This window comes from Primulina eburnea, chromosome 17, assembly GCF_022965805.1.
Source record: "Primulina eburnea isolate SZY01 chromosome 17, ASM2296580v1, whole genome shotgun sequence".
Classification (NCBI taxonomy): domain Eukaryota; kingdom Viridiplantae; phylum Streptophyta; class Magnoliopsida; order Lamiales; family Gesneriaceae; genus Primulina; species Primulina eburnea.
Window position 1 is genome coordinate 3776198 of NC_133117.1, and position 59618 is coordinate 3835815.

The window sequence follows — 59618 nt, forward strand, 5'->3', positions numbered from 1 at the left end:
ATTTCAAATTAATTTAAGATATGGACAAAGTAAGCCTTGAGGTGAGATATGTTACATTTTCTAGAAAAATTACAGCAAATAGTAATGAGATTATTCGAAGAAAAATATATTCGATATTTGCACGTGTATAGCACGAGAATAAGTATCAAAATTGTTTAAGATGAGGGAGGATAGAAAACTCTTGAAGGTGAGACATAGATTTTCTAGAAAAATGACACATAAAATTTCAAATTATTTTAAGATCGGAGTAAGTAAGCCTTGAGGTGAGATATGTTACTTTTTTTTAGAAAAATTACAAATTAGATTTAAAATAGTAATGACATAAATCAAATAAAAAAACGTTCAATACTGGCACGTGTACAGCATGAGGATGAGTATCAAAATTGTTTAAGAAGAGGGAAGGTAGAAAACTCTTGAAGGTGAGACATAGTTATTTTAGAAAAATTAAACATAAAATTTCGAATTAATTTAAGATATGTAGAAAGTAAGTCTTGGGGGTGAGATATGTTACTTTTTTTCTAAAAAAAATTACAAATTCGATTTCAAATAGTAATGACATTAATCAAAGAAAAATACGTTCAATAATTGCACGTGTATAGCACGAGGATGAGTATCAAAATTGTTTTAATCCAGGGAGGGTAGAAAACTCTTGAAGGTGAGACATAGTTTTTTTTATAAAAATTACACATAAAATTTCAAATTAATTTAATATCTGGAGAAAGTAAGCCTTGGGGTGAGATATGTAACTTTTTCAAGAAAAATTACAAATTAGATTTCAAATAGTAATGAGATTAATCAAAGAAAAAATACTTTCAATACTTGAACGTGTATAGCACGAGAATGAGTATCAAAATTGTTTAAGTTGAGGGAGGGTAGAAAACTCTTGAAGGTGAGACATAGTTTTTTTAGAAAAATTACACATAAAATTTCAAATTAATTTAAGATACGGAGAAAGTAAGCCTTGGGGTGAGATATGTTACTTTTTCTAGAAAAATTACAAATTTGATTTCAAATAGTAATGAGATTAATCAAAGAAAAATACGTTCAATACTTGCACGTGTCTAGCACGATGATGAGTATCAAAATTGTTTTGGTTGAGGGAGAGTAGAAAACTCTTGAAGGTGAGACTTAGTTTTTTAGAAAAATTACACATAAAATTTCAAATTAATTTAAGATCTGGAGAAAGTAAGCCTTGGGGTGAGATATGTTAATTTTTTTTAAAAAAATTACAAATTAGATTTCAAATAGTAATGACATTAATCAAACAAAAATACGTTCAATAATTGCACGTGTATAGCACGAGGATGAGTATCAAAATTGTTTTAGTTGAGGGAGGGTAGAAAACTCTTGACGGTGAGACATAGTTTTTTTAGAAAAATTACACATAAAATTTCAAATTAATTTAAGATATGCAGAAACTAAGCCTTGGGGTGAGATATGTTACTTTTTCCAGGAAAATTACAAATTTGATTTCAAATAGTAATGATATTAATCAAAGAAAAATATGTTCAATACTTGCACGTGTATAGCACGATGACGAGTATCAAAATTGTTTTAGTTGAGGGAGGGTAGAAAACTTTTGAAGGTGAGACATAGTTTTTTTAGAAAAATTGCACATAAAATTTGAAATTAATTTAAGATCTGGAGAAAGTAAGCATTGGGTGAGATATGTTACTTTTTTAAAAAAAAATTACAAATTAGATTTCAAATAGTAATGACATTAATCAAAGAAAAATACGTTCAATAATTGCACGTGTATAGCACGAGGATGAGTATCAAAATTGTTTAGTTGAGGGAGGGTAGAAAACTCTTGAAGGTGAGATATAGTTTTTTTAGAAAAATTACACATAAAATTTCAAATTAATTTAAGATCTGGACAATGTTTGCCTTGGGCTGAGATAGGTTATTTTTTCTAAGAAAATTACAAATTAGATTTTAAATAGTAATGAGATTAATCAAAGAAAAAATACGTTCAATACTTACACGTGTAAAGCACGAGAATGAGTATCAAAATTGTTTAAGTTGAGGGAGGGTAGAAAACTCTTGAAAGTGAGACATAGTTTTTATAGAAAAATTACACTTAAAATTTCAAATTAATTTAAGATATGAATAAAGTAAGCCTTGGGGTGAGATATGTTACTTTTTCTAGAAAAATTACAAATTTGATTTCAAATAGTAATGAGATTAATCAAAGAAAAATACGTTCAATACTTGCACGTGTATAGCACGATGATGAGTATAAAAATTGTTTTAGTTGAGGTAGGGTAGAAAACTCTTGAAGGTGAGACATAGTTTTTTTTAGAAAAATTACACATAAAATTTCAAATTAATTCAAAATCTGGAGATAAGCCTTGGGGTGAGATATGTTACTTTTTTTAAAAAAAATTACAAATTAGATTTAAAATAGTAATGACATTAATCAAAGAAAAATACGTTCAATAATTGCACGTGTATAGCAAGAGGATGAGTATCAAATTTGTTTTAGTTGAGAGAGGGTAGAAAACTCTTAAATGTGAGACATATTTTTTAGAAAAATTACACATAAAATTTCAAATTAATTTAAGATATGGAGAAAGTAAGCCTTGGGGTGAGATATGTTACTTTTTCTAGAAAAATTACAAATTTGATTTCAAATAGTAATGAGATTAATCAAAGAAAAATACGTTCAATACTTGCACGTGTATAGCACGATGATGAGTATCAAAATTGTTTTGGTTGAGGGAGGGTAGAAAACTCTTGAAGGTGAGACATAGTTTTTTAGAAAAATTACACTTAAAATTTCAAATTAATTTAAGATCTGGAGAAAGTAAGCTTTGGGGTGAGATATGTTACTTTTTTAAAAAAAATTACAAATTAGATTTGAAATAGTAATGACATTAATCAAAGAAAAATACGTTCAATAATTGCACGTGTATAGCACGAGGATGATTATCAAAATTGTTTTAGTTGAGGGAGGGTAGAAAACTCTTGAAGGTGAGACATAGTTTTTTTAGAAAAATTACACATAAAATTTTAAATTAATTTAAGATCTGGAGAAAGTTTGCCTTGGGCTGAGATAGGTTTTTTTTTCTAGAAAAATTACAAATTAGATTTCAAATAGTAATGATTTTAATAAAAGAAAAAATACGTTCAATACTTGCACGTGTATAGCACGAGAATGAGTATCAAAATTGTTTAAGTTGAGGGAGGGTAGAAAACTCTTGAAGGTGAGACATAGTTTTATAGAAAAATTACACATAAAATTTCAAATTAATTTAAGATATGGAGAAAGTAAGCCTTGGGGGTGAGATATGTTACTTTTTCTTGGAAAATTTTAAATTTGATTTCAAATAGTAATGAGATTAATCAAAGAAAAATACGTTCAATACTTGCACGTGTATAGCACGATGATGAGTATCAAAATTGTTTTAGTTGAGGGAGGGTAGAAAACTCTTGAAGGTGAGACATAGTTTTTTAGAAAAATTACACATAAAATTTCAAATTAATTTAAGAGCTGGAGAAAATAAGCCTTGGGGTGAGATATGTTACTTTTTTAAAAAAATTACAAATTAGATTTCAAATAGTAATGACATTAATCAAAGAAAAATACGTTCAATAATTGCACGTGTATAGCACGAGGATGATTATCAAAATTGTTTTTGTTGAGGGAGGGTAGAAAACTCTTGAAGGTGAGACATAGTTTTTTTAGAAAAATTACACATAAAATTTCAAATTAATTTAAGATCTGGAGAATGTTTGCCTTGGGCTGAGATAGGTTATTTTTTCTAGAAAAATTACAAACTAGATTTTAAATAGTAATGAGATTAATCAAAGAAAAAATACGTTCAATACTTACACGTGTATAGCACGAGAATGAGTATCAAAATTGTTTAAGTTGAGGGAGGGTATAAAACTCTTGAAGGTGAGACATAGTTTTTATAGAAAAATTACACATAAAATTTCAAATTAATTTAAGATATGGATAAAGTAAGCCTTGGGGTGAGATATGTTACTTTTTCTAGAAAAATTACAAATTTGATTTCAAATAGTAATGAGAATAATCAAAGAAAAATACGTTCAATACTTGCACGTGTATAGCACGATGATGAGTATCAAAATTGTTTTAGTTGAGGGATGGTAGAAAACTCTTGAAGGTGAGACATAGTTTTTTTAGAAAAATTACACATAAAATTTCAAATTAATTTAAAATCTGGAGAAAGTAAGCCTTGGGGTGAGATATGTTACTTTTTTAAAAATAAAATTACAAATTAGATTTCAAATAGTAATGACATTAATCAAAGAAAAATATGTTCAATAATTGCACGTGTATAGCATGAGGATGAGTATCAAAATTGTTTTAGTTGAGGGAGGGTAGAAAACTCTTGAAGGTGAGACATAGTTTTTTAGATAAATTACACATAAAATTTCAAATTAATTTAAGATATGGAGAAAGTAAGCCTTGGGGTGAGATATGTTACTTTTTCTAGAAAAATTACAAATTTGATTTCAAATAGTAATGAGATTAATCAAAGAAAAATACGTTCAATACTTGCACGTGTATAGCACGATGATGAGTATCATAATTGTTTTAGTTGAGGGAGGGTAGAAAACTCTTGAAGGTGAGACATAGTTTTTTTTAGAAAAATTACACATAAAATTTCAAATTAATTTAAAATCTGGAGAAAGTAAGCCTTGGGGTGAGATATGTTACTTCTTTTAAAAAAAAATTACATATTAGATTTCAAATAGTAATGACATTAATCAAAGAAAAATACGTTCAATAATTGCACGTGTATAGCACGAGGATGAGTATTAAAATTGTTTTAGTTGAGGGAGGGTAGAAAACTCTTGAAGGTGAGACATAGTTTTTTTAGAAAAATTACACATAAAATTTCAAATTAATTTAAGATCAGGAGAAAGTAAGCCTTGGGCTGAGATAGGTTACTTTTTCTAGAAAAATTACAAATCAGATTTCAATTAGTAATGAGATTAATCGAAGAAAAAATACGTTCAATACTTGCACGTGTATAGCACGAGAATGAGTATCAAAATTGTTTAAGTTGAGGGAGGGTAGAAAACTTTTGAAGGTGAGACATAGTTTTTTTAGAAAAATTACACATAAAATTTCAAATTAATTTAAGACACGGAGTAAGTAAGTCTAGAGGTGAGATATGTTACTTTTTTAGATAAATTACAAATAAGATTTCAAATAAGATTTATGCTGATGAAAAAGTTTAGGGATACATATTAATATCTTTTTAGATTTTTATAAATAAAATGAATCTTTCACTGATATTTTGTGATTTAATAAAAAAAGTTTTTTAAAATTTTTTATTATCAATTTTTTGAGACCTAAACAATATTAACATCATAAAATCCCAAATTGAAGTTATACAAGAAACATTGACATGCATAAATGATTAGAAGTTAGTACTTTCACGATTATTGCACGACGATGAAAAGCTTATATATTAACGAAAATTTAGTCTTAAATAAGCATGATGCAGAGGTAAATCCAAGCAAACCATTATCAACTATTAGACAAGAGGAAAATTAAATGTCGTAATACTCTATCATGTAGAAAATGAAGGAATGCAAAGGTTATTGATTTCCCATTCGGCGTAGTTTCCTATTTTTATGCATTGGATAACTCCATGAATTAAGAAATGTAGGCACCCATGGTCATTAATGTTATTAACTAATATAATATTCACAAATATTTCAAAGTTTCTCAGAATGACATTTATAAAAAATGGAAAAAACCTAATACCTTGTTTATTTTTTGTAACATAGATTTTTTAATTAAGAACACTTGATTCGACGACAAATTAAACGTGGACACAAAAACTTTACAACATGTAAAGTATCATCAAACTTATATTGAGTTCTTTTTCGTACCTGAAAATCATCGTACCGGATGGTAGTGGCGTGCGCATAGAATAAACAAATCTCAATCAAGATATGATCTGGGAAAAATTTATCCAAATGAGTGACACAATAAGAATTAAAATGATGATAAATTGAAAGACCACGATATACATCTTTATATATAAAATCAATATTTGTACCTGAAAAATCACAAGTTCTGATACTGGTGCAGAAGAAATAAATCTCAATCAAGATATGAACAAGAAAAGAATAATCAAAATGACGAGTACGGGAAGAATGAAAATTATGATAATTAATAGAAAGAAAAAGTTTCTTATAGTTTTTAGGTTTAACCTGAGATCGGCGAACAAGCCGCCGTCAAAAATAATGTAGAATGAATTTTAGAAAAAAACAAATGAGGAATGAGAAAAGTACAATATATATAATAGATTGGTTAGGGTTTGATTTGGCTAGCAATTCACTAATAAAATCGTTATGTCATAGTAAATAAACTTTTAACTTAACACGACTTTTATTTAAAAAAATTTGAAAACATGCAAATCCTATACTTTTGAATGAAATTTTATTTAACGACTAGCTTGTAATTCTCGGGATTTAAGTCAATAGGCTGATATTGAGTATGTTATAAGATTTTATCTTAGTTTCAAGTTTTGAGATAGTAATTATGATAATTTTAAAAAAAGAGAATAAAATTAGTATCAATACGCATGGATTTAGTACCAACTTGATTCAACTTACTACAGTGTATTTTAAAGTCATTCTAAGAATGGATTATTTAGTCAAGAATCATGCAATGGTAGATTGTCGAGGTAAAAATGTCAAACTCCGAACCAAGATGAAATCATATACAATGGTAAGGTCAAGGAACAAAAGTCTCTCCTTTGTGCTTCCCAGACCTGGAAAGCCATGAAGTTTGGTGAAGAAGTCTATAGATCAATGATGAGTAAAGTAAAGAATGAATTGAGCTCATTCTAGAAGATATTCCAGTGGTACGAGAATTTCCTGAAGCAATACCTAGAATGATCTCGGACCTCGAAGTAGAATTCGAAATTTACTTGATACATGGTGCTGCAAATATCTAAAATTCAACCAACCGAATGGCTTCGACTGAACTTAAAAGAAGATAAAAACAAAAAAACAAAAAACAAAAACAACTCCAAGATCTTTTAGACGAGAAGCAAATCAGATCAAGTGCCTCTCCTTGGAGAGCTCCAGTCTTATTTGTAAAAAAAAAATGCAAGTATAAGATTGTGTATCAACTACAAGAACTTAATAAGATCACAATCATGAACAAATATCGTCTTCCAATTATAGAGGACATTTTCGATCAACTTAAAGGAGTTATGGTCTTTTACAAGCTTGATCTAAGGTCAAACTATCATCAATTAAAGACCAAGGCAAATGATAATCTTAAAACAGCTTTCGGGAAAAGATATGGATAATAGGATTCACGGTAATATCATTTCGCCTTACCAAAGCTCCAACGACATTCGTGGATTTCGTGAATAGAGTGTTCAAGACATTCCTCTACAATTTTGTGGTGGTATACATAAATGACATTCTTGCATACTCAACAAGTAAGGAAGATCACAAGGAACATCTTCAACTCACTCTACAAATGCTCGGAGAAATTATACACCAAATTCAAGAAATGTGAATTCTGGCTAAATAGCTTCACTTTCTTAGGTCACATAATCTCTAAAATGTTTGTATCAGTGGACCCCATAAATTATAGACGATCATGGACTAACCTCAACCTAAAAATGTAACAGATGTTCGATGCTTTATGGGATTGGCTGGCTATTATAGAAAATTGTTGAAGGATTTCTTTAATATTGATTCCTCTCACCAATCTCACAAAAAAAAAAAAAAAATCAACTTCAACATGGAATGATGGGTGTGAGAAAAAGTTCAAGATCCTAGAAAAACAAACTTGCTTCTACCATAGAGTCAGTATTCCCTAAAGAAGACGGGAATTTCACAATTTATAGTTATTTTTCAAATGGAGGTTTGGGATGTGTGCTCACACAAGATAGGCAACTAAATGCTTACGCATCAAGGCGATTAAAATCATATGATCAAAATTACCCAACAAATGACCTTGAATTAGCAACTATTGTATTTGCGCTAAACATCTGGATACACTACCTATGCGGTGCCAAATGCGATATATTCACCAATCAACAAAGCCTCAAATACATTTTCACACAAAGAGAATTGAACATGAACTAGAGATGGTAGATCGAAATCTTGAACTATTACGACCTAACATTAAACTATCATTCAGGTAAGGCAAACAAAATAGCTTCCATTAAAGCCAAAAAGACATGGGGAAGTAATCCTAGCCTCACTGTTACAGCAACCGTGCTTGCAAGAATCGGCTACACTATAACAAGACCAAAATCTTCAGCGACAATAATTAAGAGTTTCAAACTAATGAAAAGAGAGTTTTGTTGATGAAAGAACAATTGTGTGTACTAGACACCGATAGCATTCGATAATAGGTAACTTCTGAGGCACACAAGTAAAAAATTTCAGTCACCCATGTAGTACCAATATGTGCCAAGCAATTTTTTGTATAGCAGCAAGTTCATCTTTAAGACTTTACTTTGTCCAAATTTTCACTTGAATTTTGGGTCAAGGATAGCCTTGAATTGAACCATCAAAGTCTAGCTATTTCAGACTTAAAATCATGTAGCACTCGGCCTTGTTCCGGCCATGCACCATTCGTGTGGGGCAGATTGCTAGAGCCTTTTCTCTACCCCCAATTCCAACCTTACAGCAATGTGCACAAGTGAATATAATGCCCAAACACCAGCTCGAGTTATTGTTCAAGTCATGTCCAAGTCCTGTCCAGGTTCGGCCAAGCATTCGTCCAATCTTCGATTAAGTTCAAAACTGCACCTTTGAATTACTGTAAGTGAGCTTATGTACTGTTTTAAAGACTTATATATGTTTTAAATTTCTATCGATTATTGTATGTTTTAATTCATATGAATTGCTATAAGATTTGTTATGCATATTTTGCTAAGTTTTGTTCCAATTCGTTCCATGTGCTTCATTCTAATTCGATTCATTAGTTTCGTTCCAATGGGATAAGTCTGTTTGTTATTATTGGAATGATGATGCATTGGAAATCCTGTGAAGGAAAATACCTCATGGAAAGCATGTTTATGAGAGAAGGCCCCAGAGGGAGCTCAGATGCTGGAAAAGACCCTAAAAAGAGCTCATTTACAGGAAAAGATCACCCTAGAAGGCCCAGGATAAACCATGGTCATTACAGTAAGATATGTGTGTTCAGTTTATGATTCTAATTTAATAAGACTTTGTCCCATTAAGGTTCTATTCAGATATGATTTGATCATCCAGTTCAATAAAAGTTCTGAACTTTGTCTGCTCTGTTTCAACTTATGTTATGTAAATTGATCACTTTACGAATATGTATAACTTGTTATTCTTTTATTCGGTCGGCCACCACTTACTGAGTGCTTCCCAAAACTTTCATCCCTTTACTCCCTCTCTAGATAAGAACGAAGAATGGGTGGAGGATGAAGAACGGAATCAGTTCTGAGGATGGTAAAGAAATCCAAAGATACAAAGACCAAGTCTCTTGCTTCGAGATTCAATAACTGTATGTAATCGCATCCGCATTTTTGTACTCTTTTATTATAAGAATCGTTTCCACATTAATGGATTTTGTAAAGATAATGTTCTATTATGAAATAGACTAGTTTTGATTATTTGATTCGAGGCTTATTGTATTCAATGTAAATTGTTAAACAATGTCAGATTTTTTGTTTCGGTCTCGGAGCGTGACATATTCAACTTGTAATGCAGATTTGGTTAATTATAATATAATTTTATATCAAAAAAATTCATCCATATTTTTCACTTTTATTTTCTTAACTTTATTCACTTGAACCACCTTTCGAATTAGAATTATTACTAGATCGTGTTGTAATAATTTTTGGTGCTTTAGTGAAAAAATAAAACAAATAGTTTTTCATATAAAAAATACAAAAATTATTATGTATCATACAGCAGGCTATCCAGCGCCCCCATGTTTTCTCACTTAGCCCCAGTTCGAATATTTTTGTGGATACATCCTTGGTTATGACGACCACCACCGCACCCCCCCCACCATAGTGTTGAAACCACATACATTATCTGAATCTGAAGCCATCGCAAGTCTCCTTTTCGATCTGTAAATATTCATGTTGAGCTGCCATTCTTTTCAATTTCTGCCTCTTCATCATGGCGCCGATCAGCCTTTCCCTCCTAATAATATTCCTAGTGTTTACTGGAACCGGAATCGCATCAAGCCCCATAAGTTTGGCCACCACCCCTGGATTGCACCAAATAACACTCTCCCGACCAGGCATTAATATCTGGTCAGTTCTCTCAACCTGACCCAAATTCGTGAATGAACACCGATACATGGAGTCTTTCCCGTCAAGCGAAAACCGAGGATACTGATCCAGGGCGTTTCTCGCGCTTCTCAGGATATCGGAGCTGTTTACACACGACATTCTATGCTGAACTACGACTTCCCCGTCGTTGAGTACCTTTGATCTTCTAGCCATTCTCTCCTCCATCTCTAACTTCAATATCATCTCCTCCAGCGTCGGATGGCTCTCCCGGGACGACGGAGAGTTAACAAGTACTGGCTGTGCCACCAACGCATGACGATCGGCTGCTTTCTTCTGGTCTAGTGTGGAGGTTGAGATGTCACTGTTGCAAAAGTTTCTGAACCCCTTTTTCATCTTTTCACCAAGAGCATTCTTGAGCAGAAACAGAGAGAAGTCCTTCATTTCTTTTGGTGATTTACAGCTCGACAGTGGATTTTGCTAGCCAGGTTGACGAACATATGATCGGTAGTTTGCCCTGAATATATATAAATCGAACAGCGGTGAGATTTTTTATGACATGTTTCATTCTTTAAAACTACTCACATGATGAATGAGAAGATCTCACGAGAGCTCCATGCCTTTAAATGAAAAGTCACAGATTTTTTTGGCTTTGGAGGTTCTTCTGCTCAAGTTCGTTGGATACTCTTTTAATGAGTATTAAAGTCCAAATTTTCAAATTTCTAATTTCCATTCACTCTGAAAATGATTTTGGTCAAAAAAATATATATAGTTTTTACATTTCTTAAATTTTTATTTTTTTCATGACGATGGGACTTATAACGACTATCTTTTGATGCTCATCAGATAAATCACATTGGTTAACACGGTTCTTAAATTTTTACTTTGCAAATATATAAAAAAATATAAAGAAGGAACAAAAGTAGAAAAAAAAAAACCGTTAGATGATTAGATCTCAAAATCTTGGTCGGACAAAGTACTTTAGAGAAATTTTAAAAAATTACCTTTGTCTGACCAAGATTATATATATATAAGCATTAGTTGTATATATATATATATATATATATATAAGCATTAATTATGCAATGGCATGGCATGGCATTTATTATTGACATTAAATAATTCAACTAAAGCTGATGAGAGTCGTGAGAAATTAATTTATCACGCAATTTGAATGTGCTTTGACCATTTCCAATTTTAAATGCATTTCAGCCCTTTCTTTAGAAATGTAATCGAACCAAGTTGTTCCGAGCTATTTAGAGTTTGGCTCGACAAAAATATTGTTCGAGATCGTTCATTAAGTTTATCAAGCCGAGCTCGAACTTTACGATTTTCGGTTCGTAAGCTCGTGAGCTTGTTTCTGAGATCGATCTCGGCTATTCTTTTGGCTGAGCCATGAGTTTTTGTCTCACGTTGTTATTTTAGTGAAATATAAGATACTGAAATGTTATAAATGAGAAGCATATCTCTTAATTCCTCATATCTTAGTTGGTCTTTTTGACTAAAATTGCTCAACGAGCTCCAAAAAGTGTTTATTTAACAAGATAAAAACGAGCATGTTTAACGAGATCAAAAACGAGTTCGCTTAAGGGGCCTAGCTCGAGCTATGATCGTTAAACATGATAAACGAGCTATTAACAAACCGAGTTCGAGCTATTCGCGAGCTCATTAATTTTCAAATGAGCCGAATTCGAGCTTAATAATAAAAGTTCGAATCGAGTTCGAGCCGAGCTTGAGCCTATATATAACTTAAACGAGCAAAGCTCGAACCTGATACTATTCGGCTCATTTACAACCATACCCCTTTCTCGAATTGACAGTTTAGTGGCTACCCCATCTTGAAGAAATTTAAATTTTGATGTGTATTTTTTTTAAAAAATAAAGGATAATAAACTGCTCAATGGAGCCACCATAATCATGTTGGGATATTAGAGAAATAAACGAGATAATATCTTTGCGGAACATCACAAGTAATATCAACACTTGAATAAGACGAACATCAATATTTATAGTGGTTCACCCCAAAATTGGGTTACGTCCATTCTAAACTTTTCAAAGAGATCACTTCTTTATAATAACAAATAAAAAAGAATTGAGAATACAAAGTATTTAGCTCAGCTCACTTTCTCTTCACTAACCATATTCCTTCTAAGGAAAAAAACTCCTTAAAAAGTCTCATACCAAATCATTTATCTCACTTCTACACTTTTGATTGTAGATGGAAAGATTTTGCGTTTTAGTGTGATCTTGAAATGAAAAATTGATGGATATATATAAAAGAAATGTAGAAATCAAAAAATAAAACATTATTGCATACATAATAAAACTTATTAGTTTTTCTACTAATCAGCACGTGTTTATAATTCAAAAATGGTGTTCATTGAATTCAAATTTAACTTGCTTTGAATTCAAAGTTTGTTTGTTTGATTGATTACTTAGCAAATCCAATGGTTCGTTATATGTACGGATCGGAGAAGTTATCCCAGTGTAGTATAGAATATTTTACGGGTTCTCCCTTTACTAGTGATAGATTTTCTGGGTCTTTCGCTCGGTATACAAGATTTGCATGGATTTTGTTTTTATGTACCAAAGATTTTCGCTTTTTTTTTTCAGTTGCACAGAGTTTGAATTCTCCATTTTACAGGTATATTGTCCAGTATTTATTTATTACAGAAAGATACAACTTTTTTGGATTATTACATGAAATATGTAGAAAAAATTTAAAAGTTACCTATAAATCAGGCTATATAATTCGATTAAGGGTTTATATTATAGTTTAATTAATAAATTCCTTGCTGGAAAAATTGTTGGTCCCACGTACGTAATTTGAGATAATAAAACCCGAAAATAAAGAATAAACTGGACACCGAGATTTACGTGAAAAACCCCTAAAAATTATTAGGGTAAAAACCACGGGCAAGATGAAAAGAATTTCCACTATAATATTTTGTGGTGTACAACTCACTCACTGTGTTTCCAAAGAGAACACAAACTCTCTTAATACAGGAGAACAAACATCTCACAAATATTATAGAACTAAGCACTCAATGCTTATAAGATGAGAGAAAACTCGAAGAAGGGATGATTTCCAAATGAAGGGGGGAGCTCTATTTATAGAGCCCCTGGACCGTGTGAACACGCGTTTTATACGCGTAAAACAATTCCTCTTCAAATTGTCTGCAGCCAACCCACGTTTTATTTCCCTCAAAAAATAGTCAAACTTCACCCGACATGCAATAAATGCATGCATTATTGCCGACATTTCTCCCACTTGGAGATTTGATTGAGAATCAAACACATCTCCACACATCCTTTCAATCTTGCCATTCCCTGCTGCTTACGTTTCCGCTAGACCACTTGAGGATCTACACCACTCAAACTTTTCAGTGTTCACTGGCTTGGTCAGAAAATCAGCTATGTTTTCTTTCGTATGGATCTTCTGCATATCCACGCTTCCTTCCTCTACTACTTCCCGCACAAAATGAAATTGTACTCCAATGTGTTTCGTCCTGGAATGAAAGGCTGGATTCCTTGCGATGTGCAAGGCACTCTGACTGTCACAAAACAAAGGAACATTATCTTGTTTGTGCCCGATCTCCTCCAATAACCTTTTAGTCCATATTGCCTTCTTGCAAGCTTGAGTAGCTGCCATGTATTCTGCCTCTGTTGTAGATAACGCCACAACTGTCTGCAGTTTTGAAACCCAGCTTACTGCTCCTCCTGCAAGTGTAAACACATAACCAGTAGTAGATTTTCTCTTATCAGGATCACCTGCATAATCTGAATCGACATAGCCCCTGAGTGTAAAATCCGATCCTCCATAACATAATGCAGCATTCGAGGTACCCTTAATGTATCTAAGGATCCTCTTAACAGTGCTCCAATGCTCTCATCCAGGATTCGCCATATACCGACTAACTGCTCCCACTGCTTGAGCAATGTCCGGTCTTGTACAGATCATGGCGAACATCAAACTTCCCACTGCTGATGCATATGGTACTCGAGACATCTCCATCCTCTCTGCTTCACTGCTAGGACACATCTCGGAGGATAACTTGAAGTTAACAGGAAGAGGGGTCGATATTGGCTTACTATCTTGCATGTTGAAGCGTTGCAAGACTTTCTTCAAATAATTTTTCTGCGAAAGCCAAATCTTTCTGTTACTTCTATCTCGGTGAACTTGCATCCCTAGAATCTTGTTTGCTGGTCCCAAGTCCTTCATATCAAATTCCCTAGCCAACTGTGCCTTCAATTCTTGGACATGATCTTTGTTGGGGCCTGCTACCAACATGTCGTCCACATACAACAGCAAAATGATATAATCATCACCAGACCTCTTGAAATATGTACAAGGGTCTGCACTCAGTCTGTTGTATCCAAGGCTCATGATATAGGAATCAAATCTCTTGTACCAACACCTCGGCGCCTGTTTGAGACCGTACAGAGATTTCTTCAACCTGCAAACCAAGTTCTCTTTGCCTTTTTCCGCAAAACCTTCTGGCTGGAGCATATAGATTTCTTCTTCAAGATCTCCATGAAGAAACGCCGTTTTTACATCTAGCTGTTCTAGATGTAGGTCAAACACTGCACACAATGCCAACACTACTCTGACTGTTGTAAGCCGAACCACAGGAGAAAATATCTCATTGAAGTCAATGCCTTCTTTCTGAGCATACCCTTTTACCACCAATCTAGCACGATATCGCTCCACTTGGTTATTGCCATCACGCTTGATCTCATAGACCCATCTGTTTCCAATGGCTTTCCTCCCTCGTGGTAATGTAACAAGATCCCAAGTTTTATTCTTGTCTAATGCCTCCAACTCTTCTTGCATTGCTATCATCCACAAAGATACATCCGAGCTTTGAGTAGCCTCGTGGAAACTCGATGGCTCACCATCTTCTGATAATAGACAATATGCAATGTTGCTTTCAGTGACATAATCTGAAAGCCAACCTGGTGGTCTTCTGTCTCGAGTTGACTGCCTCACATTGGAAACCTCAGACTCAACTTGTTCTTGTTCTTCGTGCTCTGGTACTGCTTCACAAGAAACTTGACCTTCGTCTGTCTTATTTTCTACCTGAAAAATAGTAGTTTCTGAATTCTGTGTGCCTTTGTCTCCCTTTACTTTATCTTCCTCGAAGATAACATCCCTGCTGATGACAAGCTTGTGAACAGTAGGATCCCACAAGCGAAACCCCTTTACTCCATCAGCATAACCCAAGAAGATACATTTTCTGGATTTCGAATCCAAATTCGATCTTTCTTGCTCATTGTACAGAACGTACACAGGACTTCCAAATGTATGCAAATGAGAATAATCTGTCGGCTTCCCGGTCCACATCTCCATCGGAGTCTTCAGATCAATCGCCACTGAAGGAGAACGATTGATAATATAACAAGCGGTTTTAACTGCTTCCGCCCAAAATGACTTTTCTAGACCCGCAGTCCTCAACATAGCTCTTGTTCTGTCCAACAAGGTTCTATTCATCCGCTCCGCCACTCCATTCTGTTGAGGTGTGTAAGCCGTCGTGAACTGTCTCTTGATGCCCTCATGTTGACAAAATGCATCAAACTCGTCACTGGTATATTCTCCTCCATTGTCAGTCCTCAAACACTTGATTTTCTTTTCAGAATCAAGTTCAACCCGCGCTTTGAAATCTTTGAAGACTTGGAAAACATCTGATTTCTTCTTGATTGGATACACCCAACATCTCCTAGAGAAATCATCAATGAACGAGACAAAATATCTCGCTCCTCCTAGGGATACAACCGGTGCTTGCCAAACATCCGAATGAATCAGCTCCAATATGCTTTTGCTCCTGGCAGTAGAAGTGCCAAACTTTAATCTGTGTTGTTTACTGGTAACACAGTGCTCACAAAAGGGTAGTGACACTTTTGTAAGTCCCGGCAGCAGCTTCCGTTCTGAGAGAATTTTCAACCCTCGTTCTGACATATGCCCGAGCTTTCTATGCCATAACACTGTTAATTCTTCTCCTGAACCAATTGATGCAACAGCTAGTTCTGCCTCTTTGTGTGTTTCTCCCAAAATAACATACAGATTTGCAGCAACCTTTTCCGCCTTCATAACCACAAGCGCCCCCTTCACAATTTTCATGATCCCGTTCTCGATCCGAGTTTTGCACCCGATGTCATCCAATTGTCCCAAGGACAAAAGATTTTTCGTCAGTCCTTTCACATGTCGTACCTCCTGTATGGTGCGAATGGTGCCATCAAACATTTTAATTTTGATAGTACCGACCCCAGCGATTTCCAAGGCATGATCATTTCCCATGAATACAGATCCTCCTGAGATTGGTTCATAATGATCAAACCATTCTCTACGAGACGTCATGTGCCACGTCGCTCCTGAATCCATAATCCATGTGTCACAAAATTTGTGTCTGCCTTCAGCAACAGTTGCTGCTTCGCTGAATAATATTTCACCACTGCCTGAAGTGCTGGCCACATTTCCTTGAGAACTTTTATCGATACTCGTACACTCTTTCTTGAAGTGCCCTTTACCGCCACATTTAAAGCAGTAAATATTTTTCTTCTTACTTCTCGACTTTGATCTACCTCGCCTTTGGCTCCCACTGGAGTCACGGTCCATAAATCTTTCTCTTATCATCGGCAAAGCCTCTGCCTGCTTTGAAGTTACCGACCTGTCTTCTTTATTCTTGCGCCGGCTTTCTTCTCCGAGAACCGCAGTTAAGACATCGTCGAATCTTAGAAAGCCCATAAGAATATTGTTGGTAATATTGATGATAAGTTGATCATATGAATCTGGTAGACTTTGAAGTAGAAGCTCCGCACGTTCATTTTCCCTTATTTTATGCCCCATGGAAGTGAGTTGGGCAAATAGAGTATTTAGTGTATTGATATGGTCGGTCATCGATGAGGATTCCGCCATCCGAAGAGTATAAAGCCTTCTCTTTAGGAAAATCATGTTGTGTAGCGACTTGACCTCGTACATCTTTGTCAGAGTATCCCAGATAACTTTGGCTGTTTTTATCTCAGAGATACTTGACAAAACTTCGTCAGCTATAGCCAAGTGTAAATTGGCAACATCATTGTCATTCATCTCATTCCATTTTCCATCATCCGCAATCTCCACCGGTCTATCTCCAATAGCCGCCAAGCAATTTTCCTTTCTTAAAACTGCTTGTATCTTTATTTTCCACAACATAAAATTGCTTCCGTTGAACTTTGCTATCTCGTACCTTCCCGCCATTATGTCTACAACAATTTTAGTAGACCGGACAAAATAATCCTGCCTTAAATAAAAAATCTCAAAAAATCTTTTCTGATGTGGAAGATCAGTCTAGGCTGCAACCACAGAGCATACTCAGAATTTTATGAAATTTTAAACCAAGGCTCTGATACCACTTGTTGGTCCCACGTACGGAATTTGAGATAATAAAACCCGAAAATAAAGAATAAACTGGACACCGAGATTTACGTGGAAAACCCCTAAAAATTATTAGGGTAAAAACCACAGGCAAGATGAAAAGAATTTCCACTATAATATTTTGTGGTGTACAACTCACTCACTGTGTTTCCAAAGAGAACACAAACTCTCTTAATACAGGAGAACAAACATCTCACAAATATTATAGAACTAAGCACTCAATGCTTATAAGATGAGAGAAAACTCGAAGAAGGGATGATTTCCAAATGAAGGGGGAGCTCTATTTATAGAGCCCCTGGACCGTGTGAACACGCGTTTTATACGCGTAAAACAATTCCTCTTCAAATTGTCTGCAGCCAACCCACGTTTTATTTCCCTCAAAAAATAGTCAAACTTCACCCGACATGTAATAAATGCATGCATTATTGCCGACAAAAATTAATGAATTGTTCACCATTTTGTAACGCTTGATTTGAATGTTGTGAATTATTCAATCAAGAATCGCTTATTTATGTTGTGAACTATTCAATCAAGAATCGCTTATTTGATCTATTTTAAAATCATAATAACGATATATAATATTATAATAACAATGATAAAACCGCGTTATATCAAATAAATTAGAAATTTTACGTGTAATTTTTCTTAAAGTAACAACTACGACCCAGTCAGACTTTTCTCTTGTTCCCCGACATTACATAAATTCGAAATTTTACGTGTAATTTTTTAAAAAAGAAAAAAACTATATATCGACTGGTTTTTTAGCTCTCTCCCATCGCCTTATATAAATTTGAAAGTCCATGCGAGTTATATCATCATAACAGAAGAAAATAAGAGGCAGGGCCGATCCTAACAATATTTGGGCCTGAGTCTAACTTTTAAAAAGAGGCCTCTGAATCATAATGCGTATGCATATTTTTTTTAGTTTCGTAGCAATTTTTCAAATTAAATCAATACGTTAAAGGCAATATAAAAATCTAAATGAATAAAAATATCAAACATGTGCAAAATGATCACTAAAAAACAACCCGCCTAACAGTTTTAGAGCTAAAAATACTAATCAAGTCTGTATAATCAAGTTGTTCAGCAATTTCTTTCTCAATCGATAACATAGCTAATCCATTCAATCTTTCTTGTGACATGGTTGATCGGAGAAAAGTTTTGATGAGCTTTAACTTTGAGAAACTTCGCTCTGCACTTGCTACTGTGACCGGGACAGTCAACAAGATTTTATAAGCAATATGAGCATTTGGAAAACATCCATCCATTTTCTTTAAGTAATTCACTACATCAATGGCCGATTTTGCTTCTCTTGGTAATGAGCACCGCAAGAATGTCAACTCCGAAAATAGATCATCCCCATTAATATCAGAACAACCCTTATGAGTCAAAGAATTTTCAAGATTTTTGCAAGACCCCAACAAAGTTTCATCGTCTGCATGTTGTAACCTCTCTAGATTGAACAAAAAACCAAATGTTTCTTCATATTTTTGAAACTGTTCAAATCGAGCTTTCATAGAAGAACGAGCTTGATCGATTATAAAGAGAAAGTAGTTAATTCGAAAAGATTCTGCAGCTGACTGTATCACTTCTTCACTGTTACTTTCACCAAATTGTTTCTTTCTTCGAATAACACGTTTCTCTCGAAATACAGCTTCAATGCCCATCTCACATGCCATTTCTTTAGCTTCAACCATGGCCTTATCGTAACCATCTTCTCTAAATTCTTCAAGAAATAAAACAATTCCTCGTAAAAGTTTGATAGCAACATCAATATCCATATTTTCAGATTGAAGAAATTTGCTCACAGTGTTGATAGCATGCAACAATTTGTACCAAATTACCACACCAAGCAAGAATTCAAAATTCTCAAGTTCATATAACGCTAAGGACTCAGCTTCACTCTTCGTTTTGGGATCTTCACTATCATTTGCCAAGTCATACAAAGCATCTCTTATTTGTGCAATTTGCTCTTTTATAGGTTTAACACTCTCAACATGACTTTCCCATCGTGTTTGTGACAATGGCTTAACTGTCAAACCCTTCACGTGATCTTTGAAAATCTTCCACCGCTTGGTAGAAGAGGAGAACAATGTATAGATCCATTGTATTACTCCAAAAAATGACATAGCCTTAGGACAACAATTCGCCATATCACACAAAGCTAAATTGAGACTATGACAACCACAAGGAGTATAAAAGGCTCTGAGATTCATTTCAAGTAACCTTTTTTGTACACCTTTATGCCTACCTTTCATATTAGATCCATTATCATATCCTTGACCTCTAATATCATCAATATCAAGCTCAAGATTGACTAAAGCATTTTTAAGATGCATAAAAAGCCCAAGTCCCGAAGTATCATCAACATCTAAAAATTGCACCCAATATTCTTCTACTTTTGTGAAACTTTTTGAATCATTTAAACATCGTATGACAATGGACATTTGCTCTTTGTGACTGATATCAGGAGTACAATCTAATATGATCGAAAAATATTTTGCTTCTCTTACCTTTGCAAGTATTGTTTTTCTTACCTCGCTTGCCAACATCTGTATCAACTCATTTTGAATTCTGCAACCAAGATATGTAGTATAAGTCTCATGATCTTTAATCCGTCGGAGGTGCTCTTTCATTACTGGATCATACTCTGCAATCATTTCAATCATTTGCAGAAACAAACCATTGTTTTCAACATAAAGTTTTTCACAACTTCCTCGAAATGCTAAGTTATTTTTCGCCAATCGTTGAACAACTGCGATTATCCTCTGTAACACTTGTTTCCAATGCTCTCTTTCTTTATTAATTTGTACTTGTACTCCTGCATCAATCACTTTATTTGTCTTCAATCTTCTTTCCAATTCAAGCCAATTTGTCATACACTCCATATGCTCCTTACTCGCTTCATGATTTGCAAGACATCGACTCAAATTATGCCAATCATTGTATCCTTCATTAGCTAACTGACCATATCCAGTATTGGTGACTTGCTTCTTGAATAACTTACAGCAAAAACAAAAAATCTTGTTACAAGAAACTGAATATAATAGCCATCTTCTATCACTTTCCTCCCTGTTTGGCAAAATTCTCTTATAATGTGACACATTGAAATGCCTGTTAGCGCTATCTTTAGGAAACACATTTATGACATCTCTATTCGGACCTCTTTCTACTAAAAAAATTCTAACTTTTTGATCAATGTTGTCCCACTTTTCCGGATCATCAGACCAAGTTTCCTGATTCAAGTTCTCAGATTGAACAAACTCTTCATCTTTCTCATGATCATTGAATACATCCACATTGACAGACTCAATGACTTTTGTAGTATCAATCTCATTCTCATCCAATTCATTATCTTGTTCTCTGCTAATTGAATTATCAACCGTGTCTTCAACCTCAGCAACTATGTTTTTGTTTGAAACAAAGTACTTGTTGATATCTCCGGCTTGACTTTGAATCATTTCTTCAATCTTTAGCTTTCTTTTTCTTTTTTGAGACCCAGACATGTACTTAGGAGGCATGATTAACCTAAGAATTCAAAAAAATAAAGAACAGACTGCATCAAGACCAATATGTTAAAGAAAGATAAAGAGAGAAACATCATAAAATAAAAGAAACGAATAGATAAATAATATCAATAACAGCAAAAACTCGGGTTATATTCATTATATACTCCTACAAACGGATGAGTAATAATGATAAACAAATAATATGGTTAATATGAAACAGAAAAGACCGATTCTGGAACTCATGAATTGGTAGAAGTGAGATCGCATTACCAAAGGGAAAAATTCATACCCTTGCCATCATTAAAGGTGCTTCTGTTGACCCTAGCTGAATATGTTTGGATCAATGATAATACATGCCACTTCACCTAAATAGAACTAACTTGGTGGCAGAGGGTTTCAAAATCAAATTCCCAAATGTTTTGGTTTAGACAAGATCTTATAAATTATTTTTCATCCATTTTGTATAAACAAACCAATTTCAGGGACAATTTGACACAAGGTGAGCAAAACGTGCCACTATACTAATGCAATGCGTTTTTTTATCTGAGAAGGTGTAATGCCCGGAAAATTAATCCCAGTAATCGGTAATTATTGAATTATAATTTGATATGATTACGAAAGGATTAATCGGGACACGAAATACAAGTACGTGTGAAAAGTGTGTGTATGTGCAAAGGAGACAGCACGCACATGCGCGGACAATGCGCGCACATGCGCGCATTAAACAGAAGGGTTCGCGCATATGCGCGAGTGATTGCGCGCATATGCGCGAAGGGGACAGTAGCCACCCCCGAAATGCAATACACCTCGCGCACATGCGCCGATAGATGCGCGCATATGCACGAGGCGAAGTTGCGCAGCACGCGCCGAGACATGGTCTCGCGCATATGCGCGAAGACCATGCGCGCATATGCGCGAGAGGATTTGGGCGAATTCTTAAGGTGACACGTAGGGTATTTTGCATGCAATATATATAGGTATACATACAGAAATTGTAAATCAGAGGAAAAAGAATTGGAAGCCGAGGGATTTGATTTTAAATTCAATCGTGCGATCAATCCGTCCGTCTGAATTATAATCCGACTTCGGTATTGAGTTCCTAGCAACGTAGGCTACAACTGGACGTAAGTTTTACTACGCTTTGACATGCTTTGAAATTATGCTATTGTCAGAATTGAATGGAACTCATATATGTTGTTCTTGACATAGTAGACATCATAGAATCGAAGTCAGATTAAGAAATAGACTGATTATGGAATTGTTATGAATTTTTGGAGGTATATTGATGTATACCGGACAGATTTGAATTATGATTGGATTATGGATTGTACTGGATATGGGTTATGGATTGTAACTATTATCTGGTGATGTTGTATTGACGGGGATAGTGGAATTGTACCGTTATGCCGTTGATTTTGAATTAAATTCAGATTGATCAGATTGTTATCGATTTGAGTGGTATATTGACATAAGATTATTCATATTGTCATTACCAGACAGACTGTGAATTCAGGACTTCGACTGAGCAGGAAACCGAGACTGCAACGAAAGGTATAAGTCAATGTGGTATTGGGAGATGGACTTGAGTCGGTTTGGACTTGGGTTTCCCTAAATCACATACTTTATTTATTGCATTGATATTTGCTTTAAATTGATTGATGTACTTGTTCTCTTGATATTAGATAACAGGTATTAGACAGGACTATCTTGTGACAGAAGTGCCGGATAGTGGTGGTATCGCCACGACACATTGCACGATGTCTCAAGGTAGGATGTTAGCAATAGAACTACAGTCCTGGACGGTTAGGTCAGGACACTGGATGTATGGTTATATCGAGTAATGGAATCCATTACGGAATTCGATATAGGAACACCATATTTGGTTATATCGAGTAAAGGGGTTGGAATTCTTCTATTACGGAATTCGATATAGGAATACCGGGGCACTGGTTATATCGAGTAATAGAGATTATGGTTCCCTCCTTTACGGAATTCGATATAGGAATACCACATCTGGAAACCGGGATCCCTAGACTAGGATTGAGTCTAGTCTTAAATGATGTAGCTACGAGTATTGTAGATTCTTGTTTATGTTTCGGAATATGATACATATTCATGTTACCTGATTACATGCTTTATATTGTTTATATGATTGCATGTTTCATTGATTTATACTGGGGATTATATTCTCACCGGTATATCCGGCTGTTGTCTTGTCTGTATGTGTACTTGACAACAGGTGGGACAGGTCCAGGGTCGAGGAGATGAAGAGCTAGATCGTGATTAGAGTGGTGGCACCGGACTTGGACTAGATGTAGGGTTCAACACTTGACTTTAGTTTTAAACCCTAGTTTGAATAAATGTTGAAATACAGGATTTGTATTTTATATACTGATATGTATATATGTTGTATGTCACTACGTTCCGCATTTTAAAAAAAAAATTTTAGACCCTGTTTTAATTGATTAATTAGTCTCATTTATGATTAAGAACTTGATTAGCGTCCGGGTCCCCACAACAGGTGGTATCAGAGCGATAGATCCTTGAGATTGAGATAGGAGCTAGTGAGCGGGGTAGAATGAGATTTTCTTTCCTTGCTTGTGATTGCTAGCATGATTTACTGCTTTATAATGCATGTTTATCTGGTTATCTGATTTGATTTGAAAACATGTATTATTGAGATTGAATCAGAACCGATTCTGGATCAGCAGTAAGATGATCGGAGGAGGACTGAAATAGACTTTGGGTTTGGGATTGCTAATCCTTCTGATTTCAGATATGCCTCCGAGGAGAATGCCAGAACAGGGGAGTACCTCGAATCCTCCCATGGATGTGACACCTACAGCAATGGAGAAATTGCTGAAACGGTTTCAGTCATTTCATCCACCGACTTTGAAAGGTACGGAGAACTCCGTGGAATGTGAAAGTTGGTTGGACGATATTGAATCACTGTTTGACTCTTTGGAGTATACTGAGGAAAAGAGGGCGAAATTGATAATTCACCAGTTGCATGACGTTGCTAAACACTGGTGGATCACGACAAAAAGGGCATTGGAACAACGAGGTACAGCCATTACCTGGAATGTGTTCAAATCTGAATTTTATCTGCGGTTCTTCCCAGTATCGTATAGGAAGGACAAGGGAGACGAATTTGCAAACTTGAAACAGGGCCAATTAAACATTGAGGACTACGTAGCTAAGTTCTCTACACTACTTCGATTCGCTCCCCATGTCGCTGAACATTATGAGGCCGTAGCAGATCAGTTCATAAATGGCCTAAATCCTGAGATTTTTACGCTGGTGAATACTGGGAGGCCTAACAACTTCACCGATGCCCTGAACAGAGCCAAGGGAGCCGAGGCAGGCCTGATGAGGCAGAGAGAGGCTTCGGTTGTGCTTCCAGCACCGGGACAGCAACCACCTCCTCGATTTGAAGGTGGCAGCAGTGGTAGCGGAAAGAAGGAGTTCTTGAAGGCTAGAGGGAAGCAGTTTAAGAAATCAGGGACTACTTCGTCCAGTTCGAGTGGCTCTAGACAGACCGGTCAGAGCCAGAGCTATGCAGGACCGTACTGTGGTACTTGTGGAGGGAGGCATTCCACAGATCAGTGCCGAGGAGTAGTTGGCAGCTGTCGTATCTGTAGACAGCAGGGACACTTTGCCCGAGTGTGTCCCCAGAGGAGTGCCCAGGGATCACAGGCAGCTGAGTCATCTGGATCAGTGGCTCAGGCAGGTAGACGACCGTCTGCCGTTCATTCCTTTCAGCCAGCACCGTCTACTCTGTCACAGCAGAGGCCAGGAGGGGGCCAGATCGTGAGCCAGCCTCCGAGACAGCAGGCCAGAGTTTTTGCTTTGACCGAGGAGCAGGCACAGGATGCACCTGATGATGTAGTTGCAGGTAACTGTTTTATTTCTGGTTATCCTGCTTACGTATTGATTGATACTGGTGCATCACATACTTTTATGTCTGAGCGATTTGCTTTAATGCATTTGTTGCCTGTTGAGTCCTTAGCTACTGTAGTATCTGTCACGTCTCCGTTAGGAACAGGTTTAATATCGGTGAAATCTGTGAAGTCGTGTATACTGCAGTACGCTGGGCATACGATTGATTTAGACTGTATTGTTCTGGGTTTATCTGATTTTGATTGCATTGTCGGCATCGACATGTTGACCAAGTACCGAGCTACAGTCGATTGTTTCCACAAGATAGTTCGATTCAGACCTGAGATGGCTGAGGAGTGGACATTTTATGGTAAGGGTTCTAGAGCTAGAATTCCTTTGATATCTGCCATAGATATGACTCGATTATTGCAGAAGGGAGCAGATGGATTCCTGGTATATTCAGTTGATTTACTGAAGACGAGCCCATCATTGGTGGACTTGCCAGTGGTGTGTGAATTTGCTGATGTCTTTCCAGATGAGATTTCTGGATTACCTCCGATTCGAGAGATAGACTTCAGCATTGAGTTAATGCCAGGGACAGTTCCGATTTCGAGAGCTCCTTACAGGATGGCACCGATCGAATTGAAGGAGTTGAAAGAACAGTTGGAGGATTTACTGGCCAAGGGATATATCAGACCGAGTGTATCTCCTTGGGGTGCTCCAGTACTGTTCGTGAGAAAGAAAGACGGGTCGATGAGACTTTGTATCGACTATAGGCAACTGAACAAGGCAACGGTAAAGAATAAATATCCATTGCCTCGTATAGATGATCTGTTTGATCAGCTGCAGGGTTCATCTGTATATTCCAAGATCGATCTGAGATCGGGATACCATCAACTGAGAGTCAGGGACTCTGATATCTCAAAGACAGCATTCAGGACCATGTATGGACACTATGAGTTTATTGTCATGCCTTTTGGTTTGACGAATGCACCTGCGGTATTTATGGGATTGATGAACCGCGTATTTCAGAAATATTGGATGATTTTGTTATCATATTCATTGATGATATATTGATTTATTCAAAAAATATGATTGAGCATGCTAATCATCTGAGGACTGTGTTGAGCATTTTGAGGGCTGAGAAGCTGTATGCTAAATTGTCGAAAATGCGAGTTTTGGCTGAAACAGGTTGTGTTTTTGGGTCACATTATATCGGGAGACGGTATATCAGTTGATCCCAGTAAGGTTGAAGCCGTGATTAGTTGGCCGAGACCTACATCTGTGCCGGAAATTCGCAGTTTTATGGGTTTGGCAGGATATTATCGTCGATTTATTAAAGATTTTTCGAGTATTGCCAAACCGATTACGCAGTTAACTCAGAAGAATGCTCCATTCGTGTGGACAGAAGACTGTGAATCCAGTTTTCGTGAGTTAAAGAAGAGATTGACCAGTGCGCCTGTGTTGACGATTCCTTCAGGTACTGGTGGATTTGTTGTTTATTGTGATGCATCTCACCGAGGATTGGGTTGTGTTTTGATGCAGCGAGGGCATGTGATTGCTTATGCCTCAAGACAGTTGAAACCCCATGAAACTCGTTACCCAATTCATGATCTTGAATTGGCAGCCATAGTCTTTGCATTGAAGATATGGCGGCATTATCTGTACGGTGAAAAATTTGAGATATATTCTGATCACAAAAGCTTGAAATATCTGTTTTCGCAATCAGAGCTGAATATGAGACAGCGGAGATGGCTGGATTTACTGAAAGACTTTGATTGTGAGATTAAATATTATCCAGGGAAGTCCAATGCAGCAGCTGATGCACTAAGTCGAAAGGTATGTGCACTATCCTTATCGACGATAGGTGTCTCGAATTTGATAGAAGACTGCTGTTTGTCTGGATTAGCTTTTGAGACGGATTGTCAGCCTCTAAGATTATATGCAATTCGAGCTGAACCAGAATTGATATTGAGAATCAAAGAGGCGCAGAAAATTGATCAGAACGTACAGAATTCGATTGCGATGGTTAGATCTGGACATCGATCGGAATATCAGGTTCGTGACAATGTCTTGTATGTGAATAATCGTCTTGTTGTGCCAAATGTTTCAGAATTGAGACAGCGGATATTGACAGAAGCGCACAACAGTCGTTTTAGCATACATCCTGGTGGCAGAAAAATGTATAACGATTTAAAGACACAGTATTGGTGGAAACAAATGAAAGCGGATGTGACTGAATTTGTAGCCAAGTGTCTGAATTGCCAACAGGTGAAAGCTGAGAGGAAGAAACCAGGAGGATTGTTACAGAGTTTGTCCATTCCTGAATGGAAATGGGATCACATTTCCATGGATTTTGTGACACAGTTACCGAGATCCTCCCGAGGTTGTGATGCGATTTGGGTCGTGATTGATCGACTGACCAAATCCGCATGTTTTATTCCATACAAGACGACCTACCGATATGATCAGATGGCTGATGTTTATGTCCGAGAAGTGATTAGATTGCACGGAGTGCCGAAGTCGATTGTTTCAGATCGTGATCCTCGGTTTACTTCGCACTTTTGGCAGAGTTTGCAGCAAGCTCTAGGTACGAAGTTACATCTGAGTACCGCATATCATCCACAGACCGATGGACAGTCAGAGCGGACTATCCAGACCCTGGAAGATATGCTGAGAGCGGTGGTACTTGATTTTAGTACTACTTGGCAAGAGGCATTGCCTCTTTGTGAGTTTTCGTACAACAATAGCTATCAGACTAGTATTGAGATGGCTCCATTCGAAGCGTTGTACGGAAAGAAGTGTCGATCCCCATTATATTGGGATGATATCTCTGAAGTTCCTGAGACTGGACCTGACATGATCAGAGATATGACCGATAAAGTGAAATTGATTCAGAAGAAAATGAAGGCAGCTCAGGACAGAAAAGCCAAGTATGCCAACATCAGACGACGACCGTTTGTATTTGAGGCTGGAAACCGAGTATTCCTGAAGATTTCTCCTTTCAGAGGTGTTGTCAGATTTGGCAAGAAAGGGAAATTGTCTCCGCGATATGTAGGTCCTTATGAAATTCTCGAGAAGATAGGAGATCGTGCCTATCGACTAGCATTGCCGCCTTCATTATCTGGAATACATGATGTTTTTCATGTATCGATGCTGCGGAAATATCTCCCTGATGATTCACATGTGATTCAGCCAGACGAGACCGAGTTGGATGAGACATTGAGTTATGTCGAGAGACCGATCAGGATTATTGATCGTAAAGAAAAACAGCTCAGAACAAAGATGATTCCTCTTGTGAAAGTACAATGGACTCGTCATGGGGTTGAAGAAGCCACGTGGGAGACTGAATCTGACATGAGACAGGAATTCCCAGCATTATTTTACTGATGTAAATACGTACTCGCCTGTAATTACAGTCCTTCTTATGGATATGATTTGATTATCGATGATTTCGAGGGCGAAATCGTATCTTAGAGGGGGAGAAATGTAATGCCCGGAAAATTAATCCCAGTAATCGGTAATTATTGAATTATAATTTGATATGATTACGAAAGGATTAATCGGGACACGAAATACAAGTACGTGTGAAAAATGTGTGTATGTGCAAAGGAGACAGCACGCACATGCGCGGACAATGCGCGCACATGCGCGCATTAAACAGAAGGGTTCGCGCATATGCGCGAGTGATTGCGCGCATATGCGCGAAGGGGACAGTAGCCACCCCCGAAATGCAATACACCTCGCGCACATGCGCCGATAGATGCGCGCATATGCGCGAGGCGAAGTTGCGCAGCACGCGCCGAGACATGGTCTCGCGCATATGCGCGAGAGGATTTGGGCGAATTCTTAAGGTGACACGTAGGGGATTTTGCATGCAATATATATAGGTATACATACAGAAATTGTAAATCAGAGGAAAAAGAATTGGAAGCCGAGGGATTTGATTTTAAATTCAATCGTGCAATCAATCCGTCCGTCTGAATTATAATCCGACTTCGGTATTGAGTTCCTAGCAACGTAGGCTACAACTGGACGTAAGTTTTACTACGTTTTGACATGCTTTGAAATTATGCTATTGTCAGAATTGAATGGAACTCATATATGTTGTTCTTGACATAGTAGACATCATAGAATCGAAGTCAGATTAAGAAATAGACTGATTATGGAATTGTTATGAATTTTTGGAGGTATATTGATGTATACCGGACAGATTTGAATTATGATTGGATTATGGATTGTACTGGATATGGGTTATGGATTGTAACTATTATCTGGTGATGTTGTATTGACGGGGATAGTGGAATTGTACCGTTATGCCGTTGATTTTGAATTAAATTCAGATTGATCAGATTGTTATCGATTTGAGTGGTATATTGACATAAGATTATTCATATTGTCATTACCAGACAGACTGTGAACAGGACTTCGACTGAGCAGGAAACCGAGACTGCAACGAAAGGTATAAGTCAATGTGGTATTGGGAGATGGACTTGAGTCGGTTTGGACTTGGGTTTCCCTAAATCACATACTTTATTTATTGCATTTATATTTGCTTTAAATTGATTGATGTACTTGTTCTCTTGATATTAGATAACAGGTATTAGACAGGACTATCTTGTGACAGAAGTGCCAGATAGTGGTGGTATCGCCACGGCACATTGCACGATGTCTCAAAGTAGGATGTTAGCAATAGAACTATAGTCCTGGACGGTTAGGTCAGGACACTGGATGTATGGTTATATCGAGTAATGGAATCCATTACGGAATTCGATATAGGAACACCATATTTGGTTATATCGAGTAAAGGGGTTGGAATTCTTCTATTACGGAATTCGATATAGGAATACCGGGGCACTGGTTATATCGAGTAATAGAGATTATGGTTCCCTCCTTTACGGAATTCGATATAGGAATACCACATCTGGAAACCGGGATCCCTAGACTAGGATTGAGTCTAGTCTTAAATGATGTAGCTACGAGTATTGTAGATTCTTGTTTATGTTTCGGAATATGATACATATTCATGTTACCTGATTACATGCTTTATATTGTTTATATGATTGCATGTTTCATTGATTTATACTGGGGATTATATTCTCACCGGTATATCCGGCTGTTGTCTTGTCTGTATGTGTACTTGACAACAGGTGGGACAGGTCCAGGGTCGAGGAGATGAAGAGCTAGATCGTGATTAGAGTGGTGGCACCGGACTTGGACTAGATGTAGGGTTCAACACTTGACTTTAGTTTTAAACCCTAGTTTGAATAAATGTTGAAATACAGGATTTGTATTTTATATACTGATATGTATATATGTTGTATGTCACTACGTTCCGCATTTTAAAAAAAAAATTTAGACCCTGTTTTAATTGATTAATTAGTCTCATTTATGATTAAGAACTTGATTAGCGTCCGGGTCCCCACAGAAGGCCTCCATTTCAAATTTCTTTTTATCGAAAACCCAACACAACAAGAGGCAAGACTCAATCAGAAATATCTTATGCTCTCCCTTCAGCATCAAATTCTTAATTATTGTAGACATCCTCAACAACCAATTATGTTTACGATAGCTGTGGTTTTCTCAGAACCTACATAAACATTAAGAAAATAAACTTAGAAACAGGAAGTTTATTGTCTTCTAGAAAACCTACATGAACAATTACGTAATCACCTTATCCACCACACAATATCTCGTTCACATCTTTTGAAGCACAAATCAACAACAAACAACAAAGACCCAATTGCTTGACAAAACATCACCAAAAAAATTATATCTAAAAAAATGAATATAAAAAACCGAAGGGTGAGGAGAGTGAATCATACAGTTTTGACTTCAAATTATTACTGTACATAACATTAATACACTTACAAGGATGAGGTTGGTGAGCAATTGATGCTGGAGAGTGGAGTCGAAGATTTAGAAAACCGAAGACGAAGGGTAGAAGCGTGGAGCGGTGAAAAGAAATTTTACAGACTTTTATTTTATATTTTATGGATTCTTTAAATTTTAATATTTATAAATTTAAAAAAAACTTTTTTTATATATATAATAAATTTTTTTTAACATTTTTGGGCCCTAAAAAGATATGGGCCTGAGTCAGTGGACTCTTAAGACTCTTAATAAGCACGGCCCTGATAAGAGGTTTAGAGATTTTTGTTTGATCAGGTGACACTCGGATTTGAGCAGAGGGAAAAAGCTAGAAGGCAATGCTTGTAAATTGTATCCTCAAAACAGATGAGCAGTTTTAATTTTTTGTAAAAAAATTGTTCCACTCCCGAAGGTTTTATATGTTTTGTTTCGATGTATTTTTTTTCCCCAAATATATATGATAGACATCAACATGGAACTAATGTCTCAAATTTGAGATCAAATATCAAGTTCGAAACTCGATTATAACAAATTCCTTCTCTGACTAATAAAAATAAGTATTTCTTATTGACGTAATTTGCAAATTATTATGTTAGTTCGAAAGTTTATCCAATAGACAACGAAAGATCATAATTACATATTCTAGCATCAAAAAAAGTTTTAATAAAGGATTTGATGTAAATACAGGACGCCTTTTTCAAAATATTCCATGATAATTTATTCCTCTAGAAAAAGACTTTAAATACTATAAAAGATTAAACTTGCGTCATCTTCATCATCAACTATATTTTTATTATAATTCATGACCAAAACAGGAGTGCTTCATAGAAATCACCTAATATTAGTACACTGATATGATGACGGAATATTGAAATCATATACTATAATCCGACCATTCGGATATAAATGATGTATGATCCATAGACTCCCCAGGTGTCTCCTCGTGCTTCGTCGGCTGCTCTTTCCCTCCCACCAGTCTCGCCGGATTTCCCACTGCTGTCGTCCTTGGAGGGACATCTCTCAAAACCATTGATCCCGCGCCAATCTTGGCCCCCTCCCCGATATTCACATTCCCCAATATCGTTGCCCCGGCACCAATCAGAACCCCGTCACCAATCTTGGGATGCCTGTCTCCACCAAAATTTCCAGTTCCACCTAGCGTCACATGGTGAAGAATGGATACATTGTTTCCAATCACAGCAGTCTCCCCGACTACCACTCCAGTTGCATGATCAAAAAGGATGCCTTTTCCGATTTTGGCAGCTGGGTGGATATCAACTGCAAAGACGTCCGAAATGCGGGATTGAAGTGCGAGGGCCAAAGGCTTTCGGGATTGGGACCAGAGCTTGTGAGCCACTCTGTGAGCCTGAGAGTGTAAATACGATGACTTCATTTCTAATATTTAGCAGAAAACGAAACACCAAGAGGGCAGTCAAAATAGAAATGGACAAATGTAGCAAGTAAAAGATTCAAATTTTCAATCAGAAAAACAGCCATCGTAATTTGAGTTCAGGCATAATAAATTGATTGAATACATAAGACGAACTTTATTTCCCCAACATCAAAACTCGAAATCTTCTTTACTTCATTTATCCTGCAAAATGTTAATCTCTCTTTCAAATCAAAACCCAAAAGATTACCATTTTATGTAATGTGGAAAGAATTATCCATGACAAGTGACATAAACTCCTAAAGGTCCCTATGATTCATTCATCCTTAAAAGCATGCTTGGTCCGTCAAGCTAGACCTCCCAAAATATCAGTCCTCCAGGTTGTTCACTATGTTTACGGTTTTGCAAGCAGTTATCCCACCAACGACAAATATTCAAGGGATCAGTTTCCCCACTTAATTTTTTGAGTGTGGCCTTGTGTGTAAGACACGCAGAGAAATATGTGATAATTTTTAAGTAGCATATCGCAGATACAAAGGGAATGAAGTGGCTTGAAGTATAAAGGTTGCAGCTTTATGGGATCAACGTTCTGTTCAACAAGTTTCAAGTGGACACACAGTTTGTGTGTCGATTAATCATATACACTAACTGATGCAAACATTCAAGCTGGTTTACAAGCTTCTTAAGCCGGTTCAAATATTACTATATTCATATCCAAAATTATCAAACTCTAACCAATCACAAACATGATCAAAAGTTTTCCGAGTTGAACTCCGCAGCTCGAGCTTGAAATTTAAACTCAAACCCGAGACTTCAAAATTTGCTGATATCCAGCCTGAAGATACTGAAATTTTTACGTATAGTTGACGTATTGACGCCTAATACATGGAGAAAGATATCCACCAAATGGACTATTAAAGAGCATAACCAATGACTGAAAAAGGGGGAAAACTTACACTTTAAACCAATTCTAAACTGAAAACAAAAAATGGTGAATGATCAAACTATGAAAATCTTTCCTGGAGAATGGAAACTTTTATGCTATAGGAGCTACACCAAAATTTTCTTGGAGTTGTCAGCTCTCAGTATTAACAACTAAAATACACATAATATGAACAGTCAAATAAAAAAATTGAGTTAAAAAAGATTTCAAGAGCTCTAAAATTCCTAATCCCCACAAAAATTTTAGAGGCAAGCTTGGAATGCCAAAATAGCGATTATAAAGACGAAAAAAATAAAAATTATACCTGGCAAGCGAGGAATCCCTTGTAATTAAGAAGGCAGTGAGAGAAAGAAACGCATGCGGGGTCGCGGAAACGGGCGGCGCGTAGGTCGGCGACACTGGCGGAGCGGAGGGTAGCGTCATTGGAGAAGATATCAAGGAATAGATCATAGAGAAGAGTCGAGAGAAGAGTGGAGCAGCAAAGCTTGTTTCCCAAGTGAAAGGAGAGAGACCGCTCCAAGGAGGAGTGAGATAGAATGGTGGAATAGAGGTAGCTGGCTAGAGCTGGCTCGGCCTCGGCGTCGCAACGAGCCTCTGCTTTGATCTGGTTCCAAACCCACGCCTCCTCCTCCGCCGACCCCTGCAGCGGGGGTGGCGGTGAAGGGTGGAGGAGCTCTCCCGCTGGCATCGGGGAAGTCGGTGTCGTTTCGAGGACCCGGTGGCCGTGTATTCCTCTTCTGCTTTGTGTTAACAGCGTGAGTGAGGATAATTAGTTCAACTAGCATGGGTTACTGCTATCCAAGTATTTTTTTTATAAATTAAATTGATTTATATTTAAAAAAAATCGTATAAATAATAAAGAACTAAAATGAAATTCGAAATAATAAATTAAAAAAAAAAGTAAATAAGAGGATTGGTAGTGCAAGGAATAAAACTATGATATGTTGTAAAATGAAAAGTATACCCACTGGCATGCACAATCTTTGAATTAAAAATTGAAACTTTATTAGTATATAATAATAATAATAATAATAATAAAATATAAAAAGAGTGCATAACACCAAATCTTTTGCCTTTATTAGGAGGCAATTTAATATATGGTAAGAGATATTATACATACATATATACATACACATATATATATGTATGTAATATAATATATGAAAAAACTTGAATATTAGTCCTAGATATTTGTCACCGATATGTATTATTTTTTGAATTTTAGTCTTTTTTTATGTGACACATGTATAGCATGTGGTGGCTCTAACAAAATGTTGATACGTTTAGATTAAGATTGTCAAACATTGAAAAATACATGAATATTAATATTGATATTGAACATTATATCTGACTAAAATTACAAATAAATATAATGACTGAAATTATAGTTTTCTCATGTATAAATAAAAAATACATCAAGATATAGACCCAAAAAAATCGGTGATTTTCTTGAAATGTAAATTTTTTGTGTCCACGGTTAAACTGATACTCATATATTAGATACGATGAAGTATATTAAAATTGTACATCTGCTATATTAAAATTGTACATCTGCTAAGTGAAATGTCACCTCGATACGGGCACAGAATTGGACACGCTTGGTGGACAACATAACAAAACTAATTATCGGTTTTTACATTATGTCCACCAATTATGTCAACTTTTTTATACATAGTTGAGTTGACACTCATCTATTAGATGTCAATGTGACACCAAAATTTCTTTACAGTTTTACTTTTTATACTATTTATTAGATAACATTGTTGACGTGAGTTTATTATTAATTTTCATATTTATATATATATATATATATATCTTTTTTTCAATTCTTTTCTATAACTTATTTTTAATTTATCTAAAAGTTCAAATTATCTCAGTAAATCGTATCTAATCTATAAGTATCATATCCTAATAAAATAGCATATTTTTCACAAAAATTATAAAAATTATTTATTTAATATGCATGTACGAAATTTTTTTATGAATTTATGGAGACTACATTAAAATTTTAAAACTTAAAATCGTTTTTATAATAATTTTTTATGATATGAGTTATACAATTATTTAATTTAAAATTTCAAAAATATAAATAAAAAATATTTTATCAGGATAACATATATATGAAAAAGATGTAAATTTATAAAAACAAGTTTAATGATATTTTTATTAAATAAAAATAAAATATTTTATAATTTGAAAAAAATAGTATTTTTTATTTATTTTTTATTTATAAAAATATATATAGTAACGCCAAAGTTTGTTGTCGTCATGCTGTTCTATATACATGATATTAGATATGTCACGGTTAATACACGATACCGATTATTTTCAAATTTATTCTTTTATAAACTCGATTCCCACTTGTAATCACTGAAAAAATGACTCTTGACTTTAAAAAAATTCGGTTGTGTGAGGTTCTTAAACTCAAATTCAGCGTTAACTTCTTGTTAATTTAATTGAAATATAAAAAATGGTGGTACGATGATTTTGATTCTACTAAAGTGATTTAAGTTAGTATTAGAATAAATACAAAAACTCCTGTGAGACGGTCTCACGAGTCAATTTGTGAAACAGATATTCTATATAAGTCATCCACGAAAAAATATTACTTTTTATTTCAAATATATTAATTTTTATTGTAAATATGGATATGATTTATCTGCCTCACGAATAAAGATCCGTGAGACCGTCTTATTAAAGACCTACTTTAGAATAAATTATTTATCAAACACCACCGATTTCTCGTTTATCTTTCCATTTTTATTTTAAACACACTACAAGGAAATTGGTTAAATAACTTCGATCAATATCAGAGGATGTCATTGTGTGAGGCACATTTACTCTAACGACAATTAATGATCAAACAATAATGGTTTGACTTAAAATTGCAGCGGAAAAAGGTTTAAAATACTTTAAAACGGACCTCAGGGCCTAGAAAAATTTCGGCATGACCTCCCCGTAAGTAGGACATCCCGAAAACTCAAACCACAGTTTATATCAAAATATAGTCCAACTAGAGTCATTAAAACAACAACCAAAGTCAACAACCTATAGCCGCACTGACCAGGACTAAACAGAATTTAAAACTTACCAAATACTCACCAGATCAAGAATATTACAGAGTCGCCTCAGAACATAACCAGAACAACCAAATATCAATATAGATACACGGGGCATCTCCCCGACAAATAACGTACAATACAAGCCTGAAACAAACTCAAGACATACATATAGACTAACTGGGAGACTCCACTGAACAGAACCAAGTAATCCAACCTCAATCCCGAGCTCCACTGGCGGAACCTCGGCCTGATGCTAAAAAACGACTCGGGAGATCTACCATGGTGCCCAAAAAGCAACCACAGCAGCCCCCCCAGTAAGCAACTGAGGTTAGGATTCTGGTATGAAACAGTTCAACAATAACATAAATCATGCATAATCATATAATGAAATGTAATATGCAATGCATGAAAGGCTCAACGAATAATCGGGATAACAGGAGCCAACAAACGGTACGATAACAACTGGAATAATGCTCGAGCAACAACACAGGGGAGCTACATCGTCATGCAGCTAAACCGCCCTGCCAAGTATGCGAGGTATGCCAAGCTGTGCTGAAAAACATCCCTGACTCGGCCTCCATACAGCTGATACGCTATAACAGGATGGCACAACAGAACGAACTAGATGACACAATCCCAGCGCTCACCTCAAAAGGCTGCACTAACAACGAGATTGTTCAATCACATCTACGGTCTCATGTGTATAGGCCTATCAGCCACACAATGATCCCGAGATAAACAACAGTGCCAGATAACAACGGATATCAACAATGGGCTAAATAGAACGATAGGGCTCAACATGAATGTCATAACTATATGCCCAATGCTAAATGTCAATAATATGTCATAATAAATAAACATAGATCACAATGAAGGCATTTAACAATTTACAACAGTCAACAAGTCATAAACACGATCCATGTAACACAGAATGACAATTAAACATAATTTATGTTTTACCGTCGTATGTTACCGAGCTGTAACATACCTATACCAACTCGACAATCCAATAATAACTTCACTTCAATACCCTTGGCCTAAACAAAGCAAGAATAAACCGATCATGAACTACATTCCATACCAATGTCCAATTTTGGCACAAAAGAGCATAAAATTCGTATCTCGCTCAATATTAACTCAAATCAATATCCGCCAATTGAAAATGAAAGATAACTCAAATATCTAAGTTTCTCCAGTTAAAACCATCTTCAGAATCTCAGTAAATTATTCTCAGAATTTCCAAGAACACTCTGTTACTTACGAATTCGCGGACAGAATCTCACACACTGAGCAGTTCCAGAAAAACGGGCATAATTTGCTCAATTCTTAATGGAATTTAACGAATTTTATATCATTACGAAGATAACACATAGCTCTACAACTTTCTTTTGAATCACAAGTCCAGAATCCGAGCGCATAATTGACAAAAACTCGAATTACAGTAGGTGTCCTGCACATCACCATTTCAGAATTCGATTTGACACATTTTGGTAGAAAAATCATATCAAATCCGTTTCTTATCCAAATTCGATGATTCTAGTGGCTATAGAAAGCTAACAAACAGAGCTACAACTTCTTTATAAGTCTTTTCCACAAATTCAAACTACAAAAGTCGCAGCAACCCAAATATTCTCACCCAAAATCGGAAGGATTCTCGCAGAAACAGGGCACCCGAACAGCAGCTTCGATATACCTGAATCCTTGCTCAAACTTCGCGATTTCTGACTTGAATCGAAGCCTAGGATGTTAGGAAGACACCTCTTCAGACCGATCGAGATTTGGATGCCGGACGGAGGAGATATCGCAACTTTCCCACGGCTGCTACATGAGTTGCGAGAATGGGGTTGAAGAAAATGGGTTTTCTTCTTCTCTCTCTTTTTTTTCCTTCTTTTGAAAGTAAGTTGTGTGTGTATGTATGTATATGTATATATATATATTGTATTTGGTTACTAAAATAGTAACTCAAGCCCATTTATCCCGGTCTGTATTTATTTTGCTCTCGTGTATTATTTAAACTCTATATGTATTTTATATCGTTAAATTTTCCGATATTCTCGAATACATATTTTTAACACACTTCTTGAATTTATTTGACATAAATAATTATTTTAATTTACAACTCAATAATTATTCTAATTATGCCAAAAATTACCGGATAATAAATTACTGGGCCTTACAGTCATTTTCAAAAAAAAAAATTTGATCGAGGATAAAAAATAAAATACTTTGTAACACTACTTAAAAATCTTTTTCGCATTCTTAGTAATTCATAAATTTAAACCCTCATTAGAAACTCTTCCTTAGATTCTGACATTTCTGGTGGAAATGTTAGAACTGTTTTATCTGAGGTTCAAAGCTCTTAATTAATTTGATGTTCGGATGAAGTAGTAGAGAATTGCAACAAAAAGATATCTTGATCGAACGAGCCTCGAGAAATGGGGAAAGAAATAGGTGTACAGAAGTATTCCCAACATCACAAGTTATTGAGTTCGATTCGTCACTCCACCTGCGTATACGATTGGAAACCTGCTCAAAATTGAGGCCATATGAATTCCCTCTTAAGAATTCGCAGACCATTTTCTTTTGGTGTCAGCAAGCTACGATTCTTCTGCACTTCACTCTCCAGTTTCGTATATTCTGCTACTCGCTCGCATTCATCCAACGCGCACACGAAGATTTTTTGTGGGTTTAGTGTATCACTGATTTACGTAGTTGTTTTTGCTCGCAGATGCTACGGAAGAAGAGGGGTTGAGCTGCACTGGGATAGGAACAAAACCAAGTTTCATACACCCCTCTGCGGTTGTTCATCCGGAAGCAGTTCTGGGCCAGGTAGGAAATTCGCTTTCTAGGTGTTGTAATTCGTCATTTCGATTGTTTTCGAGAGGTGGTGGCTTAGATGTCTGGTAGTTCATCCCTTTGATATCAGGGTTTGGCAAAGATTTGAGAATCCTTAAAAGTGCAATTTTAACTGTCTTCGATACATTTGGAGGAGAGTGAAGTTTGCTGAATCTTTGTCAGAATGTAGGGTGTTTCAATTGGCCCTTTTTGTACAGTTGGCCCTTCGGTGAAGTTGGGGAATGCTTGTAAGTTATGCCCTGGGAGCCATGTCTCTGGACATACAGAACTAGGGGATGACTGCATTTTGATGATGTAAGCTGTCATTGTGGCATTAAACTGGGTGATGGTTATATACTTCATTCTATTTTAACTCTAGTGTCCGCTGTGTGTGGCAGGGGTGCAATAGTCGGGGATGATCTTCCAGGTAGAACATTTATTGGATGTAACAATATTATTGGACATCATGCTGTGTTGGGGATTAAATGTCAAGATATGAAATACAAGGTTGGTGGAATGTGGTTAGACGCACTTGCTGCCTTTATGATTTTTCTAAGTTTGACCTATTCGTGCTTGATGATCTCCTGCTCTTGCTCTTACTGTATGATTGAATTGCCATTTTTGGTTGGGACGGGGTTCATGATTGCTTTTTATTGTTCGCCTGTCTTTAAAGTAGTTTAATTGATCATCTTAGCTAGGGACTGAGTGCTTCCTTGAAATTGGTGACAACAATGAGATCAGAGAACATGCATCAATCCATCGATCTTCGAGGCCTAGTGACAGAACAGTATGTCATACTTGCTACTCTTGCTTGTTCATACCTTGCTTTGAAATGTGAGCAACTATCATAATAATCTCATGAACAGGTGATTGGCGATAACAATCTTATTATGGGATCTTGTCACATAGCTCATGACTGCAAAGTGGGTAATAACAATATTTTTGCAAATAATACTCTACTGGCTGGACATGTTACCGTGGAGGTTAGTTTTTTGTCTTTTTCCCCTTTGTCATTGCATTTCTCAAAATATTCTCAGACAGAATTAGCTTGTTCATGGGATTGCAAGGTGGTATAAATGATTTATTTGTAGGACTACACTCATACAGCTGGGGCAAGTGTCATCCATCAGTTTTGTCATATTGGTTCTTTTTCTTTCATTGGTGGTGGTTCTGTGGTGAGTATCGTTCTCTAATCTTGTCAAATTTTGTCGCATCATCTTCTCTTATTTCATTTGACTTGGAGACGCTGAGGGATTCTGTTTCATATAGTGTTTTGACACATCGGGAATTAGATGTTATAATAGATAAACTGATAATGACAAGCAACTACGTAATTTGAACATAAAGTCCCTGTCCAAGAACCCATTTCTGAAGGGCTTGAAACTCTTATGGATCTCCGTGATTTTGAATGCAATCATTATTCTTTAATTTGGAAGATATACTGAGAGATTAAATGATGAATGAAATTGATCTAGCTAATCACAATCAAGTAAGTAATAAGAGTTATCATAAGTTGAATACTTTTGAATGTTAATGTAGTGACCGAAGACTGATCTCCAACAAGCTGTCAACGCAGAGAAATGAATTGAGGAGTTCAACTTGAACTAAAGTATCTGATACGGAGCTGATAACCACTACGCTGAGCAAAACTCGACTAGAAAAGGACATATTGTGTATCACTCCATACTGCCCACTAAAACCTATGTACGAGTTATAAATATCACAGAATTGCGTCTCACGATTTAAAAAAACAGCATAAAGTTGGGCAGTGCATGGATGATTAATCCAATCCTTTTTGCATATCTACAATAATTGAAATCCCATACTCTACTCAGCACAACCATAAACTGATAGTAAAAGATGATCTACATCTCACCCCTCTCCACCAAATATTTTATCTTTACAATTATTCAAGAACCGTCCTATTTATAAATTAATATTTTCTAGATCTACATTCCAATATTTTCTGTGACCCCCATGAATGTTTTGGACTGTAACACCTGCTAATCCAGCCAACACTACTCGTGCCTGCATATTTAGTCCTAGTTGAGTACAAAAAATTGCGATATTACTGTATTGCAGTGTACATCACACCTCTGATTGCAATATCAATATATTTGATTTTTAACCTGCAAGCTTGATAATTGAAGAAATAGTCATTTCGATAGCTTGAGCCTAAAAATGGAAAACCTGCACCAACATTCCAAGATGGCTCATTTAGAACTCGAGCTTTAAATGAACACGTCGTCTTCTCCACCTAGTTCATTTGAATTTGTCTCAGACTTGCTGTTTTGATGACAAGAAGTTGGTTTTTAACCAGTGCTTGTTCATGGATTTTGAAGGTTTCTCAAGATGTACCAAGGTACACAATGGTCTCTGGTGAAAGAGCTGAACTGCGTGGATTAAATCTGGAAGGTCTGCGCCGTCGTGGGTTTTCAGTTCTAGAGGTTGGTTAAGTAACCATTTTTCCTTGTGCACCGGATGAATGTATTATGCTTCGATTGTTTCTCCATTACAGTTTCAGTCTCAGTATTTGTAAATTTTTACCTGCATTTGACTTTTAATACCTTCTTCAAACTGAAATTAGATGGAACTTTCCTTCACATGTAGTTCCTTTTGCCACCTTTGACTCCAGAGCTACTTTTTTCTCCATAATAATAATGATTAATTCTCTTTGATTCTAAGTTAGACGTGGTAGAAACAATTATGAAAACGAAAACAAATTTCTCTGTCATTTCCAATCTAGCAAAATTCTTTCATGTCCACGGTCACCCATCAGAATAAAATGGCTGTCACTTATTGTTCCGGTTTTTGTTAATCGCCTGATCGGTACAGTTGAGAAATGAAGATAAATAGCATCTCACATCTACTTTCTCAATCAAACAACGGCATATATATTTGTTTATACTTTATCTACCTGTTCTCTTCTAGATAAAGAGCTTGCGAGCGGCTTATAGAAAAATATTTATGCCAAGTGATGGAAATGTGAGGAGCTTCGAAGATCGTCTGACTGAATTGGTATTTGACTTGCTAGAAATGTATTATTTTAATATTTTCCCACTTTCTCTGCTATGATCTTCTTTCAAGAACAATTTTTATCTCAAAAATTCATCTCAGGAGAAGGATGCTGAATTGAATCAAGTCTCAGCGGTTTGTTATATGGTAAAATCCATTCGAGAGTCCTTCGCAGAAGAGCGACGTGGCATCTGCAAATATAGGTCCTGGAGTGGATCTTGACGCTACATGACAGGTTCTCTCTTTCCATTCTTTTCCATTGACAAGTACAAATACTACCTCAATTCACATCTATTGCTGTTTCTCTTGGTGCTTTTGCTCAAAAACAACTTCGGTTTTCCTGCAGGACTCGATCCTCCTGTAGTCCATTTTTCGATCGTGCAGGGCTTTTTTGAGGCGTCTTCCTCGTATCTCTGGCGGCTAAAGTATCACTACTCAAATGTCGACTATAGGACATTGTCTCTCTCAAGACTCGAGGTTTAGCTCGGACTAGGTGCATCGGGTATGAGTTGTATCAATAGAATTATGAACATTTTTTATTTTGTTAAACTTTGAAATCCATGTTGCTAAATTGGTTTCTCCAAGTCAAATTATACGAGAAAGTTCATTCAGTCCAAATGTAACATCTAATTTGGTGTATCATATTCGATTTATTAATCGGGACTCATTAACAGCGTTTAACTTTGGGATACGATGATAAATGAGGTAGGATGTAATGATGATAAATTAATATACATGCGTAATATAATAATTTACGACTTTAATTATTTGTAAAATTTGAGTCAGAAGTAGGTATTTTGTTATACGGTCTTACGAATTTTTATCCGTGAGACGGGTCAATCCTACTAATATTCACAATAAAAAATAATAATCTTAAAATAGAAAGTGATATTTTTTTATGAATGATTCAAATAAGATATATGTCTCACAAAATACGACTCGTGAGATCGTCTCACATAAGTTTTTGTTTCGAGAGTCAAACATTGGATGAACTAAAATCACTAATCAATTAATGTAGAAAATTAAAGGGTGGAAGGTGTCTTGTCTTGTGAAACATATCCATGTTCTGTAAATATCACGTTATTTCACAGGAAAAGTCTACCCTTCTTCATTACAATTTAGAAATCATCAAAAAAAATATTTTATTTTAATATCAAATAAAAATACTTTAAAAAATCTAAAATTTTCGAGTTGTAATTGAAAGCTCCACCAAAAGTTTTAATTATCATCGGCCATATTTTAAACAAAAGTATACAATATTACATTAAATTTTTCAACGAACTATTGTTATATAATTTATAATTAAAAAAATCGTATACTCGAATATATATTTTTCAAATAATTTAAAAAATTTAGAAAGAAATTAATCATTAACTAATAGTGAAACGCTAACGAGTATCTTTTGCTCTTTATGGTTTCAGGCATCACTTTGCTTAACACATTGACTTCGAAGTGGGATAGAGATAATGAGCGATGTGAGCTACTGTCTCTTACATCCCAAATCTACTTATTAATACCCGTACTTACAAGAATTCTTGGTAGCCATCTATATATATATATAGACATACACACATATACATACGGGTCAGGTCCGGCTAAACCTAAGACCCGCTCTGGATACACTTGGGACCTGTTTAGGCTAGTCTAAGCTCGTCCCGCCTATGAGAGTTTAATACAAGACTAGATTTCAATTCGGCCCATGATCATCTCTATTGGACTATAATCCACTTTAAAACAATAATATAATGTACTCGTTGTTATATATATATATATATATATATATATATATATATATATATATATATATATATATATATATATATAAGTGTTAGTCTCTTAATACATTATTAATCAAATAGTTATCCATAAAATTGGATCTTAAACCGGGTCAAAATGATTATTAAAACAACTTAAAATTTTAACGATAAATATTTGACTATTAATCTATCCTTATTTAATCCACTCAACCAAACACACCCTTAGAGTAACTACTTTAGAGGACACCAAAATATGTAATTCCATAATTACCATTTTTACCATACTAAAAACATTCTCAAGTCACTTCATATTTTACATAGAAAAAAAATCTAAACAAAACTTCCATTTTAAATCGAATAATTCTTCTAAATTGAAAATAATTTTGTGTTAATTTTTTAGTATTATTTGATCAAATTAAAAAAATAATAATGCATACAACCCGTGTACATATTTTAGTAGTATACATTAATGTTATGTTACTTTTATAATTCGAGAACTTTGATCACATTCTCTAACCAAGTTATAGTACATATGATGATTGTAATTTTGGTATTATTTATTTGTCTTTCTTTCTATGTACTATCAAATTTTTAGTTTTGTTCCACAATTATTTTATTTTATTTTATATTTTTAGTTATTTTATATGTGACGTTAATGTTGTGTCGATATAGTGTTGATATAACATTGATATATATGGTATCACATCAATACCATGTAGAAAAAGTTCAGAATTGACAAAAAATTTAAAATACAAAATTAAAAGTGAAATGTGTTCATAAAGGACCAAAATTGCAAAATATGTATACATATAACTTTAATAATATATATGAGTAGGTATCTTGTGAAACGGTCTCACGAATCTTTATTGTAAGACCGGTCAATCCTACCGATATTCACAATAAAATGTAATATTCTTAGCATAAAAAGTAATATTTTTCATGGATGACCCAAATAAGAGATCTGTCTCACAAATAAGACCCGTGAGACCGTCTCATACAAATTTTTACTTATATATATATAGATACACACATATATATATACTAGGTAAAGACACGTGTGACGCACGTGAAAATACATTTCTATTATCAATAATTGTTGTTAAAGAAATGGGATCAGAAGAGATTAATTTACAAAAAATTATATATTAATGATTTTATGCTATATTAGTCGATAGAAAATGAGTAATGCTAAATGTGCAACCAAATTTGTACAATAATTCTTACAATTCAAAAAAATCAATACAGATATTTCATTTATAAAAATCTCATGATAAATTAAATATAAAATCACATTAGATAATAACAAAATCTCGCGATATAATTGTTATAAATATCGCAGTACGATATATTGGTTGTACCTTTAGCATTATCCGTAGGAAATTCAATGTAATATAATTTGTACTACATGTATTATAAAATGAGTGCAAAGATATTTGTTTAAAATTTTATGTGTTATAAATCTAAGGTTATTCTTGAATGGATGGATTTCAATAAATTCAAATGTTTTTTTGTTATTTAGAAAAGTAACATCATAAACTTAGAATCCACTAATTTCATGTTTATATAGTAGTATTTCATGTTAATTATGATATTTCTCAAGTCCACCCAATAATAATGTTAAATATTTGAAATTATTCTACTTTATATAAATAATAATATGTAAATAAGTAATGTGTATATTCAAGATTTGATATATTGTTTCATTGTTAACAAGAAAATTATAATTCTAATCCATAAATTTGAAATCAATTTATTCAAGCGCAATCTAAATAAATTAATAATTGTTGAAAAACATAGTAGTAATAAATATTATAATTTTGTATAAATTAGACATTGGAGAAAATATAATATAAAATTGATATCACAATAGTTATTAAAATTAAATTTGAGAGAAGAAAAAAATATAATACATATCGATGACCACTTATTTTTACCACGTGTTATTGATTTATGAAAAATAAAAATATAATATAGATAATATATTCTAAACCTTAAATTAAATTATTGCGTCAAATGTTTTCTTATTTTATATTTTCAATTTATATTGCTTTCATGATTTTTTGTTGTCATCAGTTTTTCTTCTCTGTGAAAAACAATATTCTCGCCATCTTCATTAGCAAATCTTATGAGAAGAAATTTATATTCTTCTCTAGTTGATGCATTTACAAATCTCCACACAAATTAAGTGTTTTGTAAAAAAAAAAAAAAAAAAGTTTGTTTAATCAAGCAAATAAAACCAAAGAATTTTGCTATTTCAGTATTCTACAAATTATATTTATTTTTTGTAAATATTTTAACTTAATCTACAAGCAAATAAAATCAATGAATTTTGGTTATTCTATCTTCTAGACAACTGACAAAATATGATTTAATTAATATTTTATTATATTTATAAAAAAATGTTCAACTCTTAATGATATAACATATTTATGCAATATGTTATTTAAATACAAAAATTCAAAATTACGATAACATATATTTTTTTTATATTTCATATTATATTATTGGAAGTATTAAATTTGTATATATTAATTTTTTCAGTTTCTTACATATATAACTCATTCAAAAGATTATAGATTTACAAATTAAAACAAATCATATTCAATTCAATATTTTGTGAAAAATACATGTTCACTTCATCTACAAGCAAATAAAAACAAATAAATTTGACCTTTCTTATTTTCAATCATAACTCATAATGAGAAATATTGAGCAATATTAATGAAGAATTTTTGTAAAGATTTATTCATAATAATTTTAAAAATTTACCTTAAAAGATATGTCATTTCAAATTACATAAATCTATAATTGCTTTACTTATATCCATCCTTCATAAAAAATACATCTTCATCAATTGCAGGATCATCAAATAAGTAATTGTTATAGTTTATGATCTTTACAAAGACGAAAAATAGTTAAAATTAGTAAAACTGTATGTATTCAATCATATATTGTTAAATTTTAATAATAAAATAAGGCTTTGAAAAATATTAGTTGGATTTTTTTTAAAGAAAAATAGATAGAATAATTAATACTTTCGAAATATTTATAAGGTCATCTTTCTTCTATATTCAATAATGCTTTGTATCATTTTTGTAAAATGTAATTAACCGTCAAACATTCTTCATAACATCAACCCACATGATTTAATTATTTGGCTTCATTATTTTAATTCGTCGTTTTAAATTAATTATTCTCAGTTAATGCAAAATAGAGGATATTTAATATCATGTCATAATTACACAAATTATGTTTTTTTTTTTTGGAAAAAATTCACTATATTTACAACCAAATAAAACAAAAGAATTTTGGTATTTCAATATTGTACAAACTAATTTTTTTGGGAAAAATTTATTTTGGCTTCATCTATAAACAAATAAAACCAATGATTTTTTGTATTTCAATATTCTCAAATTAATATTTTGCGGAAAAAAATATGTTCAATTCATCTACAAGAAAACAAAAACCAAAGAATTTTTGAGTTTCCATCTTCTTGGCAACTTGATCCTTGCCTAGTATACATAGATTGATAATCTTGACATCATCATAATAATTGATTTTACAAAAACATCCTCACCAAATTAAAGATAAACTTCTTGCATATATAAAATCATTCAAAAGATTATAAATCTACAAAATAAAATAAATCACATTCAAACAAATATTTTTGTGAAAAACATTTGTTCACTTCATCTGCAAGTAAATAAAAACCAAACAACTTTGACTTTGTCTATGGAGAAGTAGTGAGTATTGCTAATGAATAAATTTTATAAAAAAATTTATTTATTATAATTTTAAAAATTTAGATTTGTCAATATATATCTCTTATAAAAATAATCATTTGTTAATTGCAAGAATCTCTCATAAAATAATTGTTATAGTTTCTAGTCTTTAAAAAGAGGAAAATATAGTTAAAATTGTAGGACCGAACGCTTACCTCTTTACCAAAAGCTATAGCTAGTAGTAATGGTGCAACTCAAATTTTTTAAACCGCACAGCAGCTCAAGCACCACGGTTCGATCGCTCTACCAAGCAGGGACAATTATTGTACCCAACAATCTCCCTCCCAATAATTGCACTCCTTGCAATCAATGAGAATCGAACTCGTTACCTTGGCTCTGATACCAAATTGTAGGACCGAATGCTTGCCGCTTTACCAAAAGCTATAGCTAGTAGTAATTGTGCAACTCAAATATTTTAAACCACACAGCAGCTCAAGTACCATGGTTCGATCGCTCTACCAAGTAGGGATAATTATTGCACCCAACAAAAATTAATACAAATATATTATTCAATCTTATATCGTTGAATTTTCATAATAAACCAAGGCTTTGAACAATATTAGTTAACTTTATTTTTCATAAAGAAATATAGATAAAATAAATATCAATGAAATATTTATTAGGATTATATCTGATAATTCTTGTATAATTTTGTAAATGTAATTAAATATCGAACTTTCTTCATGACACTAACCTTGTTAAAACCAAAACAAAATTAGTTTAATTATTTGGCTTCATTAGTTTAATTCTTCATTTTAAAAAAAATTAATCTTAATGAACGTAAAATAAAAGATATTTAACATCATATCGTTATACAAATTAAGTTTTTGTGGAAAAAATATTTTCACTTTATTTACAAAAAAATAAAACAAAAGACTTTTGTTATTTTAATCTTCTAAAAAATAACTTTTAGTGAAAAAATTCTTTTTCACTTTATCTATAAATAAATAAAACTAATATACTTTTGTATTTCATTCTTTTCAAATTAATATTTTTTGTGAAAAAAGTTTGTTCAACTCATCTATAAGAAAATAAAAATAAAAGAATTTTAAAGTTTCAGTTTTTTTGGCAACTTGATCATTATCTAGCATAAATGTAGTTTGCCAATTTTGTCCTTATCATGATAACTGATTTGACAAAAACATCCTCACTAAATTTTTCCTGTATGTACAAACTAAGGACAAAGTTGACAATGCACAATAGAAAACTTTGACCTTGATTCACACTTTTATAATATGTATAGATAGATAGATATAAATATAATATATATGTGTGTGTATATATATATTCACACATGTTTTTTGATAAAAACCAAAAATATCTTCCAACTTACACAATATTCTTTTTATTTAATAAAAATATTATAAAAACATATTTTTGTAAATTGGTATATATGCACACACTAATGTTTGTGTGTGCATACCAATTGGATTATACATAAATTTCGGATAAAACGATAAGCGAAACACATGGCTGCTTATCTTTAATAGTTAGAAAAATCATTTGAAGGAACACCTTTAATTATTAAACACCCAAAAAAGGTTATCTATTTTTTGAATGAATCATTTTGTTGTTGTTTTACGTCTGTAATTTTTTATTTCTTAATTTGTCAAACGCTTTAACACTCTAAGGGAATGTTTGGTAGGGGTAATAAGGTGGGTTTATTTTTTTTAACCCACCTTATTCTTCGTTTGGTACGCGTGATTATTTAACCAAGTCAATACCTCTATGAATGATTAGATTATATTAGGTGGATTAAAATTGTAGAACCCGGAATTTAGACTGCGTACAAGCCATGCATAATTCTATTATTTTGAAATCTAATTGACTTCAGTGCATGTTTATTTTAATGCATTTCTTTGAAGTTAATTATTTTATTATTTCAGTTCAGTAGCTTGATTTTCAGCTTTTCAGTAAATTCAGTGAGGCCGGACCGGAGTTGGAGCATAGAAATAAATTTTAATATTTGGGGAAATATTACTAGAATTTATTTAAGCTAATTAACAAGTGATGATTTTAGTGTAAAATAAAGTTTATGGGATTATCTAATTAAGTTGAGATAGAATAGTAAATAAGTTAGATAATTAGTTTCTTAATTCCATAAAATATTTATCGGGTAAATTAAACACTAGAGATTTAAATTCAAGGTTTAAGAAAATATTTTCCCTCCCCATTTATCCTCAAATTTTCGGCCACTTCACCCCTTAGTTTAAATTAATTATCAACTCTCAAGTTTGGTATCCTTTCTTTATCCCCTTAAACTTTTTCTAGATAATTATTTTCCCTCAACTTTTAAATCTCTACCAAATAATTTAATTAAGCCATTCTTTCCCTTGCACCTAGACTCATATTCGACCAAGTGCACCATTTTATCCCATCAAAAGTTTTGATATCAAACATTTTCCCTTTATCTCACAACTAGAAGATAGAAATGATTCCTCATTATCTCACCTTTGATTTTAATTAGTAATTTAGTCTAGGATTTTTTGGGTGTACCATTTTAATTAATTAGTAGAGCCTTTCCTAGGCTAGAATAACCAAAGGAAAAATCGGCCACTTATATTCTAGAAGCACCCCAACAATATTGATATCAAACAAGATTTCAAAGTTGGAGACTTAGTCTTGAGATCCCTTATATCTTGCACCTATCCTCCCCATTATCTAGATCACTCTCCCCTCTCCCAAATCTCGAAAATCAGCAGCCATTTCAGTAGAAAAACCGTGAGTTTTCAGTAGTATTCTTAGGGAGAAAATCGTGTGCACCAAGAGAGAAAAGAAGGTAGAAAAGAGAAGCCACTCCACCTCCGCGTCGCGTCGTCGTCCTTCTTTTCGTTTTCTTTCAAAAACGAACCAGGCATGTCTATATTCTTTTCTAAACCTCAATCAAGTCCTATATTATTTTATAGCATCAAATGGTCTCGATTTTTACAGCAGGAAACAGATTTATCTTGACAGCAAGCATTTTCGAAAAAAAAATTGGTGCAGAATTTTCTTGACTTCCTTGATGCTCTTCACGGTTGTATTGTTTTTGTGAGTTTCAGGGAATGGTTCGACTCCAGGCTTCCAAGGCTGCATCTAGGCATGTAGTAGGATGTATTAAGACCACTTTGGTCCAGTCTTTCAGCCCCCTTGCTGCCTAGAAAACGAGATGACAGCAACTCCCCATTGCTGCCATTTTGTGCTTCAGTTTTTCAGTGTGCTGTCATGTGGGATTGGATCTGGTCTCGGCTGCCCTAGGGCTCATAGCCATGGTTGGATCACTTCCCTAGCATGTCTAAGACGTGACTAAGTCGCCCTTTTGGTGGCTCGGTCCATGGCTCCTCGGTTTTTAAATAAAACATCACAACAGCCCCTCCCCTTCTCGCCCCTTCATTTTTGACAGCAGGATTGCGTTTCGTTTTGTGGCTTGGTGTGGATCTGGTTCGGCCTTGTGCCCTTAGCCACGGTCCATACCACACCCCAAGATGTCTAGGTCGTGCCACGGTAAATTAATGGCCACTGGAACGACGCAAGACATCGATCAAAGCAAGACACTACGCACTACACAGCTGCTGGATTTTTTTGACAGCAGGTTGCTGTGCCGGTGCGAGGGCTCGTCTGAGTTCTTGGTTGGCTTTTAGCCTATGGCCTTGGACTGGACAGTGCCCCATTGAGTTAGGAAGGTCATGTTTTTGACCGTTCGTGATTCGGATCATTTTTGAGGTCGTTCGAGAATTTACGGTGCGATGTGCCAAATTGACTCTCGAAAGAGCGTTTCATGTTTTGGCCTCCATTTCACCTAGATTTCGACCCTCATAATTTTAGGAGCATAAATTCATAATTTTAAGCGTATTTTAATCATGACGTCACGTTGGTTCAGTGTTGGTTCGGGTTGGTTTAAAGTCATGATTAAATACGAGGTCGTTAGACGTAGTTGTCGCATTTTAGAAATTTAATTGCATAAATTTGCCTAAGAAAAACCATTGCATATTTTCATGGCATTTTTAGGTTGCAGCGAGCCTGGGGACGATCCATTCCAGTTGGTAAAATTTCAGGATATTTTCATTATCGTCAGTTAATTATTTTACGTGCATGAAAATAGAAAATGATTATTTTTGAGATTTATGCGATATGGCTTGTGGTTCATTCACTATGTGGGAGCATTATTTATACGGTCGCCAGTGACCGCTCAGTTCAGGTTGGTACCATCGGGTCTTCAGTGACCGCTCAGTTCAGGTTGGTACCATCGGGTCTTCAGTGACCGCCAGCTCAGTTTCAGGCTCCCCGGTAGTCAGTTACCGATCAGTTCAGCTTAGTGCAGTGGCCACAGGCGTAAAACATAATCTCAACAGAAAAGTTTTATCAGTTATTTCAGTGCAGGCTCCAAGGAGCAATTATTTTTACTGTGATTATCAGTTCAGCATGCACGTATTATAATTGCTCAGTACAGATTATTTTCAGCATGTCTCATGGCATGATATTTTATCCCATGCATATTTTACTTCAGATTTTACTCGTTACCTGCGATATATGCATGCTGAGTCTTTAGACTCACTAGACTTGATTGTTGTAGGTACTGATGAGGCCAGGGCCGAGGGCGGGGAACAGTGAGCTAGCTTGGGTCGGCAGTAGTGGCACCCGAGGACCTCAGTACAGCAGTGTTTATTTTATTCCGCAAACTAATTTTATTCAGTCGTCAAACATTTTTTAAATTGTTGTTGTTGGAAAACAATTATTTTATTCCGCTGCTATATTTTTAAACATTGAACTTGATTCATCGATTGGTTTTATGAGAAAGGCCATTTAAGTTCTTTTAAAAAGAAAATTTTTAAATTTCCGCAAATTTTCAAGCAAGAAGTTTTAGGGCCTTTATAATTGGTATCAGAGCGGTGGTTCTGTATAGGGTTTCACTACTACTGACTGCGAGAAGCTCACGAAGCCACGTCTTCGGTCTGTAAGTTTTCAGTTCAGCATTTTGTTCAGCAATTATTTAAAGCATGAATTTATTTTGTCAGCATGCTTCCAGACATTCAGTATTTCAGTATTCAGTTATAATAAATTATGGAATTATGCATGTTAGTTACGTATGGGTTATGTTTGGAACAGTATGCCTCCTAGACGCCAAGTAGGACGCCCGAGAGGGGGCCGTGCGTACCGTCTTGAGAACGAGTTTGATCAGAGTCAGGAGAGGCAGGCACCTCCACCTCCTCCTCCACCACCTCCTCCTCCTCCTCCTCCTCCACCTCCACCCCCACCGGACATGAATGCCCAGATGTTAGCTGGGATGACACAGTTCTTCGCACAGTTTGCGGGGAACAATGCTGTGGTGACTAGGCCGACAGGGCCCGAGGCCGTCTATGAGCGATTTATGAAGATGCGCCCAAAGGAATTCTCCGGGACATCTGACCCCATGGTTGCCGAGGGATGGATCAAGTCCCTCGAGGTTATCTTTGATTTCATGGAGCTGGGAGACGCCGACCGAGTTCGATGTGCGACCTATTTATTTACTGGAGACGCCCGCTTATGGTGGGAAGGAGCTTCGGTAGCCTTGACTTTGGCTACACTTTCTTGGACCCGCTTTACGGAGGTTTTCTACTCCAAGTATTTTACCGAGGAGGTTCGCACCAAACTGACCACAGAGTTCATGAGTCTGAGGCAGGGGGATATGTCGGTTACGGAGTTTATCCGTAAGTTCGAGAGGGGTTGTCACTTTGTGCCCCTGATCGCGAATGATGCCAGAGCGAAGTTGATGCACTTTCTGGTGGGACTTCGGCCGATCTTGCGCCGGGATGTTAGGGTATCTGACCCTGCCACTTATGAGATCGCAGTCTCCAAAGCTTTAGCCGCTGAGCAGGATCAGCGGGACATCGAGAGAGACCGCCAGGGCAAGCGCCCAATCCAGGTACCCCACCGCCCTCCTCCTCATCAGCATCAGCAGCAGCATAAGAGGCCATTCAATGGACCGCCTAGGAACAGAGGGCCCCACCAGCAGCAGCAGCAGCGGGGACGCCCAGCCCCGAGGACTCAGGAGTACCCAGTCTGTCCGAGGTGCTCTCGCCGCCATCCTGGAGCATGCATGGCTGGCTCAGGAAAGTGTTTTAAGTGTGGCAGTCCAGACCACATGTTGCCACATTGCCCTCAGAGGAATCTGCCTACTCAGGGCCGAGTTTTCGCTCTCCATGCCGCGGAAACCAACCCTGAGACCATGTTGTTGACAGGTATCTTTAAACTTTAAGTTATCACTGAATTTCCGTATTTTGGGAATCGGGATTTAGATTTGAACTTAGAATTGCAATAGGGTTGCATGCTCTACTTAGTATTATGTTCGAGACTTAGTTAGAAGAACTTTGACCTTTGCATGCCTATAAGCTTAGCTCCTATGATCTTTGGGTTCTGCTTAGTTTTCCGAACTTTCAGGGAGAATTTTCATAGCCGGCAAAGCTACCAAGGCCTTGATAGATTCAGGGGCCACTCACTCGTTTATATCGGAGGTCTTTGCAAACTTTCTGAAGATCAAGACCATTGGGCTAGACATAGCCTTTTCAGTAGTGTTGCCGTCAGGCGAGGAGATGGCAGCCACCAATGTTATCCGAGATATAGACCTTGAGCTGCACGGTAAGCTTGTATATGCGGATCTGATTGTGCTACCGATGCCGGAATTCGACATCATCCTAGGGATGGATTGGCTACTGAAGAACAGAGTGTTGATAGACTTCCAGCGGAGATCTGTTCTTGTCCGACCGCCTGGAATGGAGCAGTTCTTATTTGAGCCTGACAGGTACTTTTCGCTACCGCGCATTATTCCATATGTTCAGGCTAGGAAACTCATGCATAGAGGGTGTCGGGCATTTCTAGCGACCTTTTTAGCTGTCCCCGAGGAACCCAGCCAGTCAGCCTCAGATGTTCCGATCGTCAGAGATTTCTTAGACGTTTTTCCCGAGGACGTCTCTGGTATGCCACCTGAGAGAGAGGTGGAGTTTTCTATTGAGCTTATGCCAGGTACGGCTCCGATATCCAAAGCGCCGTACCGACTAGCACCGACAGAGATGGCAGAGCTTAGGAAGCAGATTCAGGAACTTCTGGACAAGGAGTTCATTCGCCCGAGCTTTTCTCCATGGGGCGCGCCGGTCTTGTTTGTTAAGAAGAAGGATGGCTCGATGAGGCTTTGCATTGACTATCGGGAGTTGAACAGGGTTACAGTTAAGAACAAATACCCACTGCCGAGGATCGAGGATCTGTTTGACCAGTTGCAGGGAGCTTCGATTTTCTCCAAGATAGATCTGCGTTCTGGTTATCATCAGTTGAGAGTGAGAGATGCTGATGTTTCAAAGACAGCTTTCAGGACTCGTTATGGCCACTACGAGTTCCTTGTGATGCCATTCGGTCTGACGAATGCGCCAGCGATCTTCATGGATCTCATGAATCGCGTATTTCAGCCGTACCTCGACCAGTTTGTGATAGTTTTCATAGACGACATTCTCGTCTACTCCAAGAGTCGGGAGGAGCACAGCAGGCATCTGACCACAGTGTTGCAGACATTGCAGAAACACAAATTATTCGCAAAGTTCAGTAAGTGCGAATTCTGGTTAGAGAAGGTGGCGTTCTTGGGCCACATCGTTTCTAGCAATGGTATTGAGGTAGACCCCGCAAAAGTTGCAGCAGTCAGAGATTGGGTTGTGCCTCAGAATGCATCCGAGATCCGCAGTTTTCTTGGGCTAGCAGGATACTACAGGAAATTCATTCAGGGATTTTCCTCCATTGCCGTTCCACTCACAGCACTGACCAAGAAGAATGTGAAATTTGTGTGGAGCGAGGAATGCCAGAAGAGCTTCGATACCTTGAAGCAAGCTCTTACCTCAGCACCCGTTTTGGCCGTACCGTCAGGATCCGGTGATTTTGTCCTTTATACCGATGCTTCGAAGCTTGGTTTAGGAGCAGTTCTGATGCAGCATGGGAGAGTGATAGCATATGCTTCTCGACAGTTGAAAATCCACGAGAAGAACTACCCTACCCATGATCTGGAGTTAGCAGCAGTAGTCTTTGCTTTGAAGATTTGGAGGCACTATCTGTATGGAGAGAAATGCCAGATCTTCACCGACCATAAGAGCCTCAAGTATTTCTTTACACAGAAGGAGCTGAACATGCGTCAGAGGCGTTGGTTGGAGCTTGTGAAGGACTATGATTGTGACATTAGCTACCACCCGGGTAAAGCTAATGTAGTTGCGGATGCTTTGAGCAGGAAAGTCGCAGTGATGGCTCATTTGACGATGCAGAAACCTCTTCAGATTGAGATGCAGAGGTTTGATCTGGAGACTTATCCGCGAGGTAGAGTTCCTCGTCTATCTACCTTGACCATTCAGTCTTCCCTTTTGGACCGTATTCGCAGTGGTCAGGCCACAGATGAGCAGTTGGCACAGTGGAAGAAGAGGGATGAAGCCAAGGGCAGTGTCTTGTATTCAGTCAGCGACGGTATTGTGAGATACCGAGATAGGATATGGGTTCCTAGCAGTGATTCTATCCGAGCAGACATCTTATCGGAGGCCCATACGTCCCCGTACTCCATTCACCCTGGGAGTACGAAGATGTACAAAGATCTGCAGTTATTGTATTGGTGGCCGGGTATGAAGAAGGACATCAGACGATTTGTGTCCGAGTGTCTAACCTGTCAGTTAGTGAAGGCCGAGCATCAGAGACCAGCAGGATTGCTCAAGCCTCTTCCTATTCCCGAGTGGAAGTGGGAGAACATTACCATGGACTTTGTAACCGGATTGCCGAGGTCAGCCAGAGGGTCGAATGCCATTTGGGTGATTGTAGATCGTCTTACCAAATCAGCGCACTTCTTGCCTATTAAGACGACTTTCACCATGGTTCAGTATGCAGAGTTGTATAACCGGGAGATAGTCCGACTCCATGGTATTCCAGTTTCGATCGTATCCGATAGAGATCCCAGATTTACTTCCTCATTCTGGAAGAGTTTGCATTCGACTTTGGGTACGAAGTTGCTGTTTAGTACAGCCTTTCATCCGCAGACAGATGGGCAGTCGGAGCGAGTTATTCAGATTTTGGAGGATCTTCTTCGCGCTTGCGTCATTGATTTCTCAGGGAGTTGGGAGTCGAACTTACCATTGGTTGAGTTCACTTATAATAACAGCTTCCAGTCTTCTATTGGTATGGCTCCGTATGAAGCGCTGTATGGACGCAAGTGTCGATCTCCTGTTCATTGGGATGAGGTAGGAGAGAGAGCAGAGTTGGGTCCAGATATTGTTCAGCAGGCAGCAGAGGTAGTAGCCAAGATCCGTGATAGGATGAGGACTGCTCAGAGCCGGCAGAAGAGTTATGCCGATCAGCGGAGGAGAGACTTAGAGTTTGCAGTGGGCGATCATGTCTTCGTGAAAGTGGCACCTATGAAGGGTGTCATGAGATTTGGCAAGAAAGGGAAGCTCAGTCCGAGATTTATTGGACCGTTTGAGATCCTCGACAGAGTTGGGACGCTAGCGTATCGTGTGGCTCTTCCGCCGAATCTGGCCGGAGTACACAATGTCTTTCACGTCTCCATGCTGAGAAAGTACATGGCGAACCCTTCGCATGTGCTGAATTTTGAGCCGTTGCAGCTTACTCCGAACCTATCTTATGAGGAGAGACCTGTGCAGATCCTAGAAAGACAGGAGAAGAAGCTTCGGAACAAGCTTGTTAAGCGAGTCAAAGTCAAATGGCTCAACCATTCAGAGGAGGAAGCTACGTGGGAGTCTGAGCCGGAGATGAGAGATCGATACCCCGAGTTATTCGGTGAGTTCTAATTTCGAGGACGAAATTTCTTTTAAGGGGGGAAGGATTGTAGAACCCGGAATTTAGACTGCGTACAAGCCATGCATAATTCTATTATTTTGAAATCTAATTGACTTCAGTGCATGTTTATTTTAATGCATTTCTTTGAAGTTAATTATTTTATTATTTCAGTTCAGTAGCTTGATTTTCAGCTTTTCAGTAAATTCAGTGAGGCCGGACCGGAGTTGGAGCATAGAAATAAATTTTAATATTTGGGGAAATATTACTAGAATTTATTTAAGCTAATTAACAAGTGATGATTTTAGTGTAAAATAAAGTTTATGGGATTATCTAATTAAGTTGAGATAGAATAGTAAATAAGTTAGATAATTAGTTTCTTAATTCCATAAAATATTTATCGGGTAAATTAAACACTAGAGATTTAAATTCAAGGTTTAAGAAAATATTTTCCCTCCCCATTTATCCTCAAATTTTCGGCCACTTCACCCCTTAGTTTAAATTAATTATCAACTCTCAAGTTTGGTATCCTTTCTTTATCCCCTTAAACTTTTTCTAGATAATTATTTTCCCTCAACTTTTAAATCTCTACCAAATAATTTAATTAAGCCATTCTTTCCCTTGCACCTAGACTCATATTCGACCAAGTGCACCATTTTATCCCATCAAAAGTTTTGATATCAAACATTTTCCCTTTATCTCACAACTAGAAGATAGAAATGATTCCTCATTATCTCACCTTTGATTTTAATTAGTAATTTAGTCTAGGATTTTTTGGGTGTACCATTTTAATTAATTAGTAGAGCCTTTCCTAGGCTAGAATAACCAAAGGAAAAATCGGCCACTTATATTTCTAGAAGCACCCCAACAATATTGATATCAAACAAGATTTCAAAGTTGGAGACTTAGTCTTGAGATCCCTTATATCTTGCACCTATCCTCCCCATTATCTAGATCACTCTCCCCTCTCCCAAATCTCGAAAATCAGCAGCCATTTCAGTAGAAAAACCGTGAGTTTTCAGTAGTATTCTTAGGGAGAAAATCGTGTGCACCAAGAGAGAAAAGAAGGTAGAAAAGAGAAGCCACTCCACCTCCGCGTCGCGTCGTCGTCCTTCTTTTCGTTTTCTTTCAAAAACGAACCAGGCATGTCTATATTCTTTTCTAAACCTCAATCAAGTCCTATATTATTTTATAGCATCAAATGGTCTCGATTTTTACAGCAGGAAACAGATTTATCTTGACAGCAAGCATTTTCGAAAAAAAAATTGGTGCAGAATTTTCTTGACTTCCTTGATGCTCTTCACGGTTTTATTGTTTTTGTGAGTTTCAGGGAATGGTTCGACTCCAGGCTTCCAAGGCTGCATCTAGGCATGTAGTAGGATGTATTAAGACCACTTTGGTCCAGTCTTTCAGCCCCCTTGCTGCCTAGAAAACGAGATGACAGCAACTCCCCATTGCTGCCATTTTGTGCTTCAGTTTTTCAGTGTGCTGGCATGTGGGATTGGATCTGGTCTCGGCTGCCCTAGGGCTCATAGCCATGGTTGGATCACTTCCCTAGCATGTCTAAGACGTGACTAAGTCGCCCTTTTGGTGGCTCGGTCCATGGCTCCTCGGTTTTTAAATAAAACATCACAACAGCCCCTCCCCTTCTCGCCCCTTCATTTTTGACAGCAGGATTGCGTTTCGTTTTGTGGCTTGGTGTGGATCTGGTTCGGCCTTGTGCCCTTAGCCACGGTCCATACCACACCCCAAGATGTCTAGGTCGTGCCACGGTAAATTAATGGCCACTGGAACGACGCAAGACATCGATCAAAGCAAGACACTACGCACTACACAGCTGCTGGATTTTTTTTGACAGCAGGTTGCTGTGCCGGTGCGAGGGCTCGTCTGAGTTCTTGGTTGGCTTTTAGCCTATGGCCTTGGACTGGACAGTGCCCCATTGAGTTAGGAAGGTCATGTTTTTGACCGTTCGTGATTCGGATCATTTTTGAGGTCGTTCGAGAATTTACGGTGCGATGTGCCAAATTGACTCTCGAAAGAGCGTTTCATGTTTTGGCCTCCATTTCACCTAGATTTCGACCCTCATAATTTTAGGAGCATAAATTCATAATTTTAAGCGTATTTTAATCATGACGTCACGTTGGTTCAGTGTTGGTTCGGGTTGGTT

At 36.1% G+C, this 59618-nt stretch overlaps 4 protein-coding genes and 1 long non-coding RNA gene across 7 annotated transcripts; 1 reads left to right on the forward strand and 4 right to left on the reverse strand.

The window, feature by feature from the left end:
- Window positions 1–18623: 18623 nt before the first annotated feature.
- On the reverse strand, window positions 18624–20169 carry LOC140818416 (uncharacterized). Its single transcript, XM_073178358.1, has one exon. The coding sequence runs from the start codon at window positions 20091–20093 to the stop codon at window positions 18663–18665; it is 1431 nt and encodes a 476-aa protein (XP_073034459.1). The 5' UTR covers window positions 20094–20169; the 3' UTR covers window positions 18624–18662.
- LOC140818721 (uncharacterized) lies at window positions 20113–30985 on the reverse strand. Its single transcript, XM_073178764.1, has 3 exons — window positions 30906–30985; window positions 20197–21174; window positions 20113–20125 (listed from the first exon to the last, which is right to left on the reverse strand). Exons 2-3 carry the CDS (start codon window positions 21165–21167, stop codon window positions 20113–20115), a joined length of 984 nt encoding a protein of 327 aa, XP_073034865.1. The 5' UTR covers window positions 21168–21174; window positions 30906–30985.
- Window positions 30986–31676: 691 nt separating this feature from the next.
- On the reverse strand, window positions 31677–34019 carry LOC140818571 (serine acetyltransferase 5-like). The gene is made up of 2 exons (XM_073178573.1): window positions 33543–34019; window positions 31677–32271 (listed from the first exon to the last, which is right to left on the reverse strand). Exons 1-2 carry the CDS (start codon window positions 33924–33926, stop codon window positions 31780–31782), a joined length of 876 nt encoding a protein of 291 aa, XP_073034674.1. The 5' UTR covers window positions 33927–34019; the 3' UTR covers window positions 31677–31779.
- Window positions 34020–36317: 2298 nt separating this feature from the next.
- On the reverse strand, window positions 36318–38336 carry LOC140818308 (uncharacterized). Its single transcript, XR_012114946.1, has 2 exons — window positions 37937–38336; window positions 36318–37337 (listed from the first exon to the last, which is right to left on the reverse strand). It is a non-coding gene; the product is annotated as an uncharacterized lncRNA (long non-coding RNA).
- A 249-nt stretch (window positions 38337–38585) lies between these two features.
- LOC140818643 (probable acyl-[acyl-carrier-protein]--UDP-N-acetylglucosamine O-acyltransferase, mitochondrial) lies at window positions 38586–42804 on the forward strand. 3 transcript variants are annotated; one of them, XM_073178679.1, is made up of 11 exons: window positions 38586–38925; window positions 39029–39129; window positions 39326–39450; window positions 39534–39642; window positions 39830–39922; window positions 40002–40118; window positions 40227–40310; window positions 41478–41582; window positions 42067–42153; window positions 42253–42385; window positions 42497–42804. In XM_073178679.1, exons 1-10 carry the CDS (start codon window positions 38847–38849, stop codon window positions 42370–42372), a joined length of 1020 nt encoding a protein of 339 aa, XP_073034780.1. In that variant the 5' UTR covers window positions 38586–38846; the 3' UTR covers window positions 42373–42385; window positions 42497–42804. The 3 variants fall into 3 exon arrangements, with proteins under 3 accessions (XP_073034780.1, XP_073034782.1, XP_073034781.1); XM_073178681.1 differs by having other exon boundaries at window positions 38912–38925; window positions 39354–39450; XM_073178680.1 differs by lacking the exon at window positions 38586–38925 and having other exon boundaries at window positions 39319–39450; window positions 42497–42801.
- Window positions 42805–59618: the final 16814 nt, after the last annotated feature.

What these genes read in the sequence shown, in the direction of transcription:
- LOC140818416 (XM_073178358.1), bottom strand. Translation starts at nt 20,093, where the DNA reads ATGTCCATTGTCATACGATGTTTAAATGATTCAAAAAGTTTCACAAAA.
- LOC140818721 (XM_073178764.1), bottom strand. Translation starts at nt 21,167, where the DNA reads ATGCCTCCTAAGTACATGTCTGGGTCTCAAAAAAGAAAAAGAAAGCTA.
- LOC140818571 (XM_073178573.1), bottom strand. Translation starts at nt 33,926, where the DNA reads ATGCCAGCGGGAGAGCTCCTCCACCCTTCACCGCCACCCCCGCTGCAG. An exon ending in AGGGATTCCTCGCTTGCCAG is followed by an intron (nt 32,272 to 33,542) that starts GTATAATTTTTA and finishes TTACACTCTCAG; the next exon opens with GCTCACAGAGTGGCTCACAA.
- LOC140818643 (XM_073178679.1), top strand. Translation starts at nt 38,847, where the DNA reads ATGAATTCCCTCTTAAGAATTCGCAGACCATTTTCTTTTGGTGTCAGC. An exon ending in GATGACTGCATTTTGATGAT is followed by an intron (nt 39,451 to 39,533) that starts GTAAGCTGTCAT and finishes TGTGTGTGGCAG; the next exon opens with GGGTGCAATAGTCGGGGATG. An exon ending in TCATTGGTGGTGGTTCTGTG is followed by an intron (nt 40,311 to 41,477) that starts GTGAGTATCGTT and finishes TGGATTTTGAAG; the next exon opens with GTTTCTCAAGATGTACCAAG.